Source organism: Acipenser ruthenus, chromosome 19 (assembly GCF_902713425.1).
Source record: "Acipenser ruthenus chromosome 19, fAciRut3.2 maternal haplotype, whole genome shotgun sequence".
NCBI lineage: Eukaryota > Metazoa > Chordata > Actinopteri > Acipenseriformes > Acipenseridae > Acipenser > Acipenser ruthenus.
This window is the reverse complement of record NC_081207.1, coordinates 24,614,920-24,687,008: the sequence shown is the minus strand read 5'-3', so window position 1 is coordinate 24,687,008 and position 72,089 is coordinate 24,614,920. Positions and strand designations below refer to the sequence as shown.

Sequence of the window (72,089 nt, the reverse complement as noted above, 5' to 3'; positions counted from 1 at the left end):
GTGACAGCGCTGTGTAAAGGGAACAGAGTGCCATGGACTGGATGGTCAGACAATTAATTCCCAGGGTTAGGTGGAAGTCGGCCATCTAGAAAGGGGGCGGAGCTACGGTACACTAAATCATCGACCCGGAATGGAAACGATGTGGCAACCGCAGATTGGAGGAGTGGTTGCAATCGTTAACCAAGGAGTCATGATTGACGGTATATAAGGGGACGTAGCGAGGTAATCTGTTCCTTTGTTATGGTTAATGCTAACCCGGAAGGAGAACCATATTGTGTATCTTGAGTGTTTTTGTTTGTTTTGTTATTTCTAATTAAGACGGCTTGTTATTAGACGGCTAACACCATCCGGAGCTGGCGCTAAAGGCCAGCACAAAACCCGGACAACACTGCATGTGTTTCACGATAAAGGCCAGCACAAAACCCGGACAACACTGCATGTGTTTCATGATAAAGGCCAGCACAAAACCCGGACAACACTGCATGTGTTTCACGATAAAGGCCAGCACAAAACCCGGACAATACTGCATGTGTTTCACGATAAAGGCCAGCACAAAACCCGGACAACACTGCATGTGTTTCACGATAAAGGCCAGCACAGAACCCGGACAACACTGCATGTGTTTCACGATAAAGGCCAGCACAGAACCCGGACAACACTGCATGTGTTTCACGATAAAGGCCAGCACAAAACCTGGACAACACTGCATGTGTTTCACGATGAATTGTATTTGCACCATGAGCACTACAGTACTCACTTTGGACTGGTGACCGTGTTTGTTTTTTGTATTTGTATTAAATGCTGTGTTTATTGTTTCAGGACTGAACCCCTGGGTTAAACTGTGTAGTACATAGCCTTGTATACTACCATTCATTATTATTTACCATTGTCAAGTGACTTTTGGATTATAAATAAAACACCATTGCACCTGGATTATCGTTGTCTGTCTGTTATTGATCACCGCATCACTCCTGCACCTGCACACTGCAAACCTTTTTGCCACATACTTATTGTGATTTTTACATATCATTAGGGTGGCGTTTTTTCAATCTACTGTTCAGATCTCCAGGTTTCCCTGGTGCTTGGCAGTTCTAGACTTTACTTCAAGATTAGGGCAGAAATCTATAATAAATAAGCTTTATTAAGTCATAATGTAGTTTATGCCTAAAATGAAGCATGGTAATGTAGAGGTGATATTGATGGTTCTGATTAATGTAACATGTCAGATCGAGGTTCCAAATGATGGAAAACAAAATTCTAGGACCACCGCCACAGGTCATAAAGAGCTCTATACCCAACTCCTATAAGCGTTATTGCATTATCTGCATTACGTGGACCACATTTGTCTCAAGAAGGGATTAAATTGTCTCAATCACATTAGAAAGAGCAGAATTTAGCAATTTCACAAGATTAAGTAGATCAAAATCTGGTGGCTATTGGCGTAGGTGTGTGTGAAGAGTTCTGGAGGTCTGTGGTCGGTTTCCAGTGCAGTAAATGAGAATGTATTACTGAGTTCCTGCTAGTCTTTCAATTGTAGTGTGGCTGAATCTGAGGGTTACAAAGATTGGGCTGGTGTGGACTGGTGGATGTTTTCGATTTAAATGTAAAGCTTTATTTATGGTTATGAAAACTGCTTATACAGTCAATGATTGTGGTCCTTTGTGAACGATTAGAAAATTGTAAATCTCCTTTCTTTATGAAGTCAAAGTTTTTGATACTGCACTTGACACAGCCAGTTTTCGCCAGCAGCTTGGCTTTGTTCTGTCAGGTAATCTCGGCAGCTGAATTTAAAAGCAATCAAAAGCTGCAAAAAGGCTTTGAATTCAATATTACTCGTGAGAACACAAATGTTGAAGCTAGCTTTCTGCTTACAAAACAGATAGCTTGCATCTGCAATCCTGTGGCTGTTCAAAAACAAAAAATACACACTGGAAAATAATATATAGCCAGACTATGCATTCATAGCACACAAACACACACAGCCACTGTATACTGTGTCAATAGAAATGCTGCCGTCAGGTATTGGGGGTAGGGGGTGTTGGGCATTTAAATGTGGCAGTCTCTCTCAGTTTGACTTGCTGATTGTGATTTGAGCCAAAAAAAAAATGAAATGGCATCAATAATATCATTTATTCATTTTTGTGACTCTACCAATCACTACTTAATATTTACTATCACAATGTTTGCGTCCCACTTTCCACTTTCATTTGCTTAAGTCATTGTTCCCCATTTTAGCACTGATCCCTAATAAATTGCCAGTACCCAGAATATGGTAATATCTAGGATAATGTGGGATAACAGGGGCCCCTCAAATATAGATAGCTGAGCAGATTTATATATGTATATGTATTTCTTATATATATATATATATATATATATATATATATATATATATATATATTCTGTCTGGATTTTATGAAAATGTGCTGGTGCAGAGCTGTCTTGCATTTCTGTTTTTTTTTATTTCTTTTTTCCCCCACCTCAGTCAGTGCGGACGTGGTTTTATTTTTATGAGGTGGCTGCGCTTGCTGCCACTTCTGTCTGCTTCCTGAGACGCTGCTAGCTGCCTCGCATCCCGTTGCTTTCCCAATTTGACAGCTGATGGGATTTCAGATGAAATGTCTGCAAATCTGAATTGCCAGCGATAGATACAATAACCTCATTTCTCTCTCTCCCTTTCCCTCTCCCTCTCTCTCCCACCCCTTTCTTTCACTTGTGTGCGTGTTTGTATCCTGCTGAAATGTATTCATTTGTCACACAGCAGACACTGCGGCACAAATTCACAGGGTGGATATGGAGATTCCCACTGCTTCACAGTAGTTTGAGTCCAGGTTTTCCTATACTATGCTTAATCAGACGCACCATGGGCCAGGTTAGAAAAGCTTTTGTTCTAGTGTAACATTTCCTTTTAATGTTACAAAATGTGTACATAATAAACAACTTGAAGACACTTAGAAGTAATTTAGATAACACTTTGAGTTGTGTATTTCCAGTTACTTGACATTCAGTTTTGTGATTTGATGGGTCAAACCTCCCCAGTACTTTTTGGTATGTGACCTCAGAAAGTAGGTTAGCCTATCTGATTGTTATCTGGTTAGGTCTGGGAATTGTAAGTGGATGGGTCATGCCTTATAAGTGTCTCAAAATGTTAAACAGTAGGGGCCTGTGCTTGAATGGGAGACCTCCACTGAACATCCGGTTCATTGTTGGATGCAGAACTGTTGCTGAGCCTGTAATGGATTCTTTATCTGACTTAACTTCAGTCGTTGTGTGGATCACTAAACAGTTTATGAAGCTTTTCCATATGACAAAATAACTATTTTATTGCCTATCGTCATCATTAATAAATCCATATTGTATGGTAGATTTCCATAAAATAAACATATTGCTGGCTCTTAAATAGTTCAATTATTATATTACACATGTATTATGTAAATGAAGAAGTGCTCTGTGTGCATAAGTGTATCTTCTTATTTTTTTTCTTTAAATAAAAATAAAATAAAATCCAATTAAAATATATCTAACAGTGTGGGTGTGTGCACCTATATGAGCAAATGTATGTGTATCTATGTGTAACGGGTATGTTTGTTCATATATAGTCACACACTGTTATATGAAATAATAGCAGCTCCTCCAGTTCCCTTGTGTGCTGGAGTTCGGTGACAATGGTATTCATTTTCAAAGGGCACGTTACTCTATCAGATGAGAAACAACAGTACTTCAGCTTTTATAATGAGCTTCTGCGGCAGACCTTGGTTTTAGTATGAAATTCACAGCCTTCTGTTGAGGTAGTAAAGCATCAGAGAGCGCTGTGCAATTTTAAAACACTCTCATTACTTACATTTGCTGCATCCTGTGCTCTGAATATTTTAGCAATTTCTTTGTAAACCACAATCACGATTGTTTTGATATCTAAATGCACGTGTCTTGGGTCATCAATCCACTGGGGCTTTGCTACTGAACATATTTCAGAAGCCAGCATCTCTACAGTCTTGAGATAAACCATGAGTCTTGCAGTGAATGTGTCAGAATAAAAGCCTGTTACATCCTTGTATGTTTGTTCCCAAAATAGTAGTGGTTTCACAGGCCTTTTATTTTAACATAGGCACACAAATGTACTTCATAAAAACAGTTAATTGCATGCAGGATGGTTGTCTGCAAACCTGGTAAATGAATAAAAGCTTAATCAAATGAAGCCAGATTTCTTTTCAAAGATGAAATGCATTGATTTGTAGCAGTTAATTTCACATTGTTGTTAATTAAATACAAATGAGAGGGTAATGGGGCTATCAATTTTTACTGCAATCAGTGGAATCCACACATGGGTGCTAAACATCCACAGCAGACTTTATGTATGTGATTTAGAACCTTTAAAATAGCATACTTTATGGAATAATGTAGTTTACAAATACTATGGAATGGTAATGTTGAACATGATTGTGAGACCATGCAGCTTTAAGATTAACACAAGGAAACAGAAGTACTATAAAGAGATGAGAACAACAAAATAGAATCACCTGCCATAACATTGTCAATAGGGTAAAAGGGTACCACAGGCAGCCAGAACAGCATTGATTTGAGGTGTTGAGTCTGCAAGATGTTCAAAGTATTCTGGTATGCTCTATGTGACTTGAATATCTCTTATTTACCAGAATGCTCTTCAGAGTCCACTTTTATACCGTTCCTTGTGAAACAACAGTAATATAGAAAGCACCTACCAGCCAAGGACCTACCATCAGACCCCTATCACAGTCTATCAGATCTGTTGTCTTGTCCATTGCGACTGTCTTAGCAAAAAGCAGCAGCTTTCAGTTTATTACACAATCTGAGTTGCCATTTGAGTAACGCATTTAATCATACGAGGGGTAGACCATATTTTCAAACGCCTCATCCAGAAAGCAGAGTCCTAGTTTCTCAGAAATCCATTCGGAGTGCTGGGTACTGATTTGAGCTAAGTTTACAGTCATACACACTCATCACGCTGGATTAAAAAGTTCCTGTGATTCTAAGGACTCGACTCCAGTGTGGAAATCAATACAGAAAGTCAATAGTGGGATCTGCCTCTCTCCACTAACATAACACCACACAGTCCCTCAGGCAAGCAGAGCCTTACTTGGGAGTACCAATTAAAATCATCTCATCAGTTGTTTTAATTATTCACAGAATTATTATTTAATGATGAGAGGGTCTATTTTAATATTTGACACAGTAGTTCTGTTCTGTCACAGACCTCCTTTTAGTGTGTTTGTCTTGTATTTAGTGATGTGAATTAAAGGGGTTAATCAATAACGTTTGGAGGAATCGCCAGCAGGATTAATATAGTTAAACGGGACGGTATTAAAAAGCAAATTGTTGTTTAGATTCACTTTGTATCATTTTCTGTTAAGCCATCGCATCTTGATGACTTTTTGTTTTTAAAACTTAAAACATCACTGTTAGTTAGTGGTTACACTCTTATGTACCAGCTGTAACTGGAGGTTAGACATGATTCTGAGAGCCCTATTGAGATCACAGGGTGCTTTAAAGTTATCGGGTAAAGGTATTTTGGAGGGGGTAATTTACCTATTCTGACAAACCGGTAGCCATAATCCAAGGATAGACATTTCCAGTAAAGAGGGTGTTATTGCAATCACATGTCAATTATTCAATGTATTAGTTTTCTTTGTATGCAGGGATGGAAGGGAGATGTTAAGAGTAACTAGTGAGAGTGAGAGTGCTTAAGTAATTTCTCTTTACCCAATTGAAAACCTACAAGGTGATTGCCTGTATGTCTTAACATGTAATCAGATTAAGACAGATTTCTTTTGAAAAGCTAAATCTATCAATTTGTTGCTGACAGTTGCACATTGTTGTTAATGAAGTAAAAATGTGAGGCTTATGAGGCTATCTATTTTTACAGCAATTAACAGAATCCACACTGGGTTGTCAAGAAACAATGGCATCTGAGTAAGGTCGATTTGAAGTATGACTACATACTCAAAAACTATTCAGAAACAATTTTTACAAGTGGACAGCAATGAAATCTGGCATTAAAACTGCAATATCCCTTTTCTCATGAAAAAAATAATACTTCTTTAAACATTTTTTAATTAAAAAATAGATCTGTGAAAGGAGGCTCTACATTTGTGGTTCTCGTCTCTCTTTTTATAAAGCAGCCATTTATATTCGAGTAATGCTACCAAGGCACTTGCATTCTCATTAAAAGGGTTACACTTTTAGCACTGTCTCTAAACTATGGCTCCCTACAACAGTGTTTTAATGAGGGTGCACTGTATGTAGTTGTATTTAATAGCTTCCTATATTTTCTAAGGAAATAACTGTCTGAAATGGTCCTCACCTATTGTAAAAGGCAACACACACACACACACAAACACACATACGAACTGGAAAACATGATGCACTGCAGAAGACAAGTGTCAGCGTGTTCTCTTCTCTGCCTAAAAAAATAATGAAATAAAATGATTTTTTTATTGCACCGTGTCAGTTAAACACCAGCAGCCGACTGCCGCTGAATAATCACCTTTCCTGGGGCTGCAGAGCTGAGAGAGAGGAAGAGATGATACAGTGTGTGTGTGTGTGTGTGTGTGTGTGTGTGAGAGAGAGAGAGAGAGAGAGCTGGTGCACCACATTCAAAACCCTCAATCTCTCTTGGATAGGAAAAAATAATGAAAAGCACCTTTCTTGACTCCTTGAAGTTACGATACAGCCTTTTTTTTAATATCCTTTCCAAAAACTGCACTATTGTAGAGTTGAGAATAATTAAAACAATAAACCGGAAATATTACACAACTTATATTTTGCTTGGCTTGGAGAGGTGTGTACTATATAGCTGTATATAATTATTTCATTATAACTGGTTATTAAAAATAGATTGTCAGGCACTCACTTTGTGTAGGTGCCCATTTAAAATAAGTGTCTATGGTATGTACAGCATGCATCTTGCCACTTGAAGCACTCCGACATGGATCAAATGACTTTAAAATCTATATATACTTGTAGCTTTGTTTAAAATCATGTGGACTCATTACTGAACAACACAGCGTGCTACTGAGCAGCTCAATAGCTACAGTAACTTTGACAAGAAAAAATCTTTGTGGAAAATGGCCTTGAAAAATGATTATATTAACTTTGGCATGCTCTCCATCTAGCTTTCAAATAACTGCAGGCATTGCATATTATAAAGGAAACCACAGAAAAATGTGAATTTTAATAAAGAAAGAGAGATGTCAAGGAGAATTGGTATATATTATAGATATTTTTGTCTTTTTATAGGTTTATGTGCAAGTTCAGTTTTAATTACCAGAACAGCTCTGCAATACAGGAGAGAGATATGGGAGAGCAGAGCGGCAGTAAAGGATGCATTAAGCAATTAAAGTTAGGCAGTGCAGAAATGAAATGATGCTGTGATTTTTCCAGTAATTGCCTTAGCTTTCACTTGTGATCACAAGGGAGCAAGCAAGAGAGGGGAGGATGAAAGCGATAAGCTTTATATCAGCATTGTATACAGGCAGACTCCTTTTAATACACACACAGTACACATGTAAAAATACAAGCTTACACACACACACTGATAAATGCTATGTGTGCAAGAATATTTAATGTAAAACACTTCAGTTAACATACAGTCCAGTAGATATAGAGACAGAATGGCTGACAACTATAATATATGCTGTTTTAATCGTTCATATCGTTGTACATTATTGTAGGTATTTTAAGTGTTGCTGACTAACAATCAAAAAATGTACTACTTTTTTATGGGATAAATATGCAGGATTATCTACTGTCTGAATTCCAGCTTTATCCATGCCTGCATTTGAGTGAAGAACATTTTGCATGCATACCCATCTATAATGTATGTACGTATCTTACACAGCATCATCTGTATGTATATTTATGCAGGTGTGCTTGTGCTAAATAGTTTGAGGCTGGGGCTCTTTAGATTGAAAACATCAGGAGTGTGAGGCAGGGGGTTTATGTAACAGGCAGTGACCTGGAAAGTGCACTCGGCAGACACCTCATTTAATTGAATACATTGCAGTGGCCATGGAAAGCGCTAGAAAGAGGGAGATAATCAAACGCTCTGTTCCTTATAAATGTGCGCTGAGATGACATGGAAGAAATTGGATTTGAAAACAGCAAAGCAGAGCAGAACACAATTGATTCCACTCAAGTGATCTCCGCTTGATAAGGGAAGAGTTTTCTTAAAGAAAGAAAGCTGATGAGTTTCCACAAATTTAATAGTAAGGGGAGTGGGGCATTTTTAGCCTTTTTTATTTCTTCTTCACCACTGATTCACCACTGAATCAGATATATATGTATTGACCCCCCCCAGAGCTAGTCTGTAATTTCACACATATACACGGTGATTATCAAGTCAGTTGGTTGCTTAGCAGTGCTGTTGTGGAAAAAAGCATTTGCCGCAGAGCAATGCAAGTTGACAGGTGGAGACACCAAACGATTGGTTTAATTTAGAATAATACCAAAGTAAAATCCTTAAGAAAATGTACATATTCAGTAAAGTGCATTTTGCCATCTACATGTTCTTAATTTTATAGCCTGTCTATTATCCTATTGTGTATTTCGGTTTGTTTTTCAAAGTTGTAAACTGACTTTGTAATCACCTGTGCATATACATTTGGCAGTTTGACTGAGAGAGATACAGTACTCCTCCTTTAAGATGCCAGGTAGCATCAATCACAAAATGTTGCAGTTAGGAGGGGGCAAAAGTTGCCTGCCTGCCTGTCTGCATCTGTCTTGCTGTTAGCGAGATGCACACTGATACAAGAGGCTAATCCAGAGCAACATAATCCCCCTGATGTTGGTTATTAATTAATGTCAACATTGTAATCTTGCTGATTCAGGGAGATGTTTTGCATATGTGGTCTAGTGCGCTTTGTGATGGTGGTCCACTATGAAAGGTGCTATATAAAATAAAGATTGATTGATTAATAGTGCGAAACAATGCACTGTTCACCACAAATCCTTGAAATGCATAAAAAAGGAAAGCATGTTATGATTTATTTAGCCCCTTGAATGCATTTTATCTAAAAGTATTGAAAAGGTCCTTTGAAAGAGCCCTGGTGTTTTGACTAGCAATAAGTGCCATTTTTTGTGCATGTCAGGATTGAACGAAACAGTTCAGACATGTAGTGTCATGGGTACTATGAATGAAAATAATGTGTGTTACCTCACCATGTGAACCAGTCCAAGATGGCGTACAGGCCTAGCCATGATGGAGTGGACTGACGATCCCAACCAGCAGAGGGATTGTTTAACCATCCTGATCAAACCACCAAGTCCCATCAAGCATCAAGAACATGGTCTCCATGTGTTGCAGCACAGGACGCAACATCGACCACCTGTTTTTTCCTGCTGTATCCCTTAATTTCACATGAGACAGCATAGGTAGACACTGCAGGAAATATGATACGAACAGTGGCTGAACTAAAAATCTATTTTTCTATAGTTTTTCTTTTTTTCTATTTTAATTTGTTATTTTTGGAGTATGAGTATATTTCTACATCATATGTCATACTATGTAAAATAACCTATAGGATATTACTTATTAAACTGTCAATTGTTTTTGATGGAGACATGCAATTTTGTTATAGGATGTATTCTCAAATTCCACTAAATAAAAAATTCAACCCATTCATTTTTTATGCTCTATACAGCCTTTCTTTGTGTGAAAGCATAGCTGTTTAATAAGTCTGGCGCATGGCTTTAAACAGCTAAAGTAATAAGAGCAGCATTGCCCAAGCTTGCCAGAAATAGTTATTGTGTTTATTTCTGTTTCACATCACCACGTATACAAAGACAAGATATGGATTGAATCATCAAAACATAAAAAAAAAAAAAAAAAACTGAGCTTGGGTGTAAATTATCAGGACCAGGACTTTAATCATCAGAATTTGGACTTGAGCATGAATAATCGAGGCTTGCATTTTTTTAAAATGCATCAGTACCCAGTAAGAGCTGCTTGAAGAGGTCTGGTGGCTTAAATCAGTGCGATATATGAATTCACCTATTGAATAGGCAAGACAGATAGAAGGGTAGGCAGAGGGGGTGATAGAGTGAGAGTAGACAGGGAGGGAGATGAGTTGAGGCTGAATTGTGGTGTGCCAACTTGGGAGGAACGACCAACAGACCAGAGCTGTCACACCTCATAGGGTATTTGTTTGGTCGTTTTCAATAGACAGAACACACCATGGTGTACATTTCACAATATTAGTTGTTCTTTCTGATTGTGTAATGTATTAAGATTTGGCGGCAGCGTAGCCTTTTCTGTTAAATATGGGAGGTCTTGTGGCAGGAGCAGAGGGCCTGAGAGGAGTCTACTAGTTAGAGATGTGGGACTGGGATGAGAGGCAGTGTGGCCTAGAAGTTAACGCTTGGTGACTATCAGACATTTCTACCTAGTGGTTAATGGTCATTTTGGACTGCCTGTAAATGTTTTAGTGGAGGCTTAACAAGAAGACAAAATTAAATTAAGAGGATTGAAATGTTTTTCTTTTTTTTCCCCCTTATAGGTGAGTGATGCTCAGGCCTTCAGTTTCCAGGAACTCCAGGGAACTTCTTTTAGAGGGACAGAGCTTCTGAAAAGTGAGGTACACACTGACCAGCCCACACTCACTGACACACAGAACAATGACTCTTCTATACTGCCGCAGAAACCAGTGCTTATATCAAACTCTAAGTAAAAAGTATATCTAAGCCCTAAAAAAATAGACTGTTAAATAAATTACAACAATTACTTTTTTTAAAACAATTTTGAACACTTGACATACTGGCACTGTAATATATTTGTAAAATGGTTTTAAGTTCTCTTTTTCTTTTTCTTTTCAAATGTACCCTTACTTGAGTCATTCTCAAATAGTAAAATGTGGTATTACACTTTTATTGTAATACTTTGGTAGGCAGATGAAAAAGAGCCTTATTCAGACATCTCACTTAAGTGTGTTTTCTAACTTGGTACACTGAAGTGAGCACTAGCACTCAAGTGTTGATCCTGAGTATGGCTGAAACACTCACATTTAATAGCAGTTTGAGGTACTCTGATATTAAATGCATGTAAGCGATGCGTGTTCTGTTTAAGCAGGGTAAGACCAGCAAGTGTCTAAATAAGCTCATAGGAAAACCTGGAATAGCTCAAACTGCTAGACAAAGGGAGTCTTGTTTCCCACCATCATATTTGTGTGCGTTTGTTTGATTCGATCAGGACCTGCAAGGAGATCAATGCAAGACTAAATGGTAGTGACCAGTTCCCTATTGAGCGCTGTAACACAGTAGCAGGCACAAAGCTTCAGCCAGGCTAGTTAGCTTTAAAAACCAGATCAATAACTTTAGTCTTGTCTTGCTAATTGCTCATTGGCTGACATCGGCAGTGGAGGTTGTGGAAGTGGTTGCTATTTTCTCACATTTTCTCTGTATTTTCTTTATTTCCCCTCGTTCATCGGTCATCTCTGTGTAAAAAAAAAGAAGAAAAAAAAAAACAATGAAAATCCACACGTTGCAGTTGGCACGCCGGGACGCTGCCATCCAGAACCTTCAGAAAGATGTGCTTCTGTCTCACCAGGCCTTGTCTGCTGAGGTAATGTAAAAAAAAAAAAAAAATTCAAAACCATTCGACTACCTACTGCACTTTTACACATATTTCCCTATGTCTGCTGTCATAATGACCTTTTTTTTTTTAAAAAAGTGAAATGTATATATTTTTTTAAGTATAAATGTGTGTCATGTGCATATATACATACAGGCATATAGTGTACGTGCATTGTTAGCACTAAATGTGTATGTACCTGGTTAGCAATCGATATGCTAGGTTAAGAAAACGAATACATAATCATTAAAAAGAAAAAAAAAATTGTTGGGGGGGTGTTTGTAATTCATTACCTTTTTATCTTTAATAATACAGACCATTTCTCTTTCTTTCTTTCTTTTTTTATTTTTACAGTGTGCTAATGCCCTGATTTAAATTAAGTATTGATCAGTTTAGGGCTAGAGGGAGAGAGCTAAAAGAAGAAAAAAAAGCCGTCCTAATACTTTTACATGTTTGTGGGTTTGGGGTATTTGTGTTGTTTTTTGTTTGGGCTTTTTGTGTTGTTTTCTCCTTCCTCTCTTTCATAAAACAGTGGCATTTGTGTTTTTGTTTGTTCGTTTTTTCTTTCTTTCTTTTTACTTGCAGTGTGCTAATGTCATGATTTAAATGAAGTATTGATCAGTTTAGGAGGGGAGAATAGACAGAGAGAAGGGGAGAGAGAAAGAGCAGGGTTATCATGCGGATCGTATACAGAAAAGGGCACTCTGGAAAAGAAGGAGGATTTATGTACGTATTAATTGTTTTTATTTATTTTACAAGTACAATGGTGTTTCTTTTTTTCTAAATGATTTTCATCATCTTTTCAGCAATAATAAGTGGGTGTCTGGTTAGGATCTTTATTGTTGCGGCTGTTATTGGAACAGAATCAATGATGGAGGAAGGAAGACTTCAGATGGGTCCAGGTTATTTGTGGATTTGCAGATTATTTTTCACTTGATTTGTTTTTGGACCATGTACGGTACGGACTCCCTTCTTCGGCCTCTATCTTGCTCCCACCCTTCTTTCGCTCTTTTTTTGCACCAATCTTCTGTGTTTGAACTCAAGGAGGTACGTAGTGGGGATTGTAGATCCAGAGGGTTAACCTGCAACTTGGGGTTTGACTCTGTGGGCTATGTTTTAGTAGGTACATTTATCTTATTAATCATATACATTTTATTGCCCCTGCTACGTTTTGCGGTTTCTTAGTTTGGTGTCTATAGGGTTAGGTGGGGTGTATGTAGGCTGAGACCCAGAGCCAGTTGAGCAGCTTTGGGTTTACCCTTTGCTGTTTTATTAGGTTGTGGAAGTAAAAGGCTCTTGATAATTTCATTGAAAGAATAATATTATTCTTATCTGTGTTTGTGTAGGTCCAGGTACTGTGGCTGTGGTGTAAGTCGTTGCTAGACTGTGGTAGATCTTTGGACGATTTAGTAGAGGGTCTTTCTGCCCTGTCTGTATGGTATTTTATTAGGCTATGGATGTAAACGTCACTTATTAAGTGATTGATTTTTCTTTTTCTTTTTCCGGCTGTGACATTTCAGTAGCGTTCAGTAGTTTAGGTTGAGGTGTCGTGTTTAGCTGGAGAACGTAAAAGGGGTGAAGGCTGATCTAGGGGCTGGTGGGGTGTATGGAGGGTGTTGGCTGTCCGCAGCTTCTGTGGAGGTAAACGTCACTCTTGTTAGTCGATTGATTTTCCTTTTTCCCTATGCTCGGCTGTGTTTTGCAGTTCGATAGCTGAATGCAAAGAGCAAAGGATCTCTCGGCTTCAGACAGAGCTACAGGAGAGCCAGGCTGAACTCCAGCACGGACAGGGCCGGATCCAGCAGCTAAACCGGGACCTACAGACGACAGGTCAGCAGTGCGAGGAGCTGCGCACCCAGGTACAGCACCCACTGCCGAGCCCAGGCTTCCAGGGCCTACTCACTCACTTACTGTCTGCTCTTGGGATATAGGTCTGTCTGTAACTATGTGTGGGTCTGTTTAACTCGGTGTGTATTCATTTGAAATGTTGTTTCCAGGATAGAGGTTGTGTGATAAAGCTGTCTCTTTTCCAATTGACAAAAGGCTAATTGACATATGATACTAATGGATAGATTACTAAGAGGAAATTAAATAATTGGTGTGGACTTGTGAGTATTAAGTATGAAGAAGAAAACTAATTGGCAGTTTAGGTTAACATACTCTTAAAAATGCCAAATACACTACCACTATTTATGTTTACGTCTGTCTATTTGTAAATAGTCAGTTTTATTATATCTTAACTTGCCTTAAGAGTTGCATTATATGTTTCCTCTGGGAAGCTTAAAATGTAATGGTTCACTGAACAGTTTATTGTTATTATTATTATTATTATTATTATTATTATTAGATATATCTATATATATATATATATATATATATATATATATATATATATATATATATATATATATATATATATATATATATCACCATCATCATCATCTTCAGCCTTTTTCAATCAACTGCTGGATGAAGGCCTCCCCAAGATTCTTCCACAAAACCTGTCTGCTTGGTCCAGCAATGGTCTGTTCTTGCTACGTGTCCGGCCCACTGCCATTTCAGTTTTTTCGCTCTTATAATAACATTGTGTACTTTGGTTTGCGTTCTTATCCATTCTTTAATTTTCCTGTCTCTTCTTGTTATTCCCAGCATGCATCTTCCCATACTCCATATATATCATATATATCAAACCACCTTTCATCTGGTAACATTTTTTAACATCTTTCTTTGCACTCTAGAGCCAATGAAACACACAACAACTCATATGTTACTTTTCATGCAGTTAGATGCAAGAGGGCATTTTACACATATGATGAGAAACTTCTTTATTTTACAATTGCCAGAAAGTCTCCCAATATTGTTTGGCCTTAAGATCCATGCTCAAACTACATTCTAAATACCACTCTTCTGGTACACGAGCCCTTCTCTAAACATTCTTAAGATGTCTGCCTGACCGACTCAATACCCTTGGCAGTGGAACTTAGAAATGATAAAGACACATACTGTTACTTATTCCAGATATAAACCAACTACTGCAGTTGCATCCCTGATAAAATGGGTTAAAAGTTAAAACCCATTTTCTAATAAATCCCCTGTGCAAAACAACATTTTCTCAAGTTCATTTTTGATTTGATTTGTTTTTTAAACTTTATTTTCACTTTGCCTGAGATGAAATCCATTCATCATGCTGCAGAATTGTTTGTTTCATCCTCATTCACTTTTTGTGTTTCAGATAGTAGAAGCTTACCTGATCTTACAGTTTCCTTAGTGTAACACAGAATGGAAGACTACGTAAAAATAGTCCAGTAAATAAAACATGAGTGTTTTGGCAGGGCAACTTGACTTGGAAATCAACAAGTTTAACATTATAACAATAAGAGACGTTTGTACTGTTTTAATGTTAATGAGTCTTGGTTGATTCAGTACTAAGTATTTTTACAGAAATATAACTCTAAGATAACTTTGAATAGTTCCAGTGTCTTCTAATGAAAAATACAAAATGGGATCTTTGTATATGGGCATAAACAGTAGTATGCAACGTTCCACTGTATTGCAAAAGTGTACCGGAAGCCATCACAGTAGTACAGTTTTTCATGTTAGATTTGACCGAGTGTCATTTTTCAATTTTTATCATTTTTTTTGTTAAGTATATGGAAAACTACAAACCGGTATGTAATTAAATATTTTAATGTAACATTATTCAGCAGGTTTCATTTGACTTTATGAAACAAAATTAGTTAATTCTATAGGGTAATGCAAAACTTTTGGCCATCGCTGTAGTTTACTGGTGTGCTGTTTTGAGTGGACTTAGTTGTACTGAAAGACAGCAAACAACCATAAAAAGCACATAAGTGTGTATTGTGCCGTACCCATGAATCTGGACAGTGTCCCCAGGCAGGTAGACAGGCAGGCTGTCAGGTCGCACACTCCCCCACCACAGACAAGGCAATACTATAGCTGTTGAGCTGGTAAAGTCTGTAAAGTTCCCTGCCTGTGATGGATGGGTACATGCTCCCTTCTCCCCATTCTTTCCTGACGGGCAGGGATGAGATCTGTGCTCTCTCCGAAATTTAATGTTAGTAATTTCATTTGCTGGAAAAGTTGCTGGCTATTTATCGTGCTGAAATCTGAGGGAGGGAGAGGAAGACAGGAAGGGAGCATGTTTATAACCTGTGGGGGGGGATTAAGCTGTCAGATTGTCTTTCTAATCAGAAAGAGCTACAGTTTCCTTCTGCAGCATGTGATTAAAGCCTTAAATAGCTTGTTGTTTCATTATCTCCCCTGGTTGTGGTTCTGTGTCACACGTACCACGGTGTGTTCTGGGCCTGCATCTCACATAACCTGCTATTACTCCATTAAAGAGGTAAAAACCAAGGCTTGTCTTATCTCTCATAAGCATAACCACATTCTGGAAAGTCCCTGTTTTGCCTTTGATCTGTTCGTTTTCCAGACTTTATTTTCACTTGGTGAATCCCATTTATTCGTAAAGCTGTAACTTCCTGTGTTGCGTGTAATAGGATCCCACCTGGCCACCTTAAGGTTTCTAGTAGGCTGCAAGTTTTGGAGAGGCTGTATTACCTTTTATACTGGAAGTGAACTACCTTGTGTTGTGTTCCAGTGTCTGATTGTGTCTCTTGTAGTTGACAGAGGTGAAAGAGCAGCTTGCTCGTGGGGAAGAGGAGAATGAGGCTCTGCGGAACTGCAAACTGGAGCTGACTGCTGAGGTAGACATGGAGGACAAGCAGCGTGCTGGACAAGTATCCCAGTCATCACTGGACACTCCTTTACTTTATATAGTGTCTGTGTGTGTGTGTGTGTGTGTGTGTGTGTGTGTCCAAGCCTGGTAACAGTGCTTTTAATTAGGCACATGCTTCTCCAGTGAAACTGTAATGTTTCTTTGTCCATCTTATAAGTTGGGGCATCAATATGTCATTCATATGTCACCATTACATTTTCAATGAGTTGCAATGAAATTTGTTATAGGAATTTCTTAATTTGCCATAATAAGGCCACATCTCACAATATACTTACTGTACTTGTCTTCATCTGAAAACTAAACACATTAAAAAAATGTTTTAATATTAAACTGTGCATGAACATTTGTTAGGAGATGCTGTGGATGTAGGTCATGGTGATTTTGCTATTTCATTATACAGACGTCGGTAATCTTTGTCTTTGCTCAGAATGGGGTTTTCTTCCACAATGCCTTGTCTGCTGATTGCACACAATGGCACATCAGCTCTGTGCAAAGCTCTTATTCAATTGCTCATACTACACTTTCTATCTCCGTCCTAGAAAAAAAGAAAAACGAGAAATGAAGGCTATTCAGTGGTGTGCATGTGGGTTCCACTGGCTACAGTTCAGTAGCAACTCATTGATTTCAGTTTTACTGGGTTTGTGAATGCTCTGGGATCCTGTGTTTGTTTGTACTGTATGTATGTCGATATAAATGTGCTATATTAATGGAACTTTGATACCAGTTCCTATTCCATATCTTAAGGGTTCTTATCCTGGCTAAATAAAGATGGATTGCTTGTCGAGAAAATGTCTGCAGCTCTGTTCTCTCAGCATGATGCGGAATGTAACTGGATCTCATTTAGTATAATGGGGATATTTCAGCTCTGTCGCCGCCCTACTGGATAAAAGGCTGGCTCTCCACAGAGCTATGGGTAGTTTGGAGTTGGGAAATGTGAGTTAATAAATGCAGTTGTCCCTTTATGCTATTGGTGTAAAAACGTCTTCTCTTTACCACTTCTGCAAAAGTCTGTTGTATCCCACACGGTAAAGATGGTATTGTCTTATACTATAGGCTACAGGGTCAACTGTACATACTGTAGGAGCTTTATATAAATCATTAATCAAAACTGGTCCTACATGCAGTGCATATTTTGTTAACAATTTGAATTTTATCTCATTGAAAAAATTAATATTTCTCAGATGATTGACAATACTACTATATTCCACTGCAATCAGCCCTTTTGGCTGAGCTTTGGCTTTTCTCTTCCCTACAGGTTGAGAGGCTGTCTGCAACGGTGTGCTCTATGAACCAGGAGGTGGGTGAGAGAGGAGGAGTGCTGACTGGGCAGGCTGACCAGCAGTGCCAGGAGTTAGAGAGCCAACTCTCAGAGACCCGTGTCCAGCTGAGGCAGTGCCAAGACACAGTGCGGGCCCTAAGGGACTAAGCCCAGGACAACAGCCAGAGGGTAGGGGACACAGGGATGTCTACCAGGGCTAACACTGTCCAGCTCTCTGCAGCATATACTGCCCTAACACTCTGATGTCATAAAGGGCTCCTCTACCCACACTCTCACATTCATACACTGACTTAAGTAATAATGTACGCATACATGTACTTTACTGGCAAATTGAGGAGTGGCTGGTTGATTCCTTTAATCCACAACAGCCATTTTCAATTTGCAGGTTTGTACATGCACAGGTGCAATATTACTATTTGATTATAGTATCCGTTTAATTTGTAACCTACTGTGGGCATTTCTGTTCTTCGATACAACACTGCCATCAGATTCTGGGCGGACTCCGGACTGTATTTAGCGTTTTTGTTTTATTTGTTGGTTCACTTGTGTCCAGCTGTACTCTGTCACGTCAAGGTATCCTCAATAAATTTAAAATGTATAGCAGACAGCCAATCAGAAGGGGAGATTTTCACCATCGATGATCAAATAACATATATAACGTACAGCGGTGTACAAATTGAATCAATTCAGTTTCTCTGTTTTTCTGCTAAAAAGTGGTGCAAGTGGTTGTAATTGCATTCTAATCAATAATATTAGGTTGCCATTTTTTTTTATTTACTGTGATGTCAATTAAAAAATATTTACTGTTTGGCGATGGAGCATGTTTTTTTTATTATTATTTGATACGCTGCTTGCTGTTTTCACCTTTGTTCTCTCTCTCTCTCTCTCTCTCTCTCTCTCTCTCTCTCTCTCTCTCCTGCACACTCTGCTCTCTGATTTAATGACGCATATATCCTGTCTCCAGTATTTAATCCAAATAGTGCTGGCTCAGCCACAGATTACATGCACCCCTCTGCGACATGATCAGAGCACAGAGCAGGAGAGAAGAGCGAGCAAGAGCAAGGCTGCTTCCTTCATTAGGCAAAACCTGCAAATGTACCTGACCTCCTAGACATTACAGTAATCAAAACCAAAGGGTTTAAAATCCATCTTCTCACCTTCTGTCAGTACTAGCAACATGGTCATATTAGTGCAGCTATAACAGATTATTATATCTTTTTTTAAAGAACACTTTATAACTAAAACTGCTGCTTCTTGGTAACAAATTGATTCAGTCATGTATAATAAGAGATAAGAAAAAAAAAATGCCTTGGTTACTGTCCTGGCTGAGCCCATCAGTAAACATAAACATGGGAATATAGAAGTTATTAAATCAAAGTAATTAAAATAAAAGTCATTCAGCGTATATACTGGTTTCATTCTAAATTGCCATCATAAAAATGACCTAAGTTACAAAGTTGAATTATTTATAGTTCATTTCTCACTCTTACTCTCAGTCTCTCTTTCTTCTTCTCCCTGGCCACAGTTTCAAACCTCTTGTTCTCTCTATCTCTCATACTGTCTTACTCTCTCACTAACTTACTCACCCTCTTTCGGCAGGTGGCAGAAGGCCAGGCCTTGCTGCAAGCGGAGCTAGACAGCCTGAGAATCAAACTGAGTGCCGCCACCAAGGAGGTAAGAGCGGGCTGTGGGCTCCCTTTGAAACACTGCTGCCTCATTGCACCCTCACTGCACTCTGTTAAGCCATTAGAACCTCAAGCACCCATCTCTTTTGGGACCTTTTTATGATCATTGAATTAAAATAAACTTCAGACTTCTTCTACAAAGTGGTTGGAATAACTTCCCCAGCACCTCCTTTAGGTATTTTCAAACAGGCCCTGTGCTTGTCCAACTACATCAGTCAATGTGCAGAAATGATGTTCATTTTGAGAACCTATTTAATTGTTTACACACTTCTACGTTAAATGATTGCTAATATTGTTCTTAAAATAATAATTTTCCAATATCTTGTCACACACAAGAACTCCTAATCTCTCACGCAAAACCACACATACATCCCACGTTGAATGATTGCTAATAACACATTTCAGCGAATATAAAATAGAATAATAACCATAAACACGCAGGTGGCTGAGATTTAATTTTGGTGTCCCTGGAGAATTAGTGTGCGGTGCATTTCGCTGTGCAGCAGAGGGAGTCACTCGCGGCAGTCTGCAGGCTCCCCAAGACCTGAATTTAATTCACTGTGTGTCTGCCTACCCGCCCTGCGTTGTAGCAGAGTGAGCACAGCCATTAATGAACCCTTAATAAAGGGGGGAAATCATCTTGCAGGGAAACTAGCGAGCCCCCATCATACCAGGGGTTTTGAAAGAAAAACTCCCTGTGCTCTAGCTTGGTTCTGGTAAAATAGAAAAATGTAGATTTGAATCACTAAATCATTTTTTCGTGGGACTGGGGCATAAAATGGCAACCACACCTTTTCATGTGTTCTAGGCTCTATTATTAATAACTACTGTGTGCGATTTATAACAAAAACACCACCATCCATTTCACTGGACACAAAGAAGGATAATATTTACTATAGGTGTGACTGTTTTATTCTTTAAAAAAAAAGTGTGTTGTCGGTCTTTCTGTTAAAAATAACTTAAAACTCAATATAAACTATAGCAGTGGTTTTCAGTTTTGGTCCTCAAGTACTCTCAATGGCTCATGTTTTAGTTTCAAAATGGATCTAAATAATATAAGTCGTGTACAAATCCTCTTGCTAGTGCCTTCATCAGTGTACATATATCTTAATTAATTCAGAAATGTGGTCATGTCACTCTGTGTGAATTACAAATGGTACATATTATTACAATATATATTTATTATATTAATCAGAAATTCCATATTTTCTAAATTGTTATTTTAGAAATGTTGCCCCAACCAGAAAATTGAAGTTGTGAGGTTAATTTTATATGGTTCTTACCATATGACATTGACAAATTGTTACTGTGACCAAATCAACTGGCAGCTCTATTTAATTGCATGTAATGCAGGCATATGTGTGTGTTCAAGTGTGTGTTTATTGGTAAAATTGTAACCCTCCTTAATTTTTTGTTCTGTGTGTGTGTGTGTGTGTGTGCGTGTGTGTGTGTTTAAATTCTTTTTAAGAATAGCCGTTTTTTGAGTGCATTAAAATTAAATTCCTTCCTGTTGTTGTGAAAAGAGCCATGCGTTAAAAATAATTGGATGTGGGAGAGAACAAAGGGCTTCCACCCCTTCCTTCCCTGCGCATCCTGATGAGGCGTTAATACCAAGCGAGCACACATTGTTCTGCTGTCTGAAGCCATCCCCCTGCCAGACACTCAGCGCTGGATAAGTCACTTTTAATGTCTGATAATCAAGGTGAATTTTCAAAAAGCTGCCATTTTCAAATGATGGTGTATATATTATCTGGAGATGGGGAATTGGGATGGGAGGGGGGCTGTGGGGATTTACTGGAGCTGCTGGCATGTGCAGTGAAAGAGAGACACCTAATGGTGGAAGGGGGTACTGCCCACTTGATACTATTATGGGTTGGGAAGCTTTCTTTTGGTTGTTGTTGGTTTATAGACAATGCATTTGATTCAGGCCTGTACTGTATTGTTTATTGTTTAGTGCTTGAACAGGTATTTTAATATTCTAACATGTGTTGGTGGAAATTAGTTTCAAGGCAATAGTGAACATGTTTTGTGTTTTCCACAGGAGAGAGAATGTATTCAGCAGCACAACAAATGATGAAAAAAACTAAATTGCTTCTTTAGGTTGTACGAGATTTGGTTGGGTACAGTGGAGACTTTGCCAGTACTGTAGTACAGCTTTGCATTGTTTAAATATGCTATTGAATCGAACGTTCGAATATTGTGAAAATCCATTTCTCGCCTTACGCACTAGTATAATGGCTTTTGAAAATACATGCCTCTGCAGAAGTGTTACGTTTTTATTTATTTATTTTTTGTCTTTTGCATTTCAGATCAACCTAGATGTACAGTCTTATTTTAACAAATGACCCTGTTTTACCTTTGTTATCAGAGCTCTGTACTGCTGTTTGAAATGTGCACCATTTTGTAAGGGAAAATAAAACAAGTAATGAAACACATTCTGGTACGATAAACCTGCACCAGACATAGACCCTGATTCTGGCTTCCAGGATCATTCACCACAGTAACAATTCAATGTGCCCAGTATGGTTAGAGAACACTTTACTCAACATTTTATTAACAGCAACAAGACAAACACAGCCTTTAAAATTGCCCCTTTTAGTAAACAGCACTGATAAATCCATGAATTTGAATCTTGTGCTTTGGATCTGTTATAATTTAGTATCCTTGTAAGGGGATGTTTTCTTGTCAATCAGATGTTGTCCACTTAAAATTAACTGCCCCATTGTTTTAACCTGTGGCAATATCAATGATACAGGTCACAGTGTTTTTAACATAACCATTTTATTTCATGTGTACAAACCAACGTTTTACAGATAATACCCCCAGGAATGCGTTGCATTTGTTCACAACACCCCCCGAAGTTCTAGTTACATTAATATTGGACAAAGTAAATTAGGCATTGCTAATGATGAGCAATATATATGTATTTGGATATAATATTTAAAGACACAGCCATATATGTTAATTTACACAGAATATGTATTTTAATGATTCACACTACAGTGGTATAACTACAGTGGTATTTATTGTTTTGTACATATTTATTTGTAAAGGACAACATACAATTTATAACTTAAGGTCCAATGGTTTAGACAATGGCTAATTTCCGTCAATAGTCCTATCGATTTACACCTGCCACTGTTACTATTAAATAGATTATCAAAGTATCAAAACATCATTACAAGCTTGTTATATTACACAAATACACCAGAAAGACGGCTTTTAATTGTGTTTCAAATTGGTAATACTAGTAGATATGAACGTAGTGAGAATATCTCAATATTTTGGGATGGGGAAGTAGTTGGCTCTCTGTGAATGGTGTGTTTAGAGATGACTGTATGCTTCTGGTGATGACAGTAAGTTGATGGTTCGCTGTCCCTGTTCACTCGCTGTGCTGCAGATTTAAGTAGGTGGGGTCCTAACAAGAGCAGGACAGGTATAGAAACAAATAACCACGTGTTTATCCTCAAACATCCAGCACTGTGGCCGGATAAAGGAGCGTCATCTAAAAATAAACACTGGAAAATGTAAAAAAAAAAAAACTACCAATAGGGACTTGTGAGTGTTATGCAGCCAGTCACATTGTGTGGTTTCAGGACATTGGCATGTAATATAAACTGAGTCACTTTCTTAATGCAGCCTTTTGGCAGAGTGACAGAAAGCCTGGTTCCTTCCAACCTCCCCCTGGGACTTTGTCATGAAAACAATTAACGAGCACAGATTGCTCATTAAACAGTTCCTTAAATCAGAAATCCTCCCATTGCTCATGTGCTCCAGTACTCAAAACCTTCCACAGATCGATTGCTAAAGCCAGTCTGGTACCAGATCCTATTCTACAGCATACTATTTTTTTGACCATTTTTGTCAATGGAAAATTACTGCCATAGTTTTTGCAAAAGTTTAGTAAACCTCACTTTTAGGTTGGCTATGCTATAACTATAATGAAGCTACGTACAGAATGTACTATTTGAGATAGCAGATGTTTTCCAGTACAGCAATGATTTATCTTTTTTTTTTTCAATAAAATACCTTATAAGAGACTGTACTTTGGTTATGGCATCATGAACCAGGCACAGAATATATTGCTTCCATACCAAGACAGGAGAGGGTCCACAGAAGCATATTTAAACCAAACTTATTTGGACAGAGATCTGCCTTTTAGGTAATGCATCATGGGGTAAATGCATCGTATTGCAATGAAAAACTGGTAACACTATTTTTTATTCAATACTAATGCTGGAGCATTAAATGGAAATTTAGATCACTGCAGACCTATATACAGGTCCAGGAAAGATAACTGCACTCAAAACTGTAGACAGTAGGTATACAGTAACATGCTTATTGTTTATAACAGACCTCAGTAAATGCATAACATATGCAGTCATGCATGTGACAAATTATGTTGGCTGCAGATACAAACATCATTTTTGCCCCCAAATACATTTAACTTGTTAATGTGTGTCCCTGCTCTAATCAATTCTTCTTACAATGTAAATGATGCATTTTACCAGCTTGATCATGTTTATTTCAGCTTACATTCTCAACAATCACCACACTGAGGTGATGCAATATATAACCTCCATTGCTTCCACTTTGTCTCTTTAGATGCAGTATATATTTTTTTTCCCCCTCCTCTTTGTATCCTTAAAATATTCTACACATCCCGCCGCAGTTCCGCATGACAGACACCCCTAATATAATCTGTGTGTCTGAATTCTAATTTATACCGTCAGGATAAAATAAATAGTCTGCAGTTAATTATGGGGAGCAGATCCTGGCCTTGCCGGGTGATTTATGAAGTGCACAAAGGCATTCTGCAACACATTTTTCTTAATTTATTTTTAATCTGTCTCTCAATTAATTTTCCTGGAAATGTCTTAATGATGTCAGAGGTGTGTGTTAATGAGACCTGGCCAGGCAAATGTGTTTTGTTTTGTTTTTTGTACAAGACCAGGCACTACCCCCACTCCCACTCCCACTCCCACTGCTGTATTGTGTGTGTGTGTGTGTGTGTGTGTGTGTGTGTGTTTAACCAGTTTATACAGGATGCTTCCACTTGCACATCCAAACTGTTTCTGTGAACAAGCACACACAGAAAGATAGTATGTAGTATTGCTTTCTTTTTTATTTCTAATTAAATAGTGGGTAAAGGTTTAGGAGAGCATGCTAAAATCCATGCCAGATAAAATTGTAAATCTCATACAGTATGCTCTAAAATGCTTTATTCCATGCTAATAATATGTTTCTAAAAAAATGGTTGTACAGCTTTCTTAACTTAATAGCCTAGAAGTAAGTGAGCGTGGTTTGTTGTACAGTTGTGCAGCCTTCTTCAAGAACACATTAGCTTAGAAATAAGACTGAGCTAATCTATCTAAACCCCTCTCTCATATTCACTCACACACACACACACACACACAAACACACACAGTGAACGCTTGCACACAAAAGCCCTTTACTTTAATGAACATTGTGTACTGGCTGGAGAACACAGTGTCCTTAATAGGTCCTGCAGGTCTTCATGCATTAATAGAGGGTATGGAGCATTAAAGGCTGTGTGGTCCAGTGGTTAAAGAAAAGGGCTTGTAACCAGGAGGTCCCCACCTCAGCCACTGACTCACTGTGTAACCCTGAGCAAGTCACTTAACCTCCATCTTTCGGGTGAGACGTAGTTGTAAGTGACTCTGCAGCTGATGCATAGTTCACACACCCGAGTCTCTGTAAGTCGCCTTGGATAAAGGCGTCTGCTAAATAATAAATAATAATACACTCCAAAAAGGATCGGGAAACCATGGTGTGGAGTGGGTTGGGTGGGGGTTGACTACTGTCTGTACATACATAAATCAAATACAGCTTTAATTGATGGAGTAGGCAGCCTTGGCCTTCAGGTGGAGATAGAATTAGTAATCAGATGCAACACCAAAGGCCAACCATTATATAAACTTACCACTCTTAACCTTTTGTTAGTCATATGTCCAGAACCAGTCTTCTGTGTGTAGGTCAGAGTAATTTTATAGGGACCTGTGTATAGAAATCACAGTGCATTAAACAGATTCCTGATGTAAGAGGGGCACACTGCTGGAGGTATCAGAAATAGACAGTTCCAGAGGGACAGGGATTAATCTGATTATAGAAAGATGTATACAGCTATGATCTACTGTACTCTGCCAGCACTGTTTGGAAATAGCCAAGATGTGCAGGAAGGGCTGTTTATATGCAAGGAAGATCTTGGGTAGGTTCAATAAAAAGAAAGGAGACGATAGAAAGAAGAAGAGTCTTTTATTAAAGTTGTTTTATTAAAAACAAACACAAATAAAGGGAAGACTGGATTAGAATGAAAGATGGAGGAGGCTGGGGAAGATGACTGTGTGCTCTTTTTAATGTAATCTTGCACCATGTATTAACTAAATAGATAGCTCCCAACTTAAATTGCCTTTGCAGTTACTCATTCACATCTGCCGTCTTCTCTCTCTCTCTCTCTCTCTCTCTCGCCTTCACAAGTGAAAGAGTGAGAGAGAGAGAGCGAGCGAGAGAGAGAGAAGGGAAGCATAATTACTTATTTTAGTCGAGTGCGGCAGAATGACTTTTGCCAAATGACTCTAATTCCAAATGGTTAACAAGATTTTTCTCTTTAATAGAGCCGAATCCATGTGACAGCAAATTGCTTTCCCATTTGCAGCCTTAATGGCTTTTCATACTTTGCACTTCCAATAAGCAGTAAACTCAGGAATTAATATTGCACGCTGCGTTATGATGCAAATGGGAGCAGGGGTAGGGGAGCAGTACCTTCATGCAGAAAGCCCTGATTAGATCAGTAATTGCTTCACTAGAATTTATTTATTTATTTATTTATGTATTTGTTTTAAATTATGCTATGTGCTCCTCTTTCATGTAACAACATTTTTAAATTTAAGGGTAATAATTTCTGAATTGTAAATAGCCTTCAAATTCCATTCTGTTCCTCATTGACACTGATTCTAGTGAGATCTGAGTTGCTGGGAAAGAGAGAGGCAATGTGGTTAAGTGGTAAGAGCTGGCTGACTGGGAGAAAAGGAGGCACAGCAGAGTGGTCAAGTGGTTACAGTTGAGGGTCTGGGAGGGAAGGCGGCAGTGTGGTATAATGGTTAAAGCTGAGGAACTGACAGGCAGCATTGTGTAGTGATCAGAGGTAGTTTGACCTGCTGTTTTTTAACTGGTATTTTTATTTGGCCTGCAAAGTGGCACATCGCACATGGCTGTGTCAGTGGAGCTTGTCTGTGCTCCATTGTAAACAGCTGAGATTACGCACATGATGCAGTGAGTCATCTTAGATTGACAAACCCGGGGGGGGGGGGGGGGGGGGCTTTTACATTACTACTGCAGGGAGTGCTACTTTTTTTTTTTACCACCTCACGCAACCCGCAATTATTAAGTTATAAAATAATAATATTGATAAAAAGAAATAAGGAGTAAATAGCAGAATATATTTAGTACAAAGCTTAGATCTGTTCTAGAAGGTCTTCACTTAAATACCTACAGTCTCCCGGAATAAGCTCAATCATTTTGTTGCATCTTCAGCAGGAGTCTCTCTGGATTTGCTCAGAACTGCATCTAAACATTACAATTCTGTTTCAGTCAATGCCACTAGAGCTGGAGCTCAGTTGGTGTTTTTATACACAGGACTGCAGAAATGACTGCAGTTTTACAAGGAACAGTCTCAAAAGTGATGACGCTGATGACCTAAGGGAGTTGGATGTGGTAATGATTGATGAATGGACATGTATCTTTCAAGAACAGTGCCATCCTGGCTGCCCTTGATGGTCCTACACCCTTTCCTTTTCTTTTAAATGTGTGCATTTAATGCTCATACATAGGTGTAGACTGCCTGCTATTCAGACCACAGCCTCTCTGAAGCTGAGATCTGTGCCAAACTGTTATGCGGCCTAATATCCACTAGTGGCTAGGATGATATTTTACTGGCAACCTGATTTAAACCCAAATCTAAATACGTGTCATGAAAAGCTAATGAATTAGATTACTACAACAACTAGCCGTGTACCGCATATACAACTTGCTATATATAATGTATTAACATGCCAGAGACAAAAACTTAAGAAGTGATTTACTGCCTGTTCGGTGCCTCTGAGGATTAATATCTTAATATTCAAAAAATGCAAATGATTCCCCTTAGTAATAAATATGATAAATGCCCCCCCCCCCCCCCCCCCCCCCCCCGGCCATTCTCTTTAACACCTTTTTCTCAAAAAGAACATAGCGAAGAAAAAATATTACACACAAAACTTCTGTTTCCCTGCCTCAGATATACAAATGAAACACAGCAGCAGCAGAGACATTGTTACTCTGACCTTGGACAAAAATTGCAAATAAATTCAATTGAATAGACGCCAATTGCTTGCAGCTATTGAGGTTAAGCGTCCTTTGGTCTACAGAGTGTTAGCCTTACTTTATGCAGCGGGTTGGGTCACATGACCGCATACAATCTGCTTCTCTCTCCAAGTCTCCATGGCAACCGCTGATTTCTTTTACAGTACATTCCCATTTCACCTGCCACTTTAGTAATTGGCTTGGAATTTCCAAGCATATAAAAAAAGAAAAGAAAAGAAAGAAAGAGTAAAACGTATTTATGAACTGAGCACAGAGTAAAATGGTAGATGAGCAATTGTGCTGGAAAATTAAAATGGGGTCGAATAACCAATTAAAAATATTTACATTTTAATAAGTGAGAATCAGATGTTAGCTAGTGTACAGACTGACAAGGTTTCTTTATTATCTTTATTGTTGTTATAATTTTAAAGATTAGCAGGGTTGTTAACTGCGCTTGCCTTTTGCACAAAAATAAATACGATCAACAGAAATCTACATTGTTGTTGTTTTTTTGTTTTTTTTTTGTGAACTGTGGTTACTAGATAAAGTGTACGCTTGTGTTGCCTGGGGTAATGAGCAAGCCTTCTCACCAGTGTTACCCAGAAATGTTATCATTTACAAAGAATGACAAACAGCTTGGGGTGGGACAATTATTGCCCATTAACCCCACTTAGTTACCTTGTTTGCTAAATATACTGGAATCCCTGAATAGATATTCATCCCTGTTTTTGAATTACTCATTTAACATTCATGCATGCAAAGACCAACCTAGCATGTGTTTGGATTGATATTTGTTTGGCAACTATTCAGAATCCAGTTTCAATGCAAAAATAAAATTAACCTTGAATAAAGCTGAAGAATTTGGACTTGGGCAGCTTTCCAGCTGCATGCACAGGCTGTCACTCATCTGGTCAAGGTTTATTAAAACGAATTAAAAATTGAAGTGCTTAGTGCTTTATTTTTTAATTACATTTTTTAAAAGGCATGTGTGTTTCTCCACCTTTATTATTATTAGTATTATTTATTTCTTAGCAGACACCCTTATCCAGGGCGACTTACAATTGTTACAAGATATCACATTATTTTTACATACAATTCCGTTATTTTTTACACATTATTTTTACATACAATTACCCATTTATACAGTTGGGTTTTTACTGGAGCAATCTAGGTAAAGTACCTTGTTCAAGGGTACAGCACAGTGTCCCCCATCTGGGATTGAACCCACGACCCTCCGGTCAAGAGTCCAGAGTCCTAACCACTGCTCCACACTGCTTAACAAAAAACACATGAAAGCAGATGTAACGAATATAAACCTGGTTGCCCCAGTAATCCCTATCAATAGTACTTAATAAGGGGGAAGCTGATATGTTGTTACACCTGCAATGTGTAACACACACACGTTTGTGTATAAGAGCTGCCCTTTGGCAGATTTATTTGTGCTGCATATTGCATCACTGATTTGTTTTTTGTTTTACTCATGACAGTTTTGCATGGACAAGTCGTGACAGTTTTCCTCACAATGTTTTGGCCGTACTTCTCAGGAACTGTGTTTCCATGTAGTTAGGATTGGGCCGTGACAATGCAAATTACTGCAGTCATAGTGATTTAGTGGAGGGGATATTTAAATGTTAGGGAAAGAACGACTTTTAATATCGTGAGGAGAGCTTGCATGCGTTGCCATGAAGATAAAAACATTTAACAAGATACATTAATTCACCTGTTGCCACACACATTCTGAATTACGCCGCGCATTAGCTACTTGTTTGTCTGGTTACCTTTCCAACACACACACACACACACACACAATTATATAAAATGTAATTTCTACAGGTTTTACTATTTCGAATTTATATTTGTGTGTGTGTGTTTGTGGAACATCAAAAAGTTACGTGATATATATATATATATATATATATATATATATATATATATGTGATAAAGGGGATCTTGACTGCTAAAACCTCGTGAGCCACAAGCACGATTTCTGCTCTGGTTTACGTGGGTTTTTACAGCTATTTTTATCGTGAGAAAGCGATTGACCCTGCCCTTAAAGTCGGGCTGACCAAAGGATGTTCTTTTGCTGTTTTGAGTGACAACGTCAGAGTCAAGACTGTAGAGTCAATTTTCATGTGCATGTAAACCCAGCCATTGATAGAGAGCTGATATTAGGTGCTTGTTTGGCAGGTATTTCCATATCCCAGACTGCTGCTGTTTAAAAGGAAACAGAAGCAAAAGTGATAACTCTATGGGGGCCAGTCAGACTTCCCTGCAGATATAAAACCCCAAATGTATCAACCCAGCTAAATAATTTGAAGGCTGTTTTAATGACAGCAATAAGTATCCAGAAGGCTAATAATATAATAAAAAGAAGCAATATATCAAAAGTGATCAAAATAAATAGTTCAAGACGCAGCTCTTATTACAAACTGCCGTTAAGACTTATCTTTCACATTTTGCACTACCCCCATATTTTAAAAACTCTTGCCAAAAGTTTTTGTAATGATCTATAATCAAAGTGCTGTAAGCAAGCTGTTTTATCCCACTCATTTAAGTACCTTTGCTGGACACAGAGCCGTACAGGGCTAGGTTTGAGTGGGGCTGCAGGAAAGTCAAGTTGACAGCAGGCACGTTAAATAAATCATAGCTGCTTTTGCTCCAGAACAATGTCTCTCAGCGTGAAACAGCAGGGCCCATACTTGCAGGGCAGTGCAGCTCCGGGAAGGCTCCTGGTTAAATGGGCCTTGCTTGGTCCTTTATTTGTGAAGAACAGGCTTCAGCAGGCTCTTAAGGACCTGCTGTTTTATTGAATTAGTAAGACCCAACCCAGACCAGTGTTAATCTAAAAAGTTTAAAAAAGAGATCTCTTCAAGCTACAGGGACATGGCCAGGATTGTATTGCTATTATACATTGAGATTTGTTAAATTGATCTAAATCCCAAACAGGTTGCTTTGGGGTTAAGCAAATCAAATTATTTGTGAGAGCTGCTTTAGAATATTTCTGTTATTTATTGTATTGTTTCTATTTTCTTTTTAACTTAAAGCTAAAGAAAACCCTACCTTTTTCACTACTATATAGAGCCCTAATATATACTAATAGAAACAAAATATAACTATCTATGTTATTAAATAACCACGTTATTTCTGTGGGGAATATATTTAAAAATCACTGCTGATGTGGCCTTCTCTGACCTTTCAAAAGAGTCTTTCTTATTTTTTTATTTTTTTAGCCAAGCCACCTGGTATTCTGTGCCTCGTAGCTCAAAGTTCATGCCCAAAGCATTGCATTTTAATGCATGTTACATTTGTCATGCATAAAAACATACAATGTTCACCACATTCAAAAATATTATTCAGTTAAATAAATCATATCACACAATAAATACCAAAAAAGGTTGCAAAATACATAGATTATTAAGTTATGCCTATTCTTACATTTTTAAAAGTCAGAAGAGTAGAATAGGAAATTAATCTTTTTTTTTTTTTTTTTAAATCAGAAAACCAAAAAAAAAGTGCTCATTAACCTATAAAATTAATTAGCTTTGATAATAGTTTGTATCCTATTCCAAATCAAGAACCCTTTTACCTTTGAATATAATGTACAATACTGTGCTGTAATATAAACCTTATAGATAGGGGGATGGTAAGCCCAGTTTCTCTCTGATAATAGTGCAGAAGAGCATTGAACAGAACATTTATAAACGTTCATAAAAAAATCTTTGTGTCAGTACACGATGTAGCAAATATATTCTGCTTTATTGCTGCTAATAACACACTTTTTATTTTTTTAAAAAACCTTAACATCATGAATCAAAATCTGATGATCTATGTATACATAATTCAGACTTTGCTTATGGGGTCATTTCATAGTAGCAGATTTTTTTGTTTCTGTTCCCAAGAGGACACCTGTATTTTCAAAGTAAGGATCACTTGGAGACTGTGGCGTACCAGAGTGCCCCATGACTCAAAATCAGGAACCACTGTTACAGCACAAGAACAAGCCAAAAAAAAAAAAAAACACACCTTGTCTCTCCTTGACAAACACTCGTCTCAAAGTTAAAAAAAAACACCCTTTTAATTGCAAGCATTACAACAAGACCAAAGAACCTTACAGATGTCTTTCATGCTTCTTGATCTTGATGACTTTGAGTTTTGTGATGTTTTAGTTGTACTGTTATGATCGCTATGTTAGCTACACCTCATGTATGTGCATTGCAAAGGCTTGCTCATGGTGCCCTCTCACCAAGAAGCCTAACTGAAATTAGCCCACATGTTCCCTTCAGAAGACATTTGCTACATTTTAGATGAAAAAGGAAATGTTAAATAAATGGCAGTATTAAAGTCACTCCTTTTGAACTGCTGTTGTGAATAAAATAACTATATAAAAACCGCTCTGTCTAAAGGAAGCGTTCCAAGATAAACGGTAATTGTTCTTTTTTTCTACCTACTATAAACGATGAACAACAAGACCAAAGAAACAAAATAATAATTGAACAAGTGTTTAATTTGTAAGGAATTGGCGATTACTTCATCGGAACTCAATTGAAAGCAATTTTGCTGTGGAGTTTGATCAATGTGATCAAACAGCAAACAAACCACTGACACTTAATTTACATACTGCACGGAAATCACCCTGATATTGTTGAGAGCCATGCCATCTTGGAGTCTGAGCCTGCCAAATAAGAAGGGGTGTTGCTGGCTCAGTTTTTTATCCAGTGTCCCTGGAGGTGCCATCCAGTAGATGCAAAACCAGGTCCTGTCTAATCAGGGGACAGGATAATAACACAGTGTAACAATTTTTTTTTTTTTTTTTTGTTCCTGGGTAGTAAGTGTTATTTCCTAATTGCTTATGCCTCAAAAGTATAGAAAATGGCTATTATTCCCCACAAACTTTGCTTTTGTGACCAGGACAGTGATATTTTGAAATTGACCTATTTCCAATGAGAAAACGGGCGAATTTGTGTCTTTTCGTTCACATAAAGTCAGAAAAAAACAACATATGAATCCAAATTAACATGTATTTATACTAAAGTAATACAAAAATGACTACAAAAGATTTAGAAGTGAGTAGTTTTTCGAGATTTACGATTATACTGTAAATCACTTTCACGAATCAGCCCCCAAATGTAGTCTCCCATCATGTTCTCGTTATACTGTCCTTCACTGACAGCTCATCCAGGAGCCTCAAAGCCGTGCTGCTCCATAATGGTAACAAGTACCCGTCTCTTCCCGTGGCTCACTCGGTGCACCTCAAAGAGGATTACAACAGCATCAAGACCTTGCTGGACACCTTGAAGTATGATGAGTACGGCTGGGACCCCCGGAAGGTGCTGATGCCACCACTGCACATCAAATTGGGCCTTATGAAACAATTTGTCAGAGCTCTAGATAAGGAGTCGGCAGCCTTCAAGTACCTTCAAGACTTCTTCCCTAAGCTGTCTGAGGCAAAGGTCAAAGCAGGTGTCTTCTTCGGACCACAGATAAAGAAGATCCTGGAGTGCAATGAATTCCCCAGGAAGCTCACTAGTAAGGAGAAAGCGGCTTGGAACAGCTTTGTCGCAGTGGTTCGGGGCTTCCTGGGCAATCACAAGGCCGAAAACTACGTGGAGCTAGTTGAGACTCTGGTGAAGAACTACGGCACAATGGGCTGTAGGATGTCCCTCAAAGTCTATATCCTTGATGCTCATCTTGATAAATTCAAGGAGAACATGGGAGCGTACTCGGAGGAGCAAGGCGAGCGCTTCCACCAGGATATACTGGACTTTGAACGCCGCTACCAAGGCCAGTATAACGAGAACATGATGGGAGACTACATTTGGGGGCTGATTCGTGAAAGTGATTTACAGTATAATCGTAAATCTCGAAAAACTACTCACTTCTAAATCTTTTGTAGTCATTTTTGTATTACTTTAGTACAAATACATGTTAATTTGGATTCATATGTTGTTTTTTTCTGACTTTATGTGAACGAAAAGACACAAATTCGTCCGTTTTCTCATTGGAAATAGGTCAATTTCAAAATACCACTGTCCTGGTCACAAAAGCAAAGTTTGTGGGGAATAATAGCCATTTTCTATACTTTTGAGGCATAAGCAATTAGGAAATAACACTTACTACCCAGGAACAAAAATTGTGTTACATAGTGTAATGGGTCAGTAATCCTCCCTTGGGGAAAATACCACCAGATTACTACAGAGTCACTACACAGCAGTATTTAGATCTGCTGCTCTTTAGAAGATTAAATTAAATATAGTTATAATATAAATAAGTCATAATAGTAGCAAAATAAAATCCACCCTTGTTTTCACCCTACATAACGGCTCAGAAAATACACTTAAAAAACCAAATGTGCTCCATTGCAGATCTGCAAAGCTGCCTGTTGTTTATACAGCATGATGAGTCTCACTTCTGACAGAAGGATAAAAATTACTTGAATAACAAGAAGAAAAAAAAACCTGAAATGGGGTTAATGATTAGATGTCTTGTCTAGTTCCCCGTTTGTGATAATGGATTTTGATCAGTAGCTACGAAAAAAAAGTGCTTTCATATTGCAATTTGCCATTTGTATAGAACTGCAGTTTTAATATTTAACACAATCCTATTACAGAAAATAAGTAGGGGCTCATAGAGCCCAGAAATAACTTGAGTCTGGTTTAAATATTTAATGCCAGTTTGTGCATACAGCACTGCCATTTATACTGTCTTATCGAGGAGGGGGAAAAATGACTTGATTTCACACAGCCTGGTTAAAAAAACAACACTGGTTACAAAGTATGGATCAGGAGGATATTAGAATGAAATGACTTGATTTCCATAGTCAATTCTCCTTAAAATATACAGCGCTGATAGGACTTCGGAATGAAAAATTGGATCATTAAGGTAACGTAGTTTCGAGCACATGTGGGCATAACTCAAATCCGGACAGTCTTGGCACCAGATCAGCAGTGTAAGCCCAATCACACACGCTCCTCATCACTGCCGTGACCTTTTCTTTGCATAATTGTGCAATAATACCCAACAGGGCTGGCATTACCAAACATTACTGACTAGTCTAAAAACCTGAAGCCTTATCCACTTGTCCATTAAAGCTACAGTAGGCTCTTCTACCGCCAATGTCTAGCTGTGTGCATGACTAGCCGCCATGTCTCTTAACCCGACCCCCCCACCCCCTGGGGCCCCAAGCCTAAACGTTCAGAATAGATCTTTATTTACAGCACAGAACTCGGAAACAGCTGGTCAATCCATTTAGCCTTAGGCCACTGATTTGTTCGTATTTACTACAACACCAGAATGAAAAGCCAGGGTATTTTTCCTCTCTCTTTCCTATTGATCCAGCGCTTAGAAAATCTGCACGGCTGTCTAAACACTATTGATTCCTCTTCTCCACTGTGAGTTCCCGCAGAAGTGTATAAAGGGACTGGATGAATTGAAATTTCATTTCCGACAACTTGTTCCTGTTATTTTTACCCTTTTTCGATGGGGAAAAACATGCGCTGGCGGGCCGCCGCTCGATTCTGCTCAATAGCAGCCTGCCGGTGAAATCGCGAGACTCACTGTGTTCTGAAGCCAAGCGTCATAGAAACCTTTTTTATTGGCTGAGCGGCACCAGCTAACCAAGACTGAGGAACTGTCTTTATGAAACATCTTCTATTATCTATTATATATTCTATTATTATTATTATTAGTAGTAGTAGTAGTAGTAGTAGTAGTAGTAGTAGTAGTAGTAGTAGTAGTAATTCCTTATTCTTCCTTAAAATATTCCAAATTGATAATGTAACTATTCTTGAATACAGCCACTTCCTATCTTTAACATGCCTTTTTTAAAAGCTTGGGGTCGCCAAGAACTATAAAGTGTGTGGTTCCTGGTGAGTGTGAAATCCTTGGCTTTTTTTATCGTTCTCATAATGGACTCCCAAGCCAACTATTTTCCCATATATTATCACATAAGGAGATATGTACAGTTAAGCCTGTCTCTTATAGTATTGGATTTCTGGTTTAGTGAGAAGATGACTCAACTCCCAGTATCTGGGCAGCGAGATGGGTTCACTGTCTCAATATGAGAGAAACTTGGTTTCGATAACATGATACTGGGTCAGGTCTTACTCCCTCCAAAAGACAACTTGCACCATTTTTGAGAAAGACGAATAAGTCAATGATCTTTACTATAAATTGTTGTTAGCGCGGTTTTATTTAGAAAGGAATTCTAGCCTTTAATGTTAACTAATTTCAGAGGATTTCCGATTCTTCACTGTAATCCTCTTTTTTTTTTTTTTTTTTGCATTTTGTAAGTATTGGAACTCTTCTCCACCCAGGCCTGAGAGAAGAACTCTCAACTCCAGCGGCTACATGAAGAGCATCAAGCACAAGGGAGCCAGAGAGAGCGAGAGTGACTGTGCTGGAGAGCCAGCTGGACCAGCAACATGAGGAGCTGCACAGCGCCACCCTCGGGGTACTGTACACAACTACAGTCATAATAAAAACGTTTCTAATCCTGTAAGGTCTAATAGTGATTTGTCAACTTTCTGAACTATGATATACCATAGCCAGTACAAAACCAGCTATTTTTATTTTAAAGAATTATGAAAAATAACCTAAAACATGTTCATAGTTTGACTGTCCACAATCTGACCCTGCAATAGTCAGATCCACTTAGAATTCCTTGGTAAATAAAAGTCAATAAATAAATAAATACAATTTAAAAAAACAATGCGGCTTGTAAAATACCCAATATGGGTGTTTCAAGGATGTTAACAGAATACCTCTTCCTTTAGCTAATACCTATACTCTATATTTATTTATAAATGACAAAGAAAAATCTGCTTCTACAGAATTTCATGAGAATGCGGAAACATTTATTTTTCTGCCTTATTACAATTTTATAGACCCCACCCCCTTCAAAAAACACAGACAGAACCCAATTTCAGTCCCTGTAAACCTCTCAATCTGAATTGCATATCAGCCCCTGTACTGGGGAGCAATAACCAGCATTAAGACAAATTGCAGCGCAGTTTGACAGAAATTGGGAAATGACATTCAGAAAATGTTGCTGGGGTGAAAATTACAGATATTAAAATATAAATCAGCGTCTGGGGCTCCTGGGCAGAAAGGGAGGTGTCTGAACTGAGAGTTTACCATTCGAGTAGCGCTATATCTTTACACCATAGCAATCCATGAGGCCTGGCCGCTAGAGATGGTGGTTAGATCTGAAGGAGTGGGGCAGAGTTGGGGAATCCCTATAAAATTAATAAAATTGATTTGAATCAAATACAACAGATTAAAAATGTGGTTAGCAACTGATGTTTGCCTTCATGAAAAAGCCTAGAATTATACACGCTCACTTGCTCTGAAGTCAAAAAATTGACTGCTGACCTGTAACAGTACTGTTTAGACCTTGAATCCCTAACCCTGGTTTGTGTGTGTGTAGTGTGTGCAGCATGAGCAAGCAGTGACAGAGCTGCGGGAGGACAGACAGAGGCTGGAACAGCTGTGTGGAGAGCTGGAGGGGGAGGCTGGGCAACTGCAGGCACAGCTGGATCAGCAAGCCAGAAATCCCATGATAAATGAGAAACCAATCTCATTTTAAATGGGAAACCAGGATTTTCTGTACACAACCTAGTATCTGTGAGTCTTGAAGTCTGATTTGGTGTCTCTGATGGTATCTGGTTTTGGCGAGTATACTGTATGAACCTGATGATTTTATGTTTTTGTTTTTACTGCAGTTAAAGCAGAGAAGAGTGATTGAGAAGTTGACGAAGTAACAGAAGAGCCTGCAGGACAAAGTTAAAGCTTCCGAACACAAGGTGTTTGTCAAGCTCCTATTGATTTTGTGCTGTGCACTGTTTGAAAGCTGTCCCTGCGGATCTGTTGCTGTGGTTGAGAACTTATTTTTGGTAGCAGTGGTGGGATGTCTACCCCCCCAGGGGATTTGAAAGTAGGAGAGTCTGTAATACAGGGGTCGATAGGGAGAGGGAAATGTAACAACTAATATATGGAACTCCTACCAGCTTGGATAAAATCAGGCGCTTGAGGGTCATGAGTTTAAATCTCTCTTGCAAGTAGTGGACCTCTTACAGATGACTAAACAGATGTTTTAGTGGATTGAGTAACGCCTGTGTTATTTCCATTTATTGGCAACATTCATCAAATGTTCCACAGGTTCTATATATGTATTTTAAATTTGACGCATTTTGCCAACAACGGCATTCTCAGAGTGTGTGGACCTATGTCTGAAAAGGGAAAGGCTGTTTCTGCTCTATGTGCAGTTGTTCTGGGAAGGTGACGCTACTGCAGAGGCAGCTGGACACAGCGGGCCGGGCCCAAGAGGAGGAGAGCAGCGAGCGGTACTGGGAACTGTGGGAGTGGAAGGAGCGACAAAGGGAGGCCAACCAGGAGTTAGCCCTCCGAGACGAGGCGCTGGGAGAGCTGCGAGCTGAGCTAGCAGAGACCCAGCGCGCTCGGGGCACCGCTGAGAGGAGAGCATGGCTTCAGGAGGACACAGCCAGGAGCCTGGAGGCTGAGAGCAAGAGCCTGCAGGCCAAACTGGGAGAGCTACAGGCCAAGGTGGCTCGCACCACATAAAACACAGACCTGCCCAGAGAACCCCCACAGACTAAAGAACCAGAATTTCAATTGTGCCTCAAACCTGCTTGGCCAAGGGGTTATTGATTGGTCATTAGGCAGTAGGGACCATTAATGTGACCAAGAGGTTAGACAATGTATTCTGAGTTTCCACCCACCGTGCTCTTGATCCCTGCTCCCTTAGCTGTCTCAGAGAGAGGAGAGTCTGACTGCCTCAGGTCTGGAATCAAGCTCACTGAGAGGGAGGCTGCAAACTCAGCTTCACGAGATAGAGGCTCTCCGGAATCAACTGCACAGCTCCCAGGATGCACTGCAGCATGTCACCAAGGAGAGAGGTAGACGAGCAGGTAGACACTGTCACGCCAACCACAGCGGCATCTAATGTAGAGTAACATAATTTTATAATGCTTATTTTTTAGATACATTTTTCTTAGTTACACTGTACTAGCTCCCTTGAGAAGGGTGCATGTGACCATGACCTCTCACCCTATGTGACTATTACATATGTCATATGACAGCAATATGGCAAACACCAAACTCTTTGAGGTACAGTATTGCTACAACCAGGCAAGTTAGCTTCTCAGGACAAACCATACCAAAAGTATTTTGATTGAAAATACACAAATACTGTTTAACAGCTAAATATTTTGGAAAATGCAATATAAGTACAAATATATTGCATTTTCCTAAATAGAATAAATATAAACTATTATTGGCAACAAGGTTTTTAATAAGGGCTCCCAAGTGGCGCATCCAGTAGAGGCAGGAAGTGCCTTATAGCTTGGAGATCGCCAGTTCGAATCCAGGCTATGCCACTGCTGACCGTGGCTGGGAGTTCTCAGTAGTTCTCAGGTCGGCTGAGGAATCCTTGACTCAGCGATCCGTGTGGCTGGCCGGGTGCCTGCAGGCCTGCCTGTGCGCAATTCAGAACTGTGTTGTCCTCCGATGCTGTAATGGCTTCACGACGGGCTTGCAGTGCGAAAAAAAAGTGGATGGCTGACGGCACACGTTTCAGAGGATGAGAGTGCTTGTATTCGTCTCTCCTGTGTTAGTGCGGGGGTTGCAGCGGTGAGCCAGGTTGAATAATTGGACGTTCCAAATAATTGGGAGAAAATCGAGGGGTAAACAATTGGCGATTCCAAATTTAAAAAAGCAAAAAAGGTTTTAATAATAAATTAAACAACAAAATACACCATTTGAACCAGCCTATTCAAACGCAGTAGTACTAGTAGTTTGAACCTAAAATTGAACAAGTTTTTTTTTTGTTCAAGTTTTGTCCCCTTGGGAAAGCATTCATCTCAAGTTCCGTTTCAGCACTTCTACTTTCTGTTGAAGGAAGGTTGGTTGCACACTTATTTTAAATAGTTATGAATTGATTAATATTCTGATATGGTGTTATCAAAAATGGGCTTAATTTAATTACTTTTAATTTTTTGTGTAATTAATGTAATTAAAATGATTCGCTTATAGATCACTAAATACTAATTACAAATCCAACCATTGTCTCTTGAATGCTGCACTGCCCTTCTTAGAGTTTGACATGGCCCTGCCTCAGGCACACAGACTGTGTGCTTTTTTATGTGTGCATGAAAGCAGTGGAGATTTTAAATACAGATTAGTACTTGGTTAAATCAAAAACCAGAACTGCATTCTTGTGAAATTGGAATGGGGAGTAGGTCATGAAACTGCATCCCAGTATCCACCACGACATCTCCTTATTCTCTAGAATGTAGAATGGCATAGGTTTCATATTGGTGTCTGGAGAACTATCCAGTTCAGTGAGGAAAGAGCTGCAATGATAGCGTTCCTACTTCAGCTGTCAGCTGGCATCCCAGCTGGGCTATTTAAACCACTTGTCAGTGTCAGATCAGGGAGCACTGCCAAAAGTACATTAGAGTTGTCTAGACGTGCTGAAAAAACACATGGTGCCTTTCAATTGACAGAGCAGGGGAATCCTGCTTAACCCTTCTTTAACCTAGACGCCCCTTTGAGATGAAACTCACTTTTACAAAGCAGAAGGACCTTGTCATGTCAACAGAATACAGCACATCTTTAACAGTACATATACAGGGGTCACGGTCAGCAAGTCCACATGACATTTGAAAAGGAGGTGACCTTGGTTCACAGCTGTTTCTGTATCCCTCATCTGGACAACAGACATCAATGCAAATTTCCACCCCTAACTTTCCAGAAGGAATTAAGAAGCAGTGACCATTGATAGTGGTCATGCATCCCTCCAATACAATCTAAACACTTGGCAGTCCTGGTGGCCTATTTATATTACTACGGCAGGTGTTGCTCTACGATTCGATTTGTTTTTTATAACATTTTTTTTCTGTTTTGTTAAAAAGCTAATTGTGAATTCTTGAAACATGTACTGTAAGTACTGGTGTTGGTTTGAGTAGTAACTCTATATATACACACTCTACAGGTCCTGCATGTGTGTTGAGTGAATGTCAGTCTTCACTTTTCCAGTTCTCCAGTGTGTAATTGAGCTTCCTCCTGTCCAGCTGATTTCTAATTGTGTGTGCTTAACAGTTCAGAGTTTGTTTTCTTACTGAGTTTGCTGTGTAAGCCACACGTTCCTTCACAGCCGGGCTGATTGTTAATGAATCTCCCTGTTCTCAGCTGGTGCAGGAGGAGCAGAGCACTGCCAGAGTGAAGGCAGAGCTGTGTGAAGCAGGAGAGGAGCAAGACAGGCTGTCAAAGCGGATATCACAACAGACTGCAGAGAAACAGAGGCTGCATGCAGAACTGGAGGTGCTCACTGAGAAACACAGGGCTGCACAGCAGCAGGTAACCTGACCACTATGCACACGCACAATCCCCTCACCATAACCCTGACATATAGACAAACACAGACCCTTTTTTGTGCTAAATTGTACCCCTCATATAAAATTCAGGCCATGAAAAAATCTAATTGATTTGCGCAACCTGAGAAGGAAACATTATGTCACCTAAAATTAGTTGACTTCTAGATTGTCTTCTAGAAGGCACTGTCTATTGACTTCTAGAAGGGCCTATCCAAAGTTCTAGAAGGCATTGTCTTGAGAATTCTAGAAGACAATTATAATCTTGTTCATCTCACTTCCAGCAGGAGGGACCAGACAGTTTTGAAACTCACAACAGAACTGAAAACAGTCAAGGAGAAGTTGACGGCATCACAAGATGAGGTGAGGGGGGCTTCTTTATTCCTTTATTATTCACTTTACAACCTGAATGACACTGAATTCAAAATATTGCCATCCTATAATTGACTAGTCAGTTTACCTCGATATAATACAAACTAAGAGCATTATCACAATTTAAACATTCACAACTTGAGGATTGATGGATTTACAGCATTAAAGTACACACTATTTGGTATTACTAACTTCAGCAGCCAAAAATTGGGTTTTTAGCAGTTTTAGCCCCAGTATTTTGGACTAAAAAGTAAGATGTCAATATTACAAAATATTAAACAATTGACTACACTGCTATGTTAACTTCCACAGTTTATGCAGTAAACCTGCTTTTAACCTTACAAGAAAATAGTGTAAACTTTACACTGAGGTTAGCCAAAAAAGAAGTGGTTTGAGGCTATTTTCACTGCACATAAAAGCAGAATGTCCTTGTGATTGGTTACTCTTGCGAGAGGGTCCCTGGTTTCAGTGAACAGGAGAGCACTGTCACTGCAATGCAGAAGGAATGTTTTGAGTTCCTTGAAAGTTTTTTGGGGGGATTGGTGAATAATACATCTCAACCTGCTACAGTTGCTGTTTTTTTTATCATTAGCATGCAGCCACGTTATCTGCTGAATGCTTATGAGTGCGGGCGAAATGTTTGTCATGTTATTTATTTATGTCAGCCTCTCAATTATTAATTTGTTTATTTATTCATGGCAGAACTAACTGCAATTGGAAAATACATTTTCGCTGAAGGGCATGTCCCCCCGCCCCCCACAAATGGAAGGGGGGCGGCACATCAGACTTGTTAGTAATTATTTTATGTGGCGTTTCCTTTGACTCACAGAGAGCTGTCATTTTAATACGAGCGGATGGGTAAAGAGAGAGAAGGAAAGAGAGATAAACACGACTCTGAGAGTTAGGGTTTTTTTTTTGTTTTTTTGTCTGATTCTTTTCAAACACCTACACTTAGAAGAAACAATGCATTTGGTACTATTGAGTCCAATCCTAAATCCTGGTCCAGAAGATTCAAGCCCAAGTATTTATGAATCAAGCTCAAGTTAAGATGTCTCGAGCCTGTGTCCCAATGATTCAAGTCCCAAGTCTTGGTCCAGGATGTTGAGTCTAGTGTTTCAAAATATTGCCTGTTGTGACCTGGTGCTTGAGATTCATTAGAACTACCCAGCCTTTTTTCAGTTTACTTACTTCACACGTGTCTGCTAAGAATGATGTGTGTGTGCGTGTGTTAACTTTGCCGTATGTTTTGCAGCTGGGAGTGCAGGTTTCGGAGGTGCAGAGTCTGACAGGGAAGCTGAGAGCATTGCAGAGTGATCTCAGGAGCCTACAGGATATCCTGAGTGAGAGAGAGACAGCCATGAGCGAGCAGAGAGTAACCCATGTTCAACAAGAGAGGCAACTCCTGATTCAGCAGGTACAGAGCGGCTTTCACAGTGGCAATCAAAACCACAGCAATATGTTCTGAAATCCTACTATATACAATACCTTCCAATGGTTTTTGGAGTGAGTTTATGATATTCTATTATTTTGTCACTTGATTGAAGCTGAAGTTTCTTCCTAATAAAAAGTCTTCCTAAATTTAGCCCTCTGTGCACACCACTGTATCAGAAACCCAATGAAGCTTGTTTATACCCCAACCCAACCCTGCCTGCCCCCCCCCTTCCTGTCCTTCCCCTCCTTGCTAACCTGCTTGCCTCACTTCCAGTAGGACTTTATAAACTGCATCTGAAGAGCTTTGTTGCTTTGTTACAGTTCAGAAAGCAAAACATTGAGCCGATATTGTCAACCATAAATACAACTATTTTTAAAACAGTCGGGCAGTTCATCTATATTGTGGAAACTTGGTTATAAAATAAGGGAAATGTTTCAAAAAGATTTTCGGAAGACTCAAAACGTTGGTCTAATTAGTTAAAACCATCAGGGTCACTACACCTTTACAATTGAGTTGGTTATAACATGTTTTGGGGTGAGCTTAAATACCCCAGAAACTGATTTAGCTGCAATTTTAACACAAGATTCAGCTGCAATTTCATCCCTGTGTGTGTGTGTGTGTGTGTGTGTGTTTGTGTTAAAGGGAGGGGGTTGCTAGGTTTTGATTAACGCTGTTTCATGCCGGCCAGAAAAACTCTTAATTTTGATTGATGACTCAGTTTATCTTCAACCCCCACCCCCCTTCCCCCCCCCACCCCACTCCCCCAAGCCCCTACCCCCTTATTATGAAAATGATATTAGAAACAAAATGAGATTTGAAATTTCATGTTTGACAAGCGCACTGATGAAAGGTTTTCATTGCAAGGCCTGATCCATGGAAATTGCATGCTAACAATATTGCTGGCCGAGCGATCTACTTGGAAATTAATCAGAGTGGCAGAGGTGGAGAGAGAGAGAGCGGCAGAGGCAGCATAGAAAGCAGCTCCATCCCAGAATCTCATCAGAAATAGCCATGGGGTGTTTCTGTGTGATGAGGTTGTGAGAGAAATGGGAGTTAGAAAATTATACCGCACCTTATCGCTGATTGATGCAGTAATTTATGCAGCCATGCAGCATGCGGCTTTAATACAGATTAGATTTTTATTTTCCTATCACTTTCCTTTTCTGCAAGGAAAGTGCAGTTTTTTTGTTTAGATACTGTTTAGATACTGTACAAGCAATTTGCATTACCATGTGCAGTAATGTTGTAATACTGTGTAAATCTCTTTTATTGCAGTCAAGGGATTAGTGAAGTACATTAAGTGTTTGTTCTCGATTTAAACCAAAAACAGCCTCAGTTTCCTGGCAGGGAAGTTATGGTCATGCTATTTTTTAATCATGAATCAATGTTAATGTCGCATACAGATTTAATAGGAAGTGTGGAATGTGTGATGGATAATGTATGTTTTCTTCAAATTAATTCAATTGCAACTCATGTCTTTCTACAGTTGTTTTACTGACACTTTTTATGAAGTGTTACCTTTAAAATAAACAGCCTTGGATTCGTGAGTCTCAAGCATTACATACTGCAGCGCAATATGCTGAAACAGTCACACTTTTTTAGTTTAGTCATTTTTAACAGTCAGTTAATACGCATTTTTAAACTTGTAAGCTAAAACTGTTCAGTAAGCAATTCATTACAACTCAAAGTCAATCATATTGAAATTGGGTTTATGCATTGTTTACTAAAGTAATGTTTTGCAAGTGACACTTTCTTTTATTGTATTATACTTTTTTGTTAGTTTTAATAAACGTTCCTTAAGTTTTATTAGATCTGCATGTACAATATAGGGATAAACACCTCAGAAATTTAATCAAAGAACCCTGAAATCTGTGTAAAACATTGCACTCTGGAGCAACCAGCTGTTATAAAAAGATCCTGCATTAAGACACAGTTATGTGATATGCTGGAATATGGATTAACCTCGGTTGTTCAATGGACTATGTTTTATTCTGTTTGTATTACAGACAGAGTTCCAGTGGGGTGGGGGTGGGGGGGGGGGGCATTGTATCAGATCATCAGTAATCAGTAGTTACTGTGGTTTGATTGGGTGTGTATTATCTAGGTTGCTGGTGATGAGTTTGTCTAACTGTGCTGTGTGATTGTGTGTGTTTTCAGACCGAGTGCCAGGAGGGGGCGCTGTCTCAGCTGTGCAGTGAGCTGCGGTGCTGCCAGTCTCAGCGGGAGGAGGAGGTCCAGCTGCTGGAAGCGGAGGTGTCTCGTCTGCAGGCCGAGTTGGACTTGTGTAGTCAAGAGCAGCAAGACACAATGACCCGACTGCAGCAGTACCGGGCCACTGTGGAGATGCTCAGCTCTGACCTGGAGGTGGCCCATCGGCTGCAGCTGGAGGTGGGGGAGGAGGTAAGGAGCATTTCATTCCCATCCCCTTGTCTGGCAAGATTCCCCATTTACTCAACACATTTATTTCTACAGTTGTATTACTGACACTTGTTATGAAGTACCTATAACTCAACCCTCTGACTATTTGTTGTTATCTGTCAGCGACCAATTCTTATTCACTTTTCCTACCTCTGTATTCCCAAGATCTGTCTTTCTTTGTCTTGATATTGCCAAAACTTCTTGCAAACAAAGTCATGTAAACTAAGATTCTGGCTACTCCGTACACTGGTGACAGCACTAGCCAAAACGTCTGTTACTTGACTTAGTTTCTTATAGTTTTACCTTTAAGTATTCCTAGCCTTGTCAGTATCTTTTTAAATGAGTCTTCCTCTTTCCTTCCTTGCACTTCAACACCAATCCAACAGCATTGTCATCCACTATCCCGCAGTGTTCCCACATGCGCTGGGTCAGTATTTAACTTGTTCCCATTTCCAGGTGGCGCAGTGTGAGTCCCGCTTGCGTGCTCAGGATTTGGAGGTGGTGCGGCTGCGTGGCAGCCTGCAGGAGGCGGAGTCTCAGTGCGCAGCGGCTGAGGCGCACGGTCAATCCCTCTCAGATTCGCTGGATGTTTACAAGCAGAAGTACCAGGCGTGTCTGAGCAAGGTGTCCTCACTGGAGAGTGGGCTGCAGAGCAGGGAGGTGGAGCTGCGGGAGGCCAGCGCACAGGTCAGCGCACACACTGGGGATTCATGGAGGTTCAGAAATAAAAAAATATATAAAATACCAGTAAATTGGGTTTACTGCTAAGCAGTACATAAGTGTCCATATGCAAGTAATGGATCACAGGAAAGCTGCCCCAAACTTGTAATACCCTTTTAGAGTAGCAGGTGTTAATTCCCTTCTTTCCTCTTCACCACTGACCATTTTTTCCTTCCCTCAGGTGTCAGAGGCTGACAATGAGATTCTGCGGCTACGCGCCGAGGCCGTGGTCTTGCAGAGGGATATGGAGTCACGCTCTGTCCAGCTGGAGAGTGGTGATGAGGCCATCGAGACATTGAGCCAGGAGCTGAGAGAGACGCAGAGTGAGCTGGAGAGCAGCCGGAAACACGCAAGAGAGTGCGAGGAAGTGATCTCTACACTGAGAGAAAGGACTGCGGCGCTGCACGCACGGGTAAGAACACAGCCTGTTTATTAGAGCTGAGGACAGGGAGGAACCTGTGTTGCTTAGTGTTAAGAGCTGACTCACTAGCAGGATGGAGTGTGGTCTAGTAGTTAAAGCTGAGATATTGGGGCTAAGTGGTTAGTGGACTGGCAGGCCAGTGCGGTTTAGTGTATAGAGTGGAAAGACATGGAGGGAGGAGTGTGGTCCAGTGGATAGAGCAGTGTGATCCACTGGGAGGGAGGCATTGTGGACTATTTTACAGCTAAGCCAATGGATGGATGTGGTTGGGCCTAATGATCAAAAATGGCCTAATTGCCCGCAAAACGTCTTGACACTTCAAACAAGAAGAATCTCAATCCGGCAAAAACAATTCCCAAATTCTGAAATGATTTGAAACTAGTCAGACCGATGGTTTTGAGCAAAGTGCCATTCCGCTCGCCCACTCACAGACACGTCGCTTATTGGCGGTCCATTAAAGACACAAAGCCACTCAGTTGTAAACCAGCCATATTGATCCCCTTCCTGCCTGTCCTGTTAGCACAGCCAGGGGGCTGCAACAAGAAGCCTTGGTTTATTTGTGTTTATATTTTTAAATGGTGTGTTTTTTCAGAGTTAGCAATCATATAATATGCACAGTGCAAGTCTCATCTGTATTCCTCTGTAGTTCTAACTTAAAGAACAGAAGAAAGCCTGCCATTCTGCTCAATGGTGTGATTATTGTGGTTTTGTGACCAACTGATACTTGCTGTGGTTCCCTGTTGCTGTATTTACCAGGAGCGGATTCAAACTCAGACCAACTGTGTAAAGTATTTCAGCATTTCAGCAGCAGCTAATTGTTTTGTTTTTCATGTATCTGTATACATTATGTTTTTTTTTTCTTTACTGTTATACCGGATCTGCATTGCACATTGATATTGGACACTTGTAATATTTGCCTCCTTGCATTCACCCCCCTGAATGTCGGAATAAGGGGATAGCTGGTGAAGTGGCTAGCCCTGCATTTAAATTGCATTATTTCTGCAAAAACTGTAAAAAAGTAGTTTTAAAAACAAAGATTGACTGAACTACCCCTGTTGCCACTGTTTTGCTATCTGGTTATAAATAGAGAGGGCTGTTCTCAGTCTGCAGTGATTTCACGAGCAACAAAATTCATCACAAAGAAAGATTTTAAATGATTATTTTAAAATGGTTATGTGTAGATACCTCCCTGATGGAATCTGCAGTGTAGAAGCACATTGTGGTCAGAGTGAGTCAGGCAGATTGCTCAAGTGGAAGAGAATCCCATAAGATTAAACCTGTGGTTGATGGCTGACTGGTTTGGCTTTCTCCTCGGTCAGATTTGGGCTGAGGTTTTTCTTTGATCGATCGATTGATTGATTGATTGATTGAAATAACTTAACAATGATTTTATGAAGAAATTAATTATCTGGGAGGTCCAGTACCTTGTACAAACTTAACAGCGTTAATACATCAAACAATTATGGTTATAACATATTTTGCCCTTGGGCTAGACATACAAAATGCTAATAAACACCCACCGCTAAAAGTCCTAAAGCATCTAATATGTCACTCTCTAAAGCTAAAATATAATTCCTATCCCTATAGCCATGCTTCAATATGAGATATAAATTCAGGATTATGCTTACCTCCCAATATATGGAAGTGTAGTGTAGAATATAATGTAAAGACGAGCTGTCTTCGAAGTCAGAGGCTTCTGAATACGACCAAACAGCAACCAGCAGAGAATAGACCAAACAGCTTGTGGTAGCAAGTTGAATGAATGATACTTGATTGGGGTCTTGCCTCGACTTTTGTAGAACTTTTCTTGTGCTTTGTGTGTCAGAAGACTGAATTAAATCTAAACAGTTGGTCTATTTTGGCAGCTCTTATCTTTAAGTGAATAATATATTTTGAAAGTCCTGGCAACTCCTTTCAAATTAACTGGATATGATCTTGTGTTCTCTACTTTTCTAATCCATAAAATATGTGAGGTAATCTTCAAACTGATAACATATTACCAGAACCACAGAGTCCTCATTACTGAATAAAATACAGAGCGAGAGAGAGAGAGCGAGAGCTTGAGAGAGCTCTGTTTAATTACTCCAACCTGGGTCTAAAATATATTTCCCTCGTAACAGCAGAGACATGATTTTCAGTATGTTTTTAATAAACTTGTTTAATTTAATCTGCAAGTGTGTGTTCAACAAACTTGGCTTCTCTCTACCTAAAAATCCCCCACTTCAACAGACCTTGGACAACTTATAGATAAAGACTCCGAGGGGCCCTTCTCTCCAGCCGGAGATCCCTTTAATTAATAAGAAACTTCGACTGTAAGCTCTTTCCCAAATTCATTGCATTAGATCATACTTTTGCTTGATTCAAGAGACGCTCGGACTGGTATCTCTACAGATAGGACAAGCTTTTACCATAAAGTACCTTCTGTTAGTTAATATAAAAGATTATAAACAGCAAATACCTTGAGCCAAAGACAGCATCTAACCAGCCAAGTCCCGCTTTGGATGCCAAAATTCCTTTATCTCCGAAGGTCTAGTACTGTTTTGCTCGAGCAGGCAAAAGTCGAGGGGCCCTTTTTCAGTATGTCCACTGTGTACTTAATACAGACTTGTAGCTTCCAAGGTTATTAAATTTAATCACAGCTTGTACTGATTTTTTCACTTTTAAATTTTAACAGTTTCTCTGTAATTAAATACTTCTGTTCTCTATCACAGCAGAACCTTAATATTTATATTCTGTTTCCGTTAGATTATAGGTGTGTGTAGCTTAAAGACTGCTTCCAAATCAAGCTTACCTCTTTATAGGAAACTTGACTGTGAACACACTCTCAAGCCAATTAAATTAGTTGCTTGTTTTCTTCCTTTACAGTTTTTTGTTACAATAAAACTTAAATAGATGCTACACTTCTTTTTTAGTTTCAGATGTAACCCTGTCCAAAGGTTGCTTTTTCTTTGCAATACCTAAAGACTCTGTGTTTTTGGCTTATAAACTTCTTCCCAATTAAAGTCACTGCCTTTCTGATAAGAACTTTCACTGTGAACACTTTTCTAATTTAATTAAATGAAATGCTCGCTTCTGCTTTTCTCTCAAGGTTAATACAGGCTTCCGCACCAGCAGCTCTCAGATAAGGGAAAACTTAGTTCATTTCACAGGTGTTACTGATCAATGAGCTTAACCCAGCTCCCTTTTTATTCAGACTTACAAAGATCCAATAATAATGTTTTACTGTTATAATAGAATATTCAAATAAAGGAATATAAACTTCTGAGCTAATACAGAGTATATCATAACATTGTGTTTCTTTCAACAATCTGTTTACAACATCCAGTTCATATCAAGCAGATCAGCCCGGCTCCAGCAAGATTCAAATTCCCTTTCTGGAAATCACAGGTGTGGGTGACAGTCTTTAAAAGCCTGATACCTGCAAAAAACTTAACCCTTGTTAGAGGGGCTCCCATCTTTGCATTCTCATTCCCGTCATCAGTGGGGAAACTTCAAAGAAATTAAGCTGGTTCTATCAAAGACCCATGCATCTCTGTCACATACACCTTTCACTTAAAAAAAGGTGCTCACACCTTGTACAAGGGAAGAAAGGTTTTTAGGGTCACACGTGACAAAATGTTACCTAGTACAATACTAACCTATCACGTTTTGAACTCAACAAGTGTGTATGTCCATCATGTTCAATTGTAACCCTAATGCACTCTGCCAGCCCTTAACAACCTGAAATACCTAAACACTACAGTATTGTTAAAACTGCATGGGACGTGAAGCTGTAGGTTCCCAGTGAGTGGTGCTGACAACTCTGTGTTTGTTGCAGGCAGAGGAGCAGGAGGAAGCCGCAGTGAAGGTCCAGGCTGATTTCTCAGTGTACCGTGCAACACACACACGCTCTGACTCCGAGTACGACACACAGCTTTCACACATCGAGCAGCTCAACCAGGTACCGAGATTTGCAATTCCCTTTGCTGCTCTAATACAGGGGCTTTATGCTAGGCACGATGCTGCTACCTTTCACAGTGCAGCCCAGGGCTTTCTAACTCAAACTGCAGAGATACTCAAACCCACTGCCTTCTTTACTAAAGCTCAGCTCGTATGTGTTTCAGCTCGTATGTGTTTCTGTCTATTTATATATATGTAGGTGGGTGGATGGGTCTGCAGTTATGCGCCCTTGGCTAACAACAAGAATCTGCAATTTAAATAAAATACATATCAGTTTTGTGCATTCACAATTACATGATTCAGAAAGATTGTTGATCAGACCAAATACTGTATGTCAATGTGCATGTGTTTTTTTTATTTTTATAATAGAGTGTAGCAGACCAATCTGTCAGTGTGTTGACAAGTAGAAGTGTCAGTTGAAGTGCTGGTTTCACAGCCCCGGACGGCGGGCTGTGCGGCAGTGATTTACAGCCCTGCTCAGCGTGCCGCCCGCTGCCCTGCAAGCCCCAGCTCTGTAAATCCGCAGATTGATTACCTGCCCTCGCCGATGCCAAAACCGCCATGTTGTTGCAACCTTTTAGCGCTGTTTTATAGACGGTTAGAGCAGCTCGTTTCGCTATTTATTCATTTGTAAGTGGTCATGAAATATAGATTCGTCTTGATGGTTTGTCAACGTTGGAGCTGTGAAACAGCCGTCGTGACATCCCGTTATTTTAATGGCTGGAGAAGGGGGAGGGGAGATTTATTGCTGGTTTTTATTTTCGTCACCTCCTGAAGCAGGCTGGGGTATCAGTTTTCAAATAGTTTTACTTTGTTTTTATTTTAATTGTATTAGACAGAGTATTCTTCTTTTTTATTTTCTGTTTTTTTATTTTTTTATTTCTAGAATATGTGTTACAGATAGTGCAGCATCCTATGCTCAGTATAAAAGGCAAGTGTATGGTTTTGGATTGGGGCCTATAACTTTACCTGAGTCAAAGTTAAAATAAAAACAATACCAAAAGAATGGGGCTGTCTAGTGGTTATCTCTGTTAAAGTTCTCTTAAGCTAAAATGTCCATTCTAAAATGTTGTCTTGACATGCCCACCTAAGGCATTCATTGAATGCTATGCTTTGTAATGCATTAGTATTCAAGTTTCTATGGCGTCATCCTTTGATCTGCTGGTTGATCTGAAATCTATAGTTCAGCTTCCAGCCTACTCATATTGCTGGGTATCTGAGTGAGGCTTAAAAGAGATCCATAGCAGCCAACTCCACCAAAAACTGCAAACACTCCCTTATTTTCTTTCCTGATTCGATGATTCGCATATTTGTTGGTATGCCGCATTGACAGAGGTTTGTACATGTACTATACTGTGTGTGGTCCCTCACTAATTCACTACCATCGATATTTTACTTTTTTATTACGTCAGATAGTGAAGTAAAGAGCAAGTGCTTTTGTAATAATGTTCAGCTAATTTGATTCAGCGCTGTCTACTTTCTGCAACCTTAACATCTCTTCAACTTGCCCTGCCTGTTCTCAGGAGCTGTCCTGCGCGCTGGAGCAGTGCAGTGAGCGTGCTCAGCAGGTGTCTGATTACCAGGGACTGGTCCAGGAGCTGAAGGAAGAGGTCAGCAGGGTCTCTGAGCAGAGGACCAGCAGCATGAGAGGTGAAATAGCATGGCAGTATTACCTGGGAGGGTAGGGAGGTACTGGAATACTGTATATACTGTGCAGTACCAGATCTCAGTACAGCACATCATCACTGTAATAACATAAATGTGAGAGGGGTTACTGTAATTCCACGTGTGTACCAGTATATAACCGTGGGGAGAGGGGGCACTACAGGTTAGTTAATTGTTTTTGCTTGTTAATTGTTGTTGTTAAAAACATGTCATTGACAGGCAAGAAACACGTTAGCATAAAAATATTGTACTTTAAAATATGATATTTAAAATGTATAAATAGGATGTTTAAGGTTAAAATCCCTATATCTCTGAAAATATTGCAGTTCATTTGTCAGAGAAATGGCAGGTCTATTTGGAAATGGGGAGTTATATTAAACCTTCTAGTTGAACATTAAGTTATTTTGCTGTTAAATTTCATCAGTTTTGTGGTTCAGAATGTTACTTGTTTATATGATTAGTAGCAGATAAGGTGTAGCACAGGTTTATTATCTTGATGATCGTTCATCATTTAGGGTCTTAATGTTAACGAGAGGACGTACACCTAATAAAACTCTCCATTCCCCTTTGTTTAAGAATATCCACAGGCTATGAATACATATACATTTCATATACATACTTTCATTTGACAAACCTGAGCTTGTGTATGTGAACCCACAGTATAGGCTGGATTGGCTTCAACTGTTCCTTTTCGGTTCAGTACCCTTCATACACATCTTATAGAAGGCCACAGTTAACCCCATTTCAGGAATGCTTAGTTTGTCTGTCCCTGGGGCCCCGTTCAATGCTGTCTGTTGTTGCAGAGGTGCTCAGGCTGGAGGAGGTTGTGAGGCAGCTACAGGGAGAGGTGGGAGGCGAGGCTCAGAGGAGGCAGGGGGAGGTGATGGTGCTGGAGCATCAAGTCTCGAGACTAGAAGACGACCTCAGGGAGGCACAAAGACTGTGTGCTCAGAAAGAGCAGGTACTGTATAGACATTCCTAATAACAGGGTGCTAAAATCCCAGTATATGTATCATGATGCAAGCGATTGTTCTGATAAATTGGCTCGTGTGATGTTTAATAATATAAAATTATCATTAATGATGTACTGTATTGTCAAATGATACATAGCGGAACATGTTCATATTAATCATCAAGAACCATTTGTCAGACTACAAGACTCTAAGTGGTGCTTTTGGTTGTATCACAATATATATCATGTCCCTAAGATTGGGGACATTTTTTTTCCTTTTGAACAATAAAGTCACTACAGAGTGATTTCAAATTCAAGTACCGCACCTGGTTAAATAAGTGTTTCTAATGTATTTTCCTCCCCCCGTAGGCTATCCAGAAGGGACACGACCTCTTGAGGAAGTCTGAGACGAACTTACTGGAGGCTCGTGATGCAGTCCGAGAGAAGGCAGTGGAGGCTGAGAGGCAGGCGACGGCGGCACGCAGCCTCGAGTCAGATGTGCAGAGATTGCAGCGCGAGACCCGAAAGAAAGAGAACGGGAGCGCCGCCCTACAGGCCGAACTGCATCAGATCAAAGAAGAGCTAAAGGAGGCACAAGCGCAGTACCGGGAGACAGGTAGGGGTGGCAGAGAGGCATTCACTGACAGGAAGAAACTTGCTTTTTAGCAGGTGCATTTTAGAGCACAGCACCCAGTCAATTACAGAACGATCAATTCCATGCACACAAGAGTGACTAGCTCGTTCATGGTTTTTAATTGGTTTATCTGTCTGGCATTGCTTTACACATGTGACAGTTGCTGTACATTATATCTTACGACACAAACAAGTGTTTGGTTGTCTCAATTCACTAGACAGTAGTCCACATAGCAGTACTACCATACTCTCCTTAGATGTGCCCCTCCTCCCCAAAAATAAAGAAAAGCAAAAAGTTCATTTTAAAATATACAAGCTTCCATAATTAGAAACACAGGGCACCGTGCTTGCCAGAGGAGTTGTACCTGCATCTCTGCCTCGCTCTCCATCATCTCAGAACAGCGCTGCCTTTCACTGAATGAACTCAACCCGCAAAACACGCTAAACAAACACACTCTGTAAATAGAGGCACACTCATTCCTGAGCTTCGAAACCTCAAAATCCTTTTTTATTATATATATTTATGACAGAGACTCCATGAATAAACAGCACAGAGTCTTCAGTCCTTTTGGGCGGTGGTAAATACAGGTTTTAATGTACATATATTTATGTACTAGTTATGTAAAGTAAATTAATTGAAAAATGATTAAATATGAATTAGAACCAAAATCCGAGCAGGTGTGGGTACACATCAGTGTGAATGAAGATGCATTATATAAATGTACAGCCATAACTTCAAACACAGTCAATTATAACATATTTTGTAATTTCTTGTTTCTTTTGGTATTATTGTAAGTGTTTAGTAAGGCCCTGCCTCTCTCCTCCCTCTCTTAGCCCAGGAGCTGGCCCAGCATGAGGAGAAGGTGGTCCTGGTGGAGGGTGGCCAGCAGAGGGCGCAGGAGCAGTTGGGGGAGCGCGTGGCGGAGGTGGTGCGTCTGGAGCAGGGGGAGCGGAGACTGCAGTCCGAGCTGCGCGGGCTCTGGGAGCGAGTCGCCAGTGCAGACCAGGAGATTGAAGGATCCAGGTAACCAGACCAGCATACACTCTCCATTCCAACCAAACCACACTGTCCAAGACTAACCATGTCATCACACACCAGAGCCATTCTAACCATCCAAAACCAGACCAACCCCAGTCTAATCCAACACAAACCTGCCAAACCCTATCAAAAAAATCTGTTTGAATTTAAACTGGCTCACCAACACTGGCCAGGAACCACACCAACAAATGTTGGCCTAAATCCACCCAAGACTATGGCAGATCCTCACAGGTACAGAACAATTCTTTCAGTCTGAGTGGATCAATAATATATAACTTGCAGGTTGAAATAATCCCACAGGCATCACAAATTAAGTTTTAAAAGGTTGATATCTTAGAGCAGCAGGGTTGGCAAACATGTAAAAATTTAAAACACTTGACGATTCCCCTTCTGCCATCCTAAAATGCTGTTCTGTGTTGCCTTATTATTTGCACAAAATTAGGTAACATTTCAGCTCCCCATCCCTTTTAACTGCGTGTCTCCCTGCCTGCTCTCCTGCCTGCTTGAATGCTGGCTGGTCGATGTTCAGATCATTTCAGGTCGAGGCCTAATGTAAAATCACTTCTTTAAATGGCAAAGCAAAAAGGAATCTGAACATCTTAACCAGCGCCTTGCCAAAGGTTCCTTGTTCAGGCAGCTAGTCCTGAGCATTAAGCACACTTGCGACCTGCCAATACGCATTAGGGGGGATTTAGTAATTAAGTGATCGACTAAGGACTAAATTGGGTGTTTGCGGGCTGTGAAGCCAACCCTAGGTCCCAGCAGCCATGCAGATAGAGGATTCTAATTGCTGTGGATATTGATTAGGCTGGTAGGAGGGGGGGTGGGGGGGGTGTTAAGGGAATTCTCGGGCCATCGATTAGCTGTTACTGCGGTTGGCTTGTCAATGCAAAGTGATCTGAGTGCTGTTAAGGCTCCGGGGCTTTCCCAAGGTTCTCAAACTCTTATTTTTACTAAACGCCCGGCTGAAAATTATGCTTCACGTGTTTTTTTTTTTCCATTCTGGGTCCCCTACCGCCAACTTCTGCAGCTTTCCCAAATTTGATGAGATTGTGCTTGAACAATAATTTAGTCTGTGTCTGCATCTGAATACAGTGTATATACTGTAAATATATAGCTTACACTGACTTGTCTGGTTTTAATGAAGCTGTACAGAAGCAATTTTCAATGAGATGCAATTATACATGCTATGAATGAAGGTCGTGGTAACATTCTGTTTCTGAGAATACCTGTAAGGGGTTATTGATCTCCTTGGCAGAGGATTTGTAGGTTGCTGTCCTAGAAAAATGATTATGACTTATATTTCCATTTTCATAGCCTGTCCCAGCATTCCAGGTTCTATTCTATGAGTTTTAGAATTATTAGCCACGCTTGGAGTATTTCTGGCCACATGCAATTTAGTTAGTCCAGTAAATCCTGGTGGGCTCACACTTCGGTGAGAATGTTGTTGTTCTTGTAGGAGTCTGATTGAGAAGCTCAAGGCCGAGGTCACTCAGAGCAAGCAGAGCCACCAGAGCGCACTGCAGGAGGGGCTGAGGCACCAGCAGGAGGCGCAGCGCTACGAGATGGAGCTTGGCAGCAGCAAGGAGCAGATCAGAACCTTGCAGCTCCAGGTAGACATGACCAGCCATTCTACATGCACAGCACTGCCAGGGTCCACAATTTCTCAGGAGCTGAGCTAATAAATTCTTCTTCTTCTTCTTCTTCTTCTGTAATATGTACATTTTTCTTTAGTTTAGCCTAGTATGCACGCTGCTTCAAAAAAGAAGAGCGACCCAATGCTTGTTTTAGCTGTTGGTACACAAGCATTCCCCCCATTTGAAACCAGCAGTGAGTGCTGTTAAGCAGAACCCTGATTTCACGGCTTATGTGACTCTCCCTATCGCCCCCTAGCTGCAGGAGCAGGCAGAGATGAGCCGTCGTCTTCGGACAGAGTTGAGCCAGGAGCAGGCTCAGCAACAGGACCAGCAGAAGCGCCTGGAGAGCGGGCGAGAGCGAGTGAACGGGCTGGAGAGAGAGAACGAGGTGCTCCGAGCCAGGCTGCACTCCACAGAGCAGCTGGTGAGGCCTGTTTGCTGGTGTTTTTGATAGTAATAGTAGTAGTATTTGAGGCTCCTTTCTGTCCCTGTCTCCTGTGCATTATGTATTGTTGTAGCTCTGGAACTCAATTCCAAAAAGGTATTAGGGACTTGGATTCTGTTCAGTCCTTCAAAACTAACTGGAAGTTTGGCCTTTAAAACTGCTTAGACCTGTATCTAATTGTATAGACCTGTATCTAATTGTATTAGTGTAGTTTTATATTCAATATGTACAGTGCTCTGAGGTGTCTCACACGAAAAGTGCTTTGTAAATTTAGGTTTGTTGTCGTTGTGAGTATGATGTTTAGAAGTTTAAAATAAAGCTCCAGAAATATAGCCATTGGGGCCAATTCCCCAATTCGATTAACCTTGGGTTAACATTGAGAGTATGACAGCTGTAGGAACAAGTGGCCATACTAACTTCTATAATCTCTATAGGGCTTATACAGGCTATTCTATACAAAGCTGTGATGTTGTGTATCTGTTTGAAATGGTTTTGGTTTTAATGGTTGCTGTGTTTGTCTGTCTGCAGCTAAAGAATAAGGAGAAGCAGATCTCCAGTTTACAGGACAGTGTTTCCGAGCTCCACAGCGCCTCCCAGCAGCTGCGAGAGGAACATGCTGCTTGCCAGTCACAGCTACAGCTTTCGAAGAGAGACCTGGAGGAGGCACAGAGTCAGAGCAAGAGGCACTGTGAAGAGGTGAGGCGAGGAGAGATGTTGAGACAGGAGCTCACGGAAGAGGTGAGGCGAGCCAAGGGTTTGAGGCAAGGGCTGACTGAAGAGGCAAGTCGAGCAGAGGATTTGAGGGAGGGCCTGAGTGAAGAGGTGAAACGAGGAGAGGATTTGAGGCAGGGGCTGAGTGAAGAGGTGGGGCAAGGAGAGGATTTGAGGCAGGCACTGAATGAAGAGATGAGGCGAGGAGAGGATTTGAGGCAGGCGCTGAGTGAAGAGGTGAGGCGAGGAGAGGATTTGAGGCAGGTGCTGAGTGAAGAGGTGAGGCAAGGAGAGGGTTTGAGGCAAAACCTCAGAGAAGATGTGATGCAAGGTGTAGAATTCAGGCAGAGCCTGAATAAGATTATAAACAAAGACGTGCTGTTAAAACTAAACCTGAAAAAAAGAAAGTGCAAGAAACAGCAACCAGGAGAGGTTGAGTGGCACAGCAAGGACCTGATGGCAGAGCACAGGCAGGAACTGAGGTACAGTGAAGAGGTGAAACAAGGTCTCTGTGAGAGAGGACACAGCAACAGGGTGAAGCAAGGAGAGGACAGTGAAGTTGAGAGAGAAGATGGAGAGAGGCAGCATAAGGCAATGAAGCCAGAAAAGAGACAAGCAGAGAGTAAGCAGGATAACACAGGCAGAGAGAAGGGGACGGGTAACCTAAAGTCTGCACAGAGCCAGAGAGTGCAGCCACACATGGAGTTAGAGGTGAAGCATGAGCAAGGCATAGTGCATACTGAAAAAAACAGGCAGAATGTGAAGCAAGAAGATGAGAAGGATAGTGATTTCGGACAGGGGCTGCGCTTCAGTGAGATGGAGAGACACCTAAGTCAGCTGGATAGCGAGGATGAGAGACAAGACCTGCAGTCAGAGCAGAGACAGATTAGGCAAGGCCTCGTCCCTGTGGAGGTAAAGCAAGAAGAGGAGACGGAGGGAGAGGCACACCCCAGTGAGCAGGGTGGCAGAGTCAGGGATAGGAGAGAAAGACACCGCGAGGAAGTGAGGAGGCAGGACCCACAGTCTGCACAGAAAGTGAGGCTGGAAAATAAATCAGAGCAGAGGAAGAAGAATAGCCAGGGCTTGCCAGTGGAAATGAGAGAGAGGCACAGTGAGAAAGTGAGCCGGGGAGGCAGCAAGCAACAGAGCTCTAAGCAGATGATGGAAGAAGTTAGACAGGAACTACAGAAAAGGAGGCCCAGTGAGGAGGTAAGGTTGGGAGAGCTTAAACCAATAGACAATAGTACCGTAAGGGTATGGGTACAAGTAATCTAAGGGATCAGTAAGTGGAATGAAAACAGTGGGTAGTTTATGGGTGCAGTGATGTTTTTTGGGCTCACAAGGAGAGCATGGAGAAGGTGGGCATTTACATTTTTAATATGGAGGATTTTCAACTGAAACAACTGTTCAACAAAAAAAAGATATGATACTAAAATGAGTCAATCACAGGCCTGCTAAAACTGAAGGAGGTGTACAAACCAGTAATAAGTATAACCTTTGTAGAACTTGAAATGGTTACCAACTGGACGATAATAAAAAGGGTGAAAATTGTTAACCTTCACCAGTTCAGGGTGGATTTATCATGGGCCTGATTTTTAAATCATGTCTGTATCAAATATCAGCAGGTAGTTCTAAAGCCAGATTGAGTGCTGGGAAAGTGAACTTGTCCAGCTGTGTCTAACATAATTCCTTGTCATTATCAAATGTGTCCATGCATTACGAGAGAGCGTGTGTAGGGCATTTCCAGTGTTTTGCCTTTGTTTCTTCCCTGGCAATGCTGTATTGTTTGCTCCCCTCAGCTGAGCGAGCGGAGTCGGGAGGTGGCGAGCCTGCGCAATAAGCTTGTCCGTTCCCAGCAGCGCAGTGCTCAGCTCGAGCAGGAGAACGCTGCATACGAGGAGCGAATGAGGCGTCTCAATGGGGAGCTGAAGAGACTGCAGAGCCTGAGCCAACACACACACGATGAGGTGAGCCTGGGACCATAAATACTGACCCCAAAGCACCCAGCCTGGACCTCCTCTGTCTAACACCACCCGGCAATAACATCACTGCAAATCATGCTTTTTCAATCTTACAAAAATAATAGGCATAGGAAATTCCTAGACAAAAATCCCAGTAGAAATTAAAGACTGGGGTTAGTTCAAGGATTGAAGTAGCTATTCTACTGAGAACACTGGCGTAGTGGATTATTTAATGCAATCCCCAGTGCAGGTTTTATTTTATTAAAAGAAGCTCTAAATGGCAATCCTCACCATCTGGCAGCCCTGTATCTCTGTGAGAGCTGGATAAACAGAAAGCAAAGCCACTGCTAATCCACGGCCTCTGTCTCACACAGCCTACGGTGGCCTGACTCCCTACACCAGACTTGCATTAAAGCAACAACACAGCATCTTGTCAGACTGTACCACTGCTGTTTAAAGAACAATCTGGCAACTTGCCTAACTGCACTGCTGCCATACTGAAGAACTGGCTTGTATTTTACCACGCTGCTGTGCTGTTTTGTTTAAATCTGCAAGTTCAATTACCAGAGACAAGTTTAAGTTTCACATAAAAGCAGCACTGGATATTAATCGTTTGTAAGCACAGTAATACATAAAAGTAGAAAACACATATCTACTTATCGAGGGACCTGTTTAATAGGCTTCTGCACACAACTGAATGCTAAATAATGTATAAGTTGTAAATTGTTTACAAAAAAAATAAAGGCAATAATAGTTTGATTTATATTTAACAAAAAGTCTGCTGTGGATTCAAAGGAAAGAAAGATCAAAAGGGGGGTTTCCTGTTTCTGCAAAATCCGCAAGTCACACAGGCTTTTTAAAGTGGAAGGAGGAAGAGATGACAAAAGTTAATTTCTGAGACCTTCGATTACTGTGTGTCTGTGTTAGGTTGTCCTTTCCTGTGGATTAGGCAAGAGATCTCAGAGAAAATGATAAAAAAAAATAATGTGCAGACTTTGGTTACACTATGATCACAGAGGGATTAAGAGGGCTGTGAAGCTAATGCAGAGTTAAGCTGCGGGACGTGAATTTCATCTCCGCTCACGTCTGGAGAGGACCTGTTTAATTGCTTTGGTTTCCTTCATTATATGTATTGCTTTTTTCTGTATTTAATTTGCTCTCCCCTTTTCTGTAGCACTTGAAGGCTCATACCAGGCAAAATCCAGTGACTATAAGCGTGTCTAAAGGTGGAAGTGTAATACATACTATAGTGCTTGTACAGCTAATTAAAAGAAAACTATGTCCTAATAAAAAGATTGCCTATTTCAAATCTTTACCGTGCTCTTTCAGCGTAAGTTTTTTGTGCCCATGCCTATTTAATATATGTGTGTTGTGGTTGCACCTACAGGCCCAAGCATACGAGAGCAAGCTGTCGGAGCTCAGTGCCCAGCTAGCAGTCATGCAGAGGAGGGGGCAGGAGCAGCTGGCAGCGCTGGAGTCGAGAGACGAGGAGACAGTGATTCTCAAAGTGGAACTGGCATCCCTCAGGGAGAAATACCACACCTCAGTCCAGGAGGTATGAGACACACCCATTATTGTGCATGAAACACTGGTGGGTCAAGCAGGTACGAAACACAAACCCACACGACGTGCAGCAAACTCTGTGCCAAGACCAAGGAGGTTTTGAAGCACACTGATACACTAGCTAAGACAGAAATACTTAGCCGGGTCTTAGAGTGGCTCACCTGGTAGTGCCAAGTTGTCGGTCTTCACTTCCGCGGGTTATGAGAACAGGAACAGTTCTCCTCACCATGCTTCAGCAGAACCCACTGGCCAGGTGTCCGGTGAGCTCAAGTGGACGCCTGCAGGGCTGTCCTTCCATCAGGGGCTGCTATCATGGTTGCAGGATCAGACAATGCCCACTGACCATCAGTTCTCCAGAGCTGTTGTGGGCACTCCTGGGAACATAATGGTTTATTTGGGACAAAAACAGATAACAGGTTAACTAATAATTTACTCTAATAGTATACACAACATTAAAATCTAGCATTGTCTCCCTACACCGGCTATGGTGAAAAAGTTATGTTATTAATTATGATTTATTTAGAAATAAAATAATTTGAAGAAAGGCATATACAGTACATTTAAAAGTCACTGAATTTTAATTAAAAAAAAAAAAAAAATTCAACTCAGTGAGCAGATCAGATTTGCTGTTTAATCACGCCTCCTTGTCTCTTTTACAGGGAGATGTCTTACACTCAGAGCTGAACATGTTAAAGCACAAGTACATGACTACCGCCAATGAGGTACAGTACAGACGGAGCATACTTCTCTCTCTCCACTCCCTAGAAAACAATTACAGACAACACACAATACCCTGAAGTCTTTGTGTGTCTGAAACAGTTCCCTGTGTCTATATCTGTAAAGAGTGTGTGTAGTCTGTAGTGTGTAGCTTTGCTCTCTGGTGATTTGTTTTTCAGTGGGTGTGTATTCAGTTGACGCTGTCTTTCTAGGTCTATTTGTATAGATAGTGGATCACTGTCTGCATTCTCTCTATCCCCAGGTTGAGCTGCTGTAGTAGTCAACAGTGTACTTTAATGTGCTGTCTTTGTATGTGTATTGTTAGACAGTGTGTCACTTTGTGTGTAGTGTGGATTGATCTCTATAACTGTAGACAGTGTCTCTCTAACTGTGTGTTTTAGTGTGGATGGATCTCTGTAACTATAGACAGTGTGTGTAGTGTGGATGGATCTCTATAGCTGGTGTCACTGTTTGCATTAGTGTGGATGGCTCTCAATAGCTCTGGACAGTGTCTCACTGCGTGTTCTCTCTGTCCCCAGGTGGAGGTGCTGCAGTGCTCTCTGGGTGCAGCACGCTCGGACAGCTCCCGTCTTCATCAGGAGAGCGAGCTGGTTGTGTCTAATGTCAACCAGTGGGTGAAGGAGCAGAAGTGAGTATCCCAGCAGCACTGCTGTTCACTTCAACAACACAGTGACTGGGAGACAGCTATTGTGAACTAGCTAGAGCTAGTGAACAGAAGGGCAAGCATTTTCAAAATGCCACAAGCACAATTTTAAACAGATGTATTGTGTTAATGGAAGTTAGTCCAGTGCCTGTACATGGTTGCTTGTTATTACTGTAAACTCACAGTTTCGGAAGATCGCCTCATATTCCAGACCATTTTACTCCGCCCCTTAGTTTTTGTGCTTTTCTTTCAGGCAAGGCAATGAGAAACTGGGGACAAAGATAAAGGAGCAAAACAAACAGATAGTCCACCTGACAGCTGAAAAGGAGTAAGTCAGAGCACATTCACCACAAACTATATGAAGACTTGCTATTGATTCCCGAACTGTAGGTATAGATTTACTGTTCCAATGCATCACTGCAACCTAGTAGGGGGATAAATTTAAAATGTGAAGAGCATATGACCTGGTCCTCACAAACCCTGTTCTGACACCTTCACAATGACAGTCATAAATGTATATACAAACACACACAACATGTAATTGCCTATAATACCCAAGGCATCTCGCTTGACACTATGGATAACGACACAGGCTACAACTATTGTTACTATCTCAATGACAATGCTGCTCCTATCAGTTACCCTGTATCTTCCCTGTATGTTCTGCAGTAAGGAGAAGAGCGGGTCTTTTTTCCAGGACTAACCTGTTTCCCACTCGTAACAGCCACCTAACAGAGATGATTGACAACCTGCAGAGAGAGAACAAGAAGCTCAAGACAGAGCTGGATGAGCAGAGGATCGAGATTGAGAGGGTTCGAGTAGGTGCCTCAGTTTATTTATTGCTGAGGGTTCCAGTAGGTGCCTCAGTTTATTTATTCCTGAGGGTTCCAGTAGGTGCCTCAGTTTATTTATTGCTGAGGGTTCCAGTAGGTGCCTCAGTTTATTTATTCCTGAGGGTTCCAGTAGGTGCCTCAGACTAGTTATTCCTGAGGGTTCCAGTAGGTGCCTCAGACTAGTTATTCATTTCATTTAGTGGAGCCTCGTTTACCCATTGTCATTTCAAACAGATTTCTTATATTAGCCCCCATTCTTTTCTATTTAGATCAATTTCCTCTTTGTCTAGTAAGCGTGGTGCAAGAGAGCCTTCTTTTCTAGCCTACCAATCATCACCTGTCTTTCACCTTCCAGGCTCTCCATGCAAGCCAATCAGAACACCTTGCTGTCATGACGCGACTACGCAGCCAGCTGCATAACCCGGAGTAAGCACACAAATGCTTATTATTTTTACTACCACAATGACTTCTATTAATGTAATACATTAAAACACTCTCACATTTTAAAAAAAGCATTTCTTCATTAATGAAAATGTATAGTACATTATAGCAACGACTTCAAGCTACACATAGCTAATGGTGAATTTGCAAAAATGAACTGTTATAGAATTGTGACATGAGGGATGGTGATTCCAAATGCAGAAACATGCCCACACACATAGCTGGGTTTCTTCTATTTGGAATTCACACAGGGTATATCCACTTAGGATCTTTTTAGTCAAATAAAGGAAAAATTATCATTATCATACTCCTATATTGCTGTTGTTTAATGGGCCATGTAGCTTAGTGGTTTGCAAATGGCACTGAAGGCTGGAAAGGCTTGCATATTCATGTTTCAAAACCCAGTTCACACAGAAACTTTAGTGTTTTTCTATTTTTATTTTGGTCATCATTTTTACGAAAGGGGTTTAGAATATCAGCCTTAATGTAGTGAACCTTTTTCAAGCACGTTTGCCATTTCCCCAGATCCTCACCGAAAACGTCTGTTCTATAAAACCCCACTGCACTGTGGGGACAGCGTTTAAATCCAGTAGCTGTGCCGTTGCTCTGCTTGTGTGTGTTGTGCTGGCCTCTTAACACGTTAAGGGAGCACATGCTGCTCTGGCCAGTTAAGGTACAAGGTCCGCTCCAGCTCATCCAGAACTCTGCTGCTCGCCTGGTGTTCTCTCTACCTCGCTTCGCCCACGCTACTCCACTACTCCGCTCGCTCCACTGGCTCCCGATCACCGCTCGCATCCAGTTCAAGACTCTTGTACTAGCCTACAGATGCCTTGATCAGACTGCACCCAGCTACCTCCAGACCCTCATCTCTCCCTACACCCCCACTCGACCTCTCCGCTCCGCCTGCACTAGAAGACTGGCTCTACCTCCGCTACGCTCCCCTGCCTCCCGAGCCCGCTCCTTCTCCACCCTTGCTCCGCAGTGGTGGAACGACCTTCCTACAGATGTCAGGACTGCCCAGTCCCTGACCACATTCCGGCGCCTCCTTAAGACTCACCTCTTCAAAGAGCACCTGTAGAACTCCTCTGTTGTATCCTGGGACACTATCACCCTTCATTTAAATATGCTTTATTTTGCTCTTATCTGCCCCCTATTTTACTGCATTTAATCCTGTACCTCAGAATATTGTAATCTCCCAAGTGTTTAATCTGTAGTATTTTGTACTTAATCATATCCTGATGTAACTATCACTACTTAATCATATCCTGATGTAACTTTCAATATTATCTGCTGTATTATTGAATTGTGGTTTGTCACACTTGAGAATTATTGTATTTCTTGTTCTTATTGTATGACTTATATTGTAACACTTGAATGTATTTGTATTTGCTTGCGATTGTAAGTCGCCCTGGATAAGGGCGTCTGCTAAGAAATAAATAATAATAATAATAATAATACAAGCCTGTACTGTTGAAAAGAGATGAGGTTGTTAACACTGAAGAGGCATTTCTTCAGCCAAGCATCAAATCTCAGAGACCACAAAACAAGCCACTTAAACTTTAATGCACGAAAAAAACTTTTTCAACTCTTCTTTTATAAAGACCAAGGGGCACGACCCTGCTTCGGCGGTCAGACCAGATCACAAAACTTCCAGCACGGAATACCTGAGAATCCAGCCCCCACACCAGTACAAAAGATACAAAGACTAACCACTAAACCACTGGGTAAATAAACAAAGCTGAAATGATGTGCTGTTTATCTGCTGGGACATCTTAAAAGCCTTTGGGGGTGGAAGACACACATGTATTTTTAACTTGGCAATGAATAAGTAATACAAATAAATAAATAGCTGGATAAATAAAATGCATATAAAGCGGGAGGCGGTGGAGACTCTCGCACACACGTACACACTCTCACTCAGTGCTTTTGTTTATTCATCACATCAGATTCGAGGGCCTGCCGATGGGAGCATGCAGCTATCATCTCCTTCTGCATCATTCATTTGCTTTCATTAACTGTCATTACTGGGGGCTTTTAGGAGGGAGGCTAGGATTTCAACATAAAATCACCAGAGAAAAGCTGTGAATCCAGTAAACTTGCATCTCTCCCTCAAATACATGAGTTTGCAAGAGATATGCATTACCAAGCCAAAGGGGAAAGCAATAAAAAAAGAGAAATGCATTCATGTTGTTTGAAGATGTAGTATCCCACAATCATGTTCAAATTTACACACTAACATTAATTCCTTGTGGTCTATCTGCTACATTCAGCCATAGTTTTGCCTTCTGTGCTTATTTTTAAATTAGGCATATTTCTGTTTCCTTTTAGAGAAAAGAAAAGCAGCAGCCACTTCTATTTGCAAAAGCCCACTTCCCCCCCTCCCCTAAGATGTTGTTCTGTGTTTCTGAAAGCATGGGGTTCATTAGCTATTTTTTTTTCTTTTCCACTTCACTTCCAGCTAGAGGTTCCCTGATTGATAGAAAGCCTGTGCTGTTTGTTTGGGAATCAGGGAATGAAATATTCATATTCTATGCTTTTCCGAGCAGAAGTTATCAAGATGCAGCATAAATGGTACTTGGGATTAGATTTTCACAGAAGATTGCGGTTATTAAAAAAAAAAAAAAAAAAAATCATCATTCTGCAAACCATCTTTCTGGGAGGCAATCTATTTGTTTTTCTTGCAGCAGCAGAGTAATAGAGTCAACCCTTAATGCAGTGTAGCAAAAGTGCTTTGGTCCACAGCCTTTCATGCCTTCAACTCTTTTTAATGTGATTGAATAGTTAATAGCAGCAGCTCCCATGGAGAAATTGTAGAGGCAGACAGATCCCGATGTCTGGGTATTAAAGGGGCAAGATTCGGGGGTATAGTGGTAGCTACTGTATACAGGAATCTGTGGAGCAAGGTGGGAGGATATGGATGTAGGTGTGGACTATATAAGTATTTAATTATACAGGTCGCTGCATAGTTGGCATTTATAGGGGCAAGGTAAAGATTAGGTGTCCCGGTCATTGTTGGGTAAGACACAAGACAACGGGGTGACCGTAACTATGGTAGCATTAGGTAGTCCAAGATTAATCATGGTCTGTGAAAATGTAGGTATAAGGCAGGGTCAGTATTTATGAGAAATTTTTCTGTGGATATAGAGACTACAGTAACAAGGTGGGGTGCTATAGGGTTATCATTTGTAAGGTGAGAGTCTAGAGGATACTGTTCATCCCGTTGTTAATACTTCTCTTGTAGCACTACTCTTGTCTAATTTCCCCCTTTTTTCTCTCCCTTACTGGATCTCAGACAAGAGCAGCACGGTTTTGTAAGGATCTAATTGAAAGGAGTAAAACAGAAACAGGATCATAGAGTCTGGGTAGTCTGTCATGCTTTGAAAATCTTGTGTTACAGTAATTATATCCAGAACAGATCACAAACAAAAAGCACTGATTAGTGCCCAGCCTTTCTTCGCTTTCCAGGATCTGAGCAATCCAATAAGTACTAGTACTTGGTGTAGTTTTTCTGAGTTCTGCACCAATCCCATTCCAAGAAGAATTGACTAGCCCTGATCCTTCTCTTTTGCTTTCTGAGATCTGAGCCGATCACATTCCCAAGGTGACAACACCTGATTTAAAATATGTTTTCTGTTTATTTCAACAGACCTCTATCCTCTGCAAGTCCAGCCCTAAACAACAGTTGGAACCTAAAGAAGAAGAGGCATCTTACTGCCAACCTAAACTGCAGTTAGACAATCCAAGAGAGGCAGTTGAGAACTGGACATCCAGGCTTCGGCCCAGCCTAGGCCACATTGGTCACAAGACTCCACTATACAAAGGACTTGCCAAGCACTGAGACCCTCAGACCTCACAGCCTCCAGAAGTTTAAAACCTGCAATGAGATATACTGGCTGAGTGCAGGACCTCACATCTCACCTGCAGAATACGAAACAATACTGGACAAAGGGTCAAAGACCTCAACAGAATACCACCCGATGCAGGATCCCAGTGGGGACACAAAACTCATGTCTTGCATGCTGTTTAATGCCTTGAGATGTGCTGACTGCTAAGGATTCTTACTACCATGACTCCTTTGCACCGACACAGGAAAGAATTAGACGACTCTGCCAAAGCTTGACTGTTGTTTATGCACCTTGAAAGTCTAGTTGTATTTTGAAATCTCTTTACTTCTCTAGGAGTGCTATATAAACTTGTTTTACTCATAAGTGGTGGTCTAACTATAAAGAAAACAGATGATAGATTTTTAATGTTTCTTAAAAAATAAAAAAATAAAAATAAAAAGTCCCTTGTAGGCTGGTATATAATCTTTCAAATGAACATTGTGTTCTAAACATCGTACTAAACGATACAAGCTGTTATTGCAATTAAAAACAAACAGATTTATGTTACAAGATAACTTTTTTTTTTTTAAATTTGAACCTATACTCCACCAGTAAAAGCCACAGCTAGATTTTGTTACAGCATTTTACACACCAGGAAATCGACCTGGATTGTATTTACTGTGCCATCTACAGTAATCATTGGATAACCATGGATAGGTGGATTATGCAATCTTGGGTGAATACCCAGTGCAGTAAGAAAAAGAAAAAAAAAAATCCAGCTACGATTTATCCTGAAGGCACACATCTTGGTCTTTAAATTAACCTTCCGGATTGTTTGTTACTTGCAGTTTGCACAAAAGTCAGACCCCAAATCCCTTTAGAAAAAGGATCAAAGTCAGAGGAAATACTCGTTTCAATACTGTAAAGCACCTAAAGCAAAACCATCATGATGTAGGACTGTAGATTTCTGGTCAATTTTAATAGGATTATGGCTTGAAAATATATAGAAATTAGCAGAGGCAGTTATAACACGACTGTTTGCCTCTCATTTAATACAGTTGCTTGGTTTTGAACAAATAACAGTCAAATCAATTGGCAACGCCTTGGGCTCTCACCTTTCACACCCAGTAGTTTTGTACAGGTTCGCTATACCATGCATTAGTTACAGTGGTTTTAAAGGGACACCCAGATGCAGGGGGACACACTGAAAGTATTAGAATTAGACACCTCTAGTGGTAAAGGGATGTTAGCAAAACACAGCACAATGTGTTCAATAAGAATGGTAACGCTGATTACTTCAATACCTGTAGACGGTTTCCTTTAGCAGCTACTACGTGACTTGGGTGTAGATGTCCAAGCCATGGATAGTGGCAGTCCCAGCTTTCTCCAATGTGTCTGCTGTAAGGAAACTGTAAAGTAATGTGATTTGCAGTAATATACTGATAGAGCACACTGGATTAGCTTGTTTGAAAGGAAATGTCTTTTGCATCCAATTAGGTACCCCATGGAAAGTCTTTAATTTTTTTTTTTAGTCTTTAAGTGAGTCTGATTGTATATTTGTGTTTGTTTTTTTTTTAAGAAATTGTAAATATAATTATTTTAAAGAATAATGTGATTTAAGTGTTTTTGAAGGGGGGGGGGGGGGGGGGTTGAAAGATAGCACAAGGGACCCCCTGGCCTGTATCAACCTGTGTATCTTGAGATTAGCCCTAAAATAGTGGTTGGCTCATGCTGTGTTGTAAAGTGCTGTAATAAATCCAGAACGGCTTCCTGGCAGTGTATGAATTGGTCAAATCAACGCTTAAGTCAGAGTTTAACATGTAAAGCTATCAATCCCTTTTTTATACAGAGTAATCCACTGGTGCGAAACTATTTAATGTTTAAATGAATTGAAATTTTAGTTATCTGTTTGTTTTTGGTACAATCATGACAGCCAGTTTCTTTTTTGATACAGTCTGCCTTGGCAAATATAATTGAAGCCCTTCAAGGAGGAATTTACCCATACTTAATTAAACAAACAATATTTTGCAATTGTTTGACATAATGTTGTTGAATAACACAAAACATAGCAATACAAGGATGTTTCCTAGGGTTAACACTGGACATAAGATTGATTAAAAAAATTATTTAGCTACTGGGCTTCAATGTAAAGAAATTACCTTTTGTCTATCAGACACGTTAGCCATGTTGTGCATTGAATGTATTTTTTTATTGGTAGGTGCTTATGCAATACTTGTGATTAACTGGTACTGGATTCGATATTGAATAAGTGCACTACATTCCTGATTTGAGTGCTAATGTTTGAGATTTTCTACAAAGTATATATCTATTTTTATGTGACCATAAAACAAAAAAATGTATAATAATTTTGACTGTTACCCTAAGCTCTCTTTTGTATGTATTGAATTTGTAGTTCTTCATGCTGTATTTAATTTGCTGGCTCTCAGATCCCCAGTACAGAGTTATCTACACTGTATTGACTTTGCTCTCTTTAATGGTTCTAGTAAAACGTACATAAATTCCTGTGTGTTGTTGCGCTTGACAGACAGATTTCAATTCAAATGGGACTAATCCTGCTACTTCTCTTATTTTAAGTACAGTTATCCAGATCATTTGGACCCACCCTTATGGAAAAAACATATATTTTTAACATATGGTAGAAAAGTATGATCCTTATGTTTTTCATATATAGAAATTGGCCCCATATACTATATATATATATATATATATATATATATATATATATATATATATATATATATGGGATATATTTAAATATATATTTTAATCTGTAATCCATATATTTATTTAATAAAATTACAGACTAATGAAAATATATGATGCACCATATACTTTCAACATATAAAATAAATATATGGATTACAGACTAAAATATATTTATATAAATATAACTATTACAGCAGCTCAAAAAAGGTGATAATTTCTATATATGAAAAATATAAGGATTATACTTTTCTGCCATATATTAAAAATATGTTTTTTTCCATAAGGGCATGCTTGTAATTAAAGGAGCAGGAGTTTCAATATCTTTGATTCATAGGGGAGGTAACATTTTTGAACCTGTGAGAGCTGATGATACTGTGTATTGTGTTCATCCACTGTCTGTCTGCCTCTCCCTATGAAGGTTAATCCAGGTTTTATTGGCGGAAGCTGCAATTCCTTTCTGTCTCCACCAGATCAATAGGCAACATTCTCCACAATACTCAAGTCAATTCACTACACTTTAGATGTCTGAGGGAACTAAAGAACTCCAATAATTGTTATTAATGATTCGGATTTCTACAACCCACAGCGTTTAAGGGCAATAGTACCATAGCTGACGTATGACTTAGACCAAATACAATAACAATAGCCTGAAGCAAAAATGAATTTGAGAAAAACAGGGTAAAAAAGAAGTATAGGCTTTCTCCAATAAGATACTGGGTCCAACACATCAATCAAGATATTCTGTGAGGCCTGTGAAAACACTTCATTATCTATTATCACACACACAGCCTAATGTCCATATTCACAGAACCCATTACCAGATGCAAGAAAGAAATGTACCCTTACCTAGACATACATGCAACCCTTAAGACAGAAAAGATATTCTAAAATAAACATACTGAAGTTTGTTCAGAATTGGATAAGTGGGACATACAGTCCATAAGCATGGACCTTCCACTACTCTCTATCGCCTTCAGCAGAATGACTCCCTCCCCCCGTCCCTGCTACTAGTAACTTTGAATGGGCTTTTCCAAACAATTCTATGCAGCCCTTAGTTAAATTCCTCAACTTGTAAAAATGCATATGCAAATTCTCGGGTTATTAACAGATAACAGATTAAATGGCATTGTAATAAAAAGAAAAAAAAGTGATCCGGAACAACAGATTGTTTAATGGGGACTCCTATTTAAACCAATGTTTATTAATAACATATTTTGCTTATATTGCTCATTCAAATGCCACTTCTTGGCTGACTGCAAGAATCCAGATCAAGATTTGAATCCTGTATTGTGAGCCAATTCTATGTAAAGAATAGTGCAGGCAGTAATAGAGTCTGTGTTCAAAGTCTTATTGGATGAACACATGCTAAATGCAGCACTTTTCCCACAATTATTACAAATTAAAAAAATCTACCGAGAATAAAACAAAATAGTGCAAATAAATAAATATAAAATGGAGCTGCACCACCTACATTCACGCTGAATAAGAGTGACGGATGAAGAAGGGATGGCCGCTGCTGTAATTGGGTCCCAGAAGACTGTTCATTATTGGGAAGCGAGGCACTACAATAGCGGAGGAAAAAGAAACCCTTTATACTGGGCTAAATAAAGTCACCCATCGCTTTGTGTGCGATTACTGGATTACAGTTAATTAAGACAGGAGCTGATGCTCCTGTTCACTTCATCAATCTCACTACTTCTTTAATTAAGTTTGAAAGGGCAGTTATCCCTGCACCTCCTGTAGCATCAATTCGGAGAGATGGAAGGAGGACCTCCTTTAATTATATTTTATAAGCCCCATAGAGATTTTTAAACCACCACTTTTGCTCTGTAGCAGTATCACATATGGCTCTTTTCCACCGTTCCCTGTGCGTTAAAGTCATTCATTTAGGTTTGTTTACAGGAAGC

The 72,089-nt window shown here is 40.0% G+C and overlaps 1 protein-coding gene across 4 annotated transcripts; it reads left to right on the top strand.

The window, feature by feature from the left end:
• The first annotated feature begins 19,237 nt into the window (after window positions 1-19,237).
• On the top strand, window positions 19,238-69,070 carry LOC117424787 (polyamine-modulated factor 1-binding protein 1-like). Of its 4 annotated transcripts, none has more exons than XM_058992673.1 (25): window positions 19,238-19,308; window positions 35,993-36,129; window positions 37,105-38,605; window positions 40,887-41,054; window positions 41,353-41,431; window positions 42,693-42,854; window positions 45,030-45,272; window positions 45,747-45,977; window positions 46,192-46,422; window positions 50,249-50,371; window positions 51,894-52,020; window positions 52,839-52,996; window positions 53,357-53,603; window positions 54,455-54,644; window positions 56,119-56,272; window positions 56,553-56,720; window positions 57,270-57,479; window positions 59,252-59,419; window positions 60,801-60,968; window positions 61,636-61,698; window positions 62,233-62,342; window positions 62,611-62,685; window positions 63,082-63,175; window positions 63,546-63,616; window positions 67,278-69,070. In XM_058992673.1, exons 4-25 carry the CDS (start codon window positions 41,005-41,007, stop codon window positions 67,363-67,365), a joined length of 3,210 nt encoding a protein of 1,069 aa, XP_058848656.1. In that variant the 5' UTR covers window positions 19,238-19,308; window positions 35,993-36,129; window positions 37,105-38,605; window positions 40,887-41,004; the 3' UTR covers window positions 67,366-69,070. The 4 variants fall into 4 exon arrangements, 3 of the variants coding, with proteins under 3 accessions (XP_058848656.1, XP_033897379.3, XP_058848657.1); XM_034041488.3 differs by lacking the exon at window positions 19,238-19,308 and having other exon boundaries at window positions 35,981-36,129; window positions 37,105-37,301; window positions 37,400-38,605; XR_009307792.1 differs by lacking the exons at window positions 19,238-19,308; window positions 67,278-69,070 and having other exon boundaries at window positions 35,981-36,129; window positions 63,027-63,175; window positions 63,546-63,573.
• The last annotated feature ends 3,019 nt before the right edge of the window (window positions 69,071-72,089 follow it).

Bases quoted from the DNA above. Each gene is read 5' to 3' on its own strand.
- LOC117424787 (XM_058992673.1), top strand. From the start codon at position 41,005: ATGCAGAACTGGAGGTGCTCACTGAGAAACACAGGGCTGCACAGCAGC. The intron at 41,055-41,352 runs GTAACCTGACCA...TCTCACTTCCAG, and splicing joins ACAGGGCTGCACAGCAGCAG to CAGGAGGGACCAGACAGTTT. The intron at 60,969-61,635 runs GTATGAGACACA...TCTCTTTTACAG, and splicing joins ACCACACCTCAGTCCAGGAG to GGAGATGTCTTACACTCAGA.